Source organism: Lygodium microphyllum, chromosome 15, assembly GCF_053477565.2.
Source record: "Lygodium microphyllum isolate KBCC chromosome 15, Lygodium_microphyllum_v1.1.10, whole genome shotgun sequence".
Classification (NCBI taxonomy): Eukaryota; Viridiplantae; Streptophyta; class Polypodiopsida; order Schizaeales; family Lygodiaceae; genus Lygodium; species Lygodium microphyllum.
Window position 1 is genome coordinate 123,809,433 of NC_141149.1, and position 72,089 is coordinate 123,881,521.

At 39.8% G+C, this 72,089-nt stretch overlaps 1 protein-coding gene across 2 annotated transcripts; it reads right to left on the minus strand.

Annotated features, from left to right (window-relative positions):
- Positions 1 to 13,286: 13,286 nt before the first annotated feature.
- On the minus strand, positions 13,287 to 43,448 carry LOC148025014 (CDPK-related protein kinase-like). Of its 2 annotated transcripts, none has more exons than XM_087694709.1 (11): positions 42,278 to 43,444; positions 32,684 to 32,814; positions 26,574 to 26,615; positions 26,370 to 26,478; positions 26,166 to 26,244; positions 25,562 to 25,858; positions 25,257 to 25,363; positions 24,567 to 24,674; positions 24,393 to 24,455; positions 13,711 to 13,878; positions 13,287 to 13,535 (listed from the first exon to the last, which is right to left on the minus strand). In XM_087694709.1, the coding sequence occupies exons 1-11, from the start codon at positions 42,743 to 42,745 to the stop codon at positions 13,425 to 13,427; spliced, it is 1,683 nt and encodes a 560-aa protein (XP_087550835.1). In that variant the 5' UTR covers positions 42,746 to 43,444; the 3' UTR covers positions 13,287 to 13,424. The 2 variants fall into 2 exon arrangements, with proteins under 2 accessions (XP_087550835.1, XP_087550839.1); XM_087694713.1 differs by lacking the exon at positions 13,287 to 13,535 and adding an exon at positions 23,739 to 23,839 and having other exon boundaries at positions 13,744 to 13,878; positions 42,278 to 43,448.
- Between the last annotated feature and the right edge of the window lie 28,641 nt (positions 43,449 to 72,089).

The window sequence follows — 72,089 nt, forward strand, 5'->3', positions numbered from 1 at the left end:
TTGATGATGATCCTCTTCATTCTTGCTAAAGACAAGAATATCATCAAAGAAAGTACCGACATATTGTCGATGCTCTCTAAAGATGCGCTCCATCATTCGATTAAAGGTGGCTGGTGCATTGGTTAATCCGAAAGGAACCACCAAGAATTCATAAAGACCGTATGAAGTGCGGAAAGCAGTTTTGTGTACATCTTGATAACCACTCTTTAGATCAATGCGGCTGAAAACCTTTGAGCCTCCTAGACGATCCAAAATGTCGTCAATTCTGGGAATAGGAAACCGATTCTTCACAGTGATTTTGTTGAGGGCTCGATAATCAATGCACATCCTGAATGTGCCATCTTTCTTTTGAACGAGAAGAACCGGTGAACAAAATGGTGAGCTACTTGGCCTAATTAGCCCACGGTTGAGTAGGTCTTCGACTTGCTTTCTGATTTCTTCTTGTTGAGGATGGCTCACACGGTATGGCGCTATATTAGGAGGAGAACTACCCGGAATAATATCAATATGATGGTCTTCTGGCCTTTCTGGGGGAAGCTGATAAGGAAGATCTTCCAAAAAAACAATCTTTATACTTTTCCAAGAGCTGAAGTTGCTCTTGGTTTTCAGCATTCATATTATCTTTTACATCAGTGACATAAAGCAGACAACATTGAACACAATCCTTAATTGCTCTAGAGACTTGCATATGGCTTACCATAGGTATGGTGTCTCCAGAAACTCCAGCTTGGATCTCGTACTTCTTGCCTTTGTTGGTGAGTTCTACCTTCTTTTTCTTAGAGAAGATGGTTGAATCTACTCTATGATTCCAGGGCATGCCAAGAATCACATCGCAACCATCAAGGTCTCCGATACAGAAGGTATCTTCGTCACTGTAGCCTTGAATTTGAAACTTGAGCTTGCCAATGTAGGGTATCACAGTCTTCACTGTGTCACCTTCATCAGCATTTAAAGCTTGGCGAACTTCTGCCGGAGTGTCCATCTCTTCATTCTTTAATCCAAGCTCTTTAGCTAATTGCAAGGAAATAATATTTTCATTCGCCCCAAGATCTATCAAGAATAGTGCTTGCTTACCTTGCAACTGTCCCCAAGCTTTTAATAATTTGCGCGTCTCTGGAGTGTGAGTTGTGTTTGCAACTACATCACTGATAGCATTGATTTTCACTGGCGACTTAGGCTTGTTGTCAGAAACCTTGCTTTGTCCCTTGTTTGGACATTGCTTCGCTATGTGGCATGTTTGTCCACATTTAAAGCACTTCCCTTTTTTCATGAAGCGTTGCTTTTCTTCTTCGGAAATTTGCTTTGCTTGTGGGTATAGATTGGAGCGAAATTGATGAGCATTAGGAGGTGTATAGGGCTTCATCTTCTTTTGATTTGATGGTGGCTGCTTTTGCCACTGTTTTTGTCCTTCATTTGGGGCTGAATACTCCTCATCATCAGCTACTCTCTTCTTATCATTCTTTTGGAATGATTTGTTGCCATTGTGCTCCATTTCCCATGTCTCAGCATGGTCAATGAGTTCCCTGAGACTAGAACAATGATAATGATTAAGAGCAGTACGAAGTTTAAAATGCAAACCTCCTTGAAACTTCCTAAGCTTTTCCGAACTGCTGATCTTCTTGAAATGTTGGACCTTCAAAAGTAGCTCCCAAAATCTCTTGGTATAGTCACCAAGTGACTCATTTTTCCTTTGCCAAAGCCGATCCCATTCCATTTTTAAATCTTTTTTGAAATGAACAGGAAGAAATTGGCTTTGTATCAGGCGAACAAAGGACCGCCATGATTTTGGGGCAGCATGATCATATTCCAACCCCGTCCACCAAGTATGGGCTAAGTCGGTTAAATGTAAAGCTGCAAACTTAATCTTTTCTTTTTCTTTATACTTGTCACGACCATACAAAATTTGAAATTGACGAATAAACTTCAGAAGAAGATCAGGATTTCGGAAACCATCATACATACTGAACTTGATCTTCTTTTCAAGTTGAGATAGTGACTTAGTCTTCTTCTTCTTCTTATGCCTTCGTCCATGCTCGGATATTGAGGTTGAAGATGATGAAGTGCTTGATGGGGATGAAGATGAGACGAGGGTGAAGAATGTCGACACCTTTGACGATGATGAGGTCTTCCACGAGAAGGGTGTGACTCTTCATTACTAGAAGAGGATCCATCAGAATAGGCGCCAGATGACTTTGAAGAAGAGGATGAGCTTCGACGCGATCTCTTTCTTGAAGTAGAATGGGACTGCCTCTTAGAAGTAGTTGGACTTCTTGATCGGCTCCTTTCATTGGTATGGCTTTGTTTCCTTGAAGTAGATGGGCTTCTTTCCTTGAATTCTTTGGGATTCTCAACTTTTTCTAGTTTGAGAAGTTGCTCACGAATTTGCTGATTCTCCTCTCTAAGACTTTGAATGGCTTGAAGGATAGCACTCGATTGATCCATTGAGACTAAAGAAAAAAAATATGCTCAAGCACTCAATGCAAGGGCTGAAAACAAACAAACTTATATTTGTAAGCACTATCAGTGTTGGGGGTGAGGACCGAGCCAAAGCTCTGATACCACTGTAAACGCCCCGAACAACGTAGTATGCTTAACAATTATGATATTTGCTTGTTTTCGAGATTTAATATAAAAGAGAATGAACACTTAAAGTTGAAAATGAAAATTACTCACAAAATTACAGCCATGAAAATGTAAAAGTAATGGAGACAAGATTGAGGGTTGAAGATGGGCAACCCCCCCCCCGAAGGAATGTATTTCTGCTCAACCCAAGTCCCTTAGGGAAGAGCTCAGTTACAATCAACCTGAGAGTGAGAAGAAGTAATTCTCACTCTCACAAGATCATGCAAAGATGTACAAACACACATGCATTATCTATTATGCAATGATAAGAACTGATTTCTTTACAGTATGAGAGAAGAAAAAGGGGAATTCAGCCTTTCTCCATCGTTGATCAGCAGTACATGGATAGAGCTTGCTTCTTGTAGCTAAGATGGAAGAAAGAGCTCAAGAAGGAGGTGCTGTAATGAATTTACAGGCTTGCTGTCTTGTAAAACAATAGTGATAGAAGAGGGAATATGGAGGAATTTGATAATGGAGAAGTGGGGGATGATGATGGGGATGGATGGGGCCAGTTTCTGGCTATCTGTGGGTGTTGTACATGAGTTTACAACAAAGAAAAATGATCCTGAATGAAGAAAAACGAGCTCTTATTTATAAGAGAGGGGAGAGCTAGTACAAAAGGGGAAAGTGGAGTAGCACAAGACAAGTGTCCAGCCACATGTCATGAGATGTGACAAGTGGTGGGACACTTGGAAACTTGTGTGACAAGTGTCTTGACACTTGTCTCTTCTCTATGGCCTTCCTTTTTGGGTTGAATACTGTCAAGAATAGAAACAACCAAATTTAGTAAGCACAGTCAGAGTACAGAACATCCCTATTTTTTAGGACTAGCATTTTTAGGCTAATTCGAGGCTCCTAAAATTTAGGGACCTCCTAAAATTTAGGGATCTCCTAGAATTTAGGGACCCCCCCAATATGGGTATCATATGAAGGCTTTTCCCGTGTACATCGCAAAAATGGTATCCGAATCTTCATGTGACTTTCCTATGCAAAGAAATGTGCATTTCAAGCTTTCAGCCCACACATGCACATTATACAAGCATTTCATGATCATGCCATCTTGTTGATTGTAACTGTCTGTTCTGGTGGATCTAGCCCACACTTCAAGGCATCAATCCTTTCTGTGTGCGAGTCTAACCCTGATATGCGTGAGTTCTAGTCACAGGCGCCCAATCGGGTCATATAGGTGGAAGTGTGAACTATCTTTTCTCTAACCCACCGTGTGGGTCCACCATAACCTGTGACCACTCATCAGTGGCTAGCTCCAATGCACTTTTCTTTATATCTAATTAGTGCAAAGGAAATAAATTTAATAAATCATTATATAGACAAATTAATGAAAAAGGATACAAATTCTGTTTCTATAGAGTTGTGACAGTGCATTATAAAATTTTTCTTTTAAAAAATCCCATCCTCAGTCTATGACCTGTTTTAGGTCACTTTGTACAATTGCCTACCAATAGAGCCATGAAATGCATCAATATTTCCAACTATGCTTTCAATAGGCTACAAATCTTCAAGGTTTGATGGATATATATCTACAAACATAGACAATCTTTGACAACTTCCTGAAACATAAAATCTAGTTTGAAGCCCATTAAAATATTCTAAACTTATAGTTGGGTCTATGGCATGGTATGTCAATGGGCAAGCTCTGTAAATACAACTCTAAGTGCATACATGTGTGCTTTATAAGCACCTCCTTGATTTTTTCCATGGTCCTTCGAGCTTGAAATCCTCGACTCATCCCCCTTGTAAGTGGCAATGAATTCATTTCCATGTCTTCATCTCTTCTTTGTCTATAATATGACCCAAGAAGCAAAATAGATGGTAATAGGAATTCACCTATTGTTGTCAATATCAAATTTTTTGTATACTATTATTGCTCTAATAGAATAGAAAGAACACTAAGGACATAAATCTTCCATTGAAATAGAAGATGAAGTAGAAGAAGACATTGAGTGAAAAGAGAGAATAGCAAATCTTATTCGTAATAATGAAGGGAAAACATGCACTTTGTTGACCTGTTTGAGATTTTTGAGAAAAAGAGAGGGATGCTACAATGGAGGAAAATATTTGGAGATATTATTCAAGAATCCTAACAAAACAATTGGAAAAGTCCAAGATTATGTGGGATGGCAAGAAATGTCCCTATATCTAGTGTCTTTAATTATATTGGTACCTATTGTTTTTCGTGCCTTCATAAATTTGTGCTTCAAAAATATCTAAAAAAAATTATTTAAGTAATATCTAAATTGAGATAAATGACTTCAAATTTGGAAAATCTCATTTTTATTATAATGGTAGCTCTCCCCCAATTGATTGTGAGCATTTCTCTCTCTGAAACTAAAAAGCATAAACTTGAGTCCAAATCTCCCCTTATGGCCAAGCTCAACACATGTGTATACTTAGCACATCCATGGTCATCATGAATATCATATGTCCATTAAATTATCATTTATTATATTTAGTTAGCTATATCTACTCACGGCATAGTTATAGTGCTTGCCATTTATTATAGTCAGTTATGTATTGGTTGACTTAGTAGGCTAGTTTCCTTTATGGTGTACCTGATCTAGAGTTATTACGCATTATAGTGTATGAAGGAGGAGAATCATGACAAGAAAAATTTTTTGTCTCTATCTCTATTCTTGTGTGTTTAATTGGGCTTTCCTTCCATCTATTATGTATGTGCTTGGTATAACAGTCCAACCAAGTACGCCACCACATGAATTTTGTCATGGCATCAGAACCTCACCATGTTTAAGATTGTTTTTGGAGATCATAGTAAAGGAGAAGGAGAAAGGATTCAAGAAGCAAGCAACAAGTAAGAAGCTTTGTTGATTTCTCATTCTAAGCTTTGGTTATTGTCATGGAGATGCCCAAAGCAGGGCATTGCGATAGTTTTAGATTGTCATGGAGATATCCAAAGCAAGGTATAATGATAGTCTCAGATTACTGTGAAATTTGGTATGCAAAAATATGGTGTATATACTATGGATAAGACTAAGGATCGTCCCCTAGTTTTTTGGCCATTTGAGGAAATTTCAAGCTTCATTTTGTGCTCGCATAGTTGTGGACTCAATAGTATTGAATGTTCTTCAGTGTATAAGTCACAAAATTCCAAATTTGTAAGTTTTGAGTTATACACTTCATGTGCAAGGGTACAAAAGGCTTGCTTATTATTTAGTACTCAAACTTGTCATGATGTTTGAAACCCATGGAGATCCCATCATTGAGAAGTTGTGGGGTATGAATAGTCACCATTCATGGAAGCTTTGTATTTTGAGCTTCCTCGCTCATCAGAAAAGGCTAATACGAGTCTCTTATATGTGAAGAAAATAATCAAAACTAAATAAGCACCCAGTAGCACATGAATTAAATGCATGAAAATAATTGAATAAAAATGATAAAAATGTGATGTATTGGCTATTTCAACATTAGCAATAATATATTGAGGCATATTACAAATGTAGAGAATTCACATGTAGCTTACACTATAAAAAGATTCAACTTAAATTGAGTACTTTGAGAAAGAAAAGATGTCATAAATATGTATGTATTGAACTTAAGGAGCATGATATATGGTTTGGCAACTATTGATGCAATGCTTGATAATGATAATGACTTGGTTTCATCTACTTTGAGTGGCCTTAATACTGAAAATGCTTGGAAATCCTTTGTTATATCTGTATATGGATGGAAGCCATTTCTTGAGTTTTGTGAGTTTGACTATCTCATGATCATTGAAGAGATCAAAAGGCAGGGTGAATCTTCAAAAGGAAGCAATGAACAATTCCAAGTCTTCTACTCTAGTTCAAGAAGAGGCTATGGTAGGCCCTCTTCAAGAGGTCATGGCATTGGCCATGCTAGTGGTACACACAACAAAATAGGTTGAGTCAATAGTTTGGTGATATGCAAATTTAAAGAGGCCGTGGTAATTGTAGAGGTGAGGGGAGGTCTAAAGGAAGAGGTGGATGGTAGAATAGAAGTTTTGGTAACTTTTGGCCATGTTTGTTATTATTGCAAAAGAAAATATCATATTTGGCTCACTATTATCATAATATAGATGGCAGCCACAAAAGGAAACAAAGTTGGTCCTTTGGATGTTGGTATTCTTGCCATTATGCTACAAGGTGTGATTATTGGTTTGCTTGCATTTAAAGTTGCAAAATTAAAGGAATTTGTGAAGCATTTAGCTTGGTAAGCACATAGTATGTTTTTTTCCACATGAAAAGAATGTAAGTAGTAACATATTAGATGTCATATATTGGGGCATATGTACAATGTCTCAATAGGTGGCAGGAAGTACTATGTGGCCTTTATTAATGGCCACTCTAGAAAGTTATGGATATACTCTATGAAAGATAAGAGTGAAGTGTTTGAGCACTTCAAAACTTTTAAGGCTACTGTTAAAACATAAACGTCTTAAAATTCAATATTTTAGGTCAATGAGGTGGAAAGTAATGATCCAATGAATTTAGTGATATCCTGGGGATACATATGGCATAAAATGATAGTTCACTTCTAGATATATCCCATGGTAAGTGGCATGGACCTTGATGGCTAAGAAAAATGTCAAATCATTATTGGGTGGAAGTTGTTGAAAGTATTGTTTATAATATGAACAAAACTATCATAGATGTAGTTGATGATATGACTCCTAAAGAATGCTTTATAGATAAGAAGCCCGAACTACTGCATTTGAAAGTCTTTGGTTGCATTACATATGTTATGTGCCTAATGAGTTGAGGAAGAAACTTGACCCAAAGACTGAAAAATACATGTTTATCGGATACTTTGTTTTGACCAAAAAGGGCATTGTTCTGTTGACCCTATCACTAGTGAGTTTAGAGTGACCACGTGTCATTTTTTATGATATGAGTAGTTGGCATGCATCTATTAATGATGCATTGGATTATGATGATGATGATGATATTGTTTATGTAAAAATAAAAAAGTAAGAACCACACTCTTAGTGGACGAAAGGTATCATCTCGTGATGAATTTATAAAGCAATCCTTCATTTGGGAGACTAAGGATTAGTTCTATATCTTCACAAGCATCTTCTATTATAGTGGGAACTGTGAGAAGGTCAATCATTACACATAAAGAAAAGAAAAAAGTTCCTAACAGTAATGATGCATCTACTAAAGGCCATCCAAAAGAGGTGGAGCTAGCTAGTGAACTTTAGGGCCTATAAGGCCAACTAGTTTATGCTAGCAAAGCATGCGTGTATCTAGGATGAGTTTGATTCCTAGGGATGGCTTAGTCTTAATTTTCCTCACCCATACTGGGGGTCTTGGAACCTTAATATACCAATCACATTACCAAAAAAACAAAGTAGTGCAACTAGATGAGGGCATATCCAAATACATGTTGAATTAGTCTAGTCAAATATTTGTGGGAAAAATGATTTGGTTATTCCCAGAGAAGACCTAGACCAGAGGCAAGGACCAAGGACCAAGTGAGAGAAGTTTTACCAGAGTGTGAGAAATTTGTTGATGCAAATAGGGGAGGGGAGAGAAAAATAGTTCTCTTTTTCCTTGTTTCCTTTTCCCTTATTTTTGAGTTTTGGGTGGAGCCAAGGATGAGGTTATTGCCAAGAGAGAGGGGGGAAATGGGAGGGGAAGGGGCATGGGGCAAGGAGTGGGATTATGAGGGTTGGGACTTGGAAGGGGAGTGAGGGGATAGGTCAAGAGTGCAGTCGTTGGGAGTGGGAACAAGGCATGGGTGGGGAAGGGGGGGAGCTGAGGAAAAGATAGGGTGGGGAGTGAAGTCAATGGCAATTGTGGGTGAGGGGTGAGGGGCAAGATTTGAGAGTGAGGGATGGCACGATGGGGGAAAAGTGAGTCTAGTTCTTTTTTTTTCACATAAAAATAATAGTGCAATAGGGTAAAGGGGTTTGAGAGGCTACAGTGGGGCACAACTAGGGGGGAGAGGTGAGTTGAGGGTGGGAGTAGGACCTAGTAGAGAGAAAGGAGTGCATTAACAAAACTCACATGGTGGGAGGACTTGCATAAACTATTATACCAAAGACACACAAAAAAGATGCAATTAGAAGTCACTCAAATACTCCTCAATAAGAGAGATGGACATTAAAGCATTTGCTTGATGTTCGTCTTATTCACACATCATAGTGTACAATGTGTAGATAAGGTACATTGTAAAGAAAGTTGGCCTACTGAGTCAAAAGTACGTAATTGACTATAATAATCAGTTGGCACTATAATAATTGCAAGTAGATGTAACTAACTAAATACAATAAACGATGAATCAATGTAGCCATGTGAGAGTCACAATGACCACCAATATGCTAAGTGTAGATATGTCGACCCATCTAGCCAAGTGATCCATCATCAATGTCTGCAATTGTTGAACTTGCTATCTCAACACTCCTCATCAAACTCAACAACATCTCTACAACTACAAGTTGTAAAATATTTGAAGCTTATTTGCATCCAAGGCCTTTGTAAAAAATATCAACTACCTAGTCCTATGTGTTGAAATACACTAAGTTAATCTCACTTGCAAGTACCTTCTCTCCCAAAAATGATATTACCTCAATATGTTTTGTCTTGGCATGGAAGATAAGCTTCATTGCTAACTCTATGCTGCTCAATGAATGACAATTCCACCATTTACATGAACATCCAAATTAGTCAATATCTTTGATAGCCATATTGTCTCACATGCTATCATACTAGTACCCTCAAGGAAGTTACTATATGTATATCCTCGGACCTCTACATCACGTGCATTCAAGTCTTATTTATAAATATCCTTATCTGTGAATTTTTCTTGAATAAAATATAACCCTTTTCTATTCAATCTGTAAATAATCCCTTTATATTACTCTTTTGTATATAAAAAGTATATAAAAATGATATTTTAAAAATACCTTATTTTGAATCCACATGATACGCACATATATTCATGAGTAACTTACCCGTGGTAGTACCTCTATACTCATCCTCCATAGTATTGGATAAAGCTACCACTTCTAAGTGAAATGTAAAGCCATTGGTAGACTTATTATCTAATATGCTACTAGCCTAGTGTGCGTCTATGTACTCAATTCCTTGTACATCCTTATCTATCTTATTAAAAATTCTAGTGTAAAGTGGACTTTAAACACCTTAATAAGGATTTGTTGGTACTTCATAAACTTAATTGCAAGCCCAATAATATAACTCAAGTTTTTTATTATGATAGTCATGTGGATGAGACTCTCTAGTACATATGTACATGTACTAAGCTCTTATATCTTGCCTCCAACCAATATCAACACTTAGATTTACACTTTGATCCAATGATGCTAAAATGGGCTTATTCATTATCATACTAATAACCATACTTAGTTAACATACCAAATGATGTTGCTTTGGGACAACTAAATACATCGGCATGTACTGATCAACTTAACATCACTGAGAAAGTACTAGAGCTTACCCAAGTATTTCAACTCAATTTTCAACATTGCAAAACCCTTGGTATTAGCAAACCCACGCTCACTATTACTTGTTATAATTAGATCATCCACATAGATGACTATGATGACAAAAGCTATAATATCCTCCATCATGTAGAGTAAGTAATATCAAACTAAAAAGGCCAATGTTGACAATATAGTCTATGATCTTGTCTAACCATGCTCTAGGTACTTTTTTTAGCCCATACAACATCTTCATTCTACACATAAACATGGAATGCTCAATATCCTCATAATCATTGGTTGCTACATGTACCTCTCTTCTTGTAGGTCACCATGCAGGAAGGCATTTGCTACATCCAAATGATGCAATGTCCAACCTTTTTCTACTATCAAAGTAATCACATATCTAATAGTTTCCATTTTAGTAATTGGACTAAATATCTCAACATAACCTATGCTATATGTTTGAGCATAGCCTTTACAAACTAGCCTTGCCTTATACATGGTAATAGAACCATATGCATTATGCTTAATCATATAGACACAAATTTAGCCAATAGCTTTCTTGCCCTTAGGTTTTATTGCCCTCTAATGGATCCATCACCTCATCCATAGCTAAATCATCAATAACTTTCATGAGGTAAGCACAATGGTGAGCTACATAGCCCTCAAAACCAAATCTCTTTATAGGGCATCTCACCCTACTAGACCTACATACAATTAGGTCACTTATTGGAGCCTTTTCATTCCCATGTGGTGTGTTGACATAGAGATACCAAGCTCATCATCCAAACATTTTGAAACACTAGAACCTCTATGAAAAAACACACAACTTCCATCACCTCCACTTTTGCAAGCCCTTTTGTATAGTTTGATTTAAATACTATACCCAACTTTTCTTGACACTTGTTCCTATTCATGTCATTCAAGGATTGTCCTACCAATACTTTCCGTTCTAATCCCCCCTACTGACGTGAGTCATTTAGTGGTAGGTGACTTGTACACCATTTATGTATATATCATAGGACGTGCTTTTGATTTGTTTGTACAATACGTATGTATATAGCATAACAATAGGCCTTTATTGAGTTATATTTACTTTTACAAGCTAAGATCCATATTTTTGGACTAAACTCCACATCTATTTTTCAATCCTTTTTTGGATTTTACTCCCAATCAAGTTTTTGGACCAGACTTGAACCAAGGTTTTTTGGACTGTTGGACTCTAGATCCACGTTTCTCTACATAGATTTTTTTCTTCAAGAGTAATCTCCAAAAAGTATTGGAGTCAATCTCACAAAGGATTCCAAAGAAAAAAAGACATAAGAAGAATTTTTGCATTACCATTATTCTCAATAATAAGGGAGACTTTTTCATGATAAGTATCATTTGGGAACAATAAAACTTTGTTACTCTATCTCTACTATATGTACTTCTCATTCCATCACTACATTTTACACTCCACTCCACTTCACCTCTCATAACACCATCACACCACTTCTTCACTTCACCTTACCTATGGTCTCTCTACCTCCTCTATCTTCTCTTCATATGTCTCCATCTGCTCTCTCTAGCATTCTCTACCGTCTATTCTCTTTTCACTTGGCTCCTCTATACACCTTTACCACCTTTCTCTAAAATTATCTCCTTTATATTCCCTCTTCATTTGGCTCCTTTGTCAAATCTCTCTAGCATTCTCTCTCCTCTTTGTTCTCTCTTCACTTGGCTCCTCTCTTTGACTCTCTCCCCTAAATTCTTGACTTTTCTTCGACCTCTCCAACCTCACTTCTAGATTTCTCTTGATCTTTTCCCCAAAATTTCTCTAGGCATTTCTTAAATCTCTCGAACTAGGTTTCTCGAACCTCTAAGACTTTTCTCTAGACTTCTCTTGAGACCTTCCATTAGACTTTTCATCCAAAGTTCTCCTTGAATCTTCTCTCAAACTCCAAACTTTTCAAGACCTCTCTCCAAACTTTTTCTAATAGACTTTTGTATTTCTTCCAAACTTCTTAGTGAGTGGACTTTCCTGAGGTACTCTCACCATTTTTTGTGGCACACTTTTTACTTCTCCATGCATTTTTAGATGTGATTCTAAGGTATACCAAAGGTGTTATGGCCGAGTGTAGAGCGAGCATAGGTGTAATTATGGTCTAATTTGTTAAACGGTGCAAGTGGCATAATTAGACCATAATTATAGGATCTTAACATTTCCATCTACATGTGTTTCTAGTAGCAAATGTATCTCCTTCCCATTTTATTTATACTCAATTTCCATCGGACGTACTCACATCCAAAATGCCTCTATCTTACACAAGCCATGGTAGAAGGTATACATGGGCAAGTTTCACCACCCATTTAATATTTGCTGGAATTAGACAAGTCTCATGTTTTAAGTCCACAAAAAAGTCATCAAACACACGCAGGCAATGAGAACCTCACTCAATTAAACATTTGTCATAAGCTTCCAACATGCTTGTAAGCAGTAAAATGTACTTGTTAGGATTGAATGAAGCTAGAGGATACAGAGAGACATCCTATCAAGGCTATTGCATTGCTCTTCTACTTACAAGTGCTAGCACAAATGACATGATATGTTGTAGCTGTGCAAACTACTTGTTAGAGAAGGAATCTCTATTTTTAAAGAATGGTACTCATTGGAAACAAAAAAAACACACTATTTGGAGCATTAAATGTACATATGACATTATAAAATTTAAAGACAAGTTCCAAAGCTTGATTACATGGTAGAACTTGCAAGTACATCAGAACCTCCACCCCTACGAAGTCCTTGTGTGTAGCTGCGATCAGAACTTGTGCACAAGCCTGCTTTACTATTGCCTCATTGGATTTTTTAACATTTAGTTAGAGACCTACAAGGAATCATGCATCTATAACTAGAGCTTTCGAATTTGATTTCCAGGGCCAAAGTACGTGGCTATATTAGGTTGGAAGTTGGAACAATAATCACTTGCACGACCACAAAAACCTCCAATCATGCTGTTGAACCCTTGTATTTACAGTTCTATTTTGAGTGGCCTCACTGGCCACTCTTTTTCTGGCCAAAAAGAGTTTGTCACCTATCCACCACCGACCAGCAGTATGCCATGTTCATTTATGGTCAAAATGTTAGATTCATAATCAGATTTGAAACACTACACAAGTTATCTTGTGGTTGCATTCAGACATTTAGTTCTGGTAGAGGTGACACTTCACAAGAGTCTAGACATCATCAAAGCAAATTAGTTTCCAATTTGGTTGCAAAGTATTCACCCCATGAATTGGTATTGCTATCATCAGGATGATACAATGGATAATGTACAACATGATCTATGTTATTTGATCCCCAAATGAGCCTGCCACTAAAATGTCACGCAAATAACAACTTCGTAAATCCTGTGAAACTTAGCTTTCCATCTTCAAGCCTTATCCAGTCATGTAGAAAAGTACTGGCAGGGATTGTCTCAGGAATTTGCATTTCCTGCAAACACATTGAAAAGTATCATAATCAGTGCACATGCATCAGGTTTCTGCACACAAACTTATGTGTCAGCAGTTCGAAAAGGTGACAAGAAGCAAGGCACAAAATGCACTGCCATGTTAGCTTGAACCTTGCCAATAGTTCAGAGATACCCATTCTTATCTAATCAAATCACCTCAGCTAATTCCTGGACTGAAACCACCCGGTTCCCTTTTCTCTCAAAATATTCATACGCCCTTCGAAGATTATATTGCCAGTTCTCTGACATCGTAAGTTGATGAACATTCATGGCTGCAGCACAAAACTCATGAAAATACATTTTGTGCAAGCTGAGGGCATTCATCTGCAGAAGCCAGTAAACAACAATTCTTATTGTAAGCTTTGAAGGCTGTGACTTGAGAGCATATTATTTACAGGACACATGACACAACAGCAGAAAAGTTTTTTTTCGGTCAACAGGTGTTTTTATTTATTCATCCTTGACACACCACATCCTTGATGAGAGGCACTAAGAAATCTGAAACCTCGCCAAGCAGCAGAGTGACTGCAAGAGTCATTTGCATTCCTACGACAAGAGCCACATATGCACCTACACACTGCAGGCAACATATATGTCCATTTACAAAGTCAGGGGTCACTGCAACTAAGAGGGTTGTGGTTACACTCCCACATCCTAAGCGTTGGGCTTCCACTTAGTGAATTTGAAGGTGAGGGCATTGAAAACACTAAAATCATCCCTAGCACTGAATACTTCCTCCACTCTGCTAACAAACAACCTTCTACATAGATTCAGAAGTCTTGGAAAGGTTCATAAGACAGTCTCTCTTCCCCAACCATGATTCTCACCAGTCCTTAGGTAACCTCAATACAGCATTCCTTCAGAAAACTCTAAATCTCACTGAGCATCATGTGTCGGAATGTAAAGGTACAGTGTTACATGTAAAAGTTTTCAGACTTGTATTTTTGGACATCCGGGTCTATCTATTAGAGGTTACCTTAGCACCTCATATGTGCTCATGCTAGTTGGCCTTTGTTTCTTCTTCTCATGGCATGCTCACTTACCTGACTCTTGCCTATTTATGCCAACTTTAGGATCCCCAACTTGCAGACTTTGGCATCTCAATGTGGAGACTACCTATCTGAGAGCTGCTGCCCTTGGTGTGGAAGGGAGACTACCATTGCTACTCTTTCTTCATGGTTATGGCTTTTGCATCTCATCATGTTGCACACTAGTGGATTACCTTCCATCTTGATGCTTTGTCTCTTATCTTTATCAACCTTGTTCCTTCAATTCCACATTGTGTCATTCTAACATGGTACGAGGTTGTGTTCTCCCATGATCTTGGCCCTCTCGATGGTCTCTCAAGAATTTTGAGATATCCCACGATTGCAGTTTAATTGTGTGGCGGTGCATTTTGGTCATTAAGCTCCCTTTGTCTTTGCATTTCAACTTCCTTCATGTGTTCTTCCACTCTTTTTCATCCCTTGGCTGTTCACCTTTAGCATTGTGTCTATTTGTAATGTGCTCTAGCCCTCATTTACTTCCTCATGATGATCTCATATGAGCTCGAAGAGAGTGCTAGACATCATTTTGGCACCTCATGTGTTCACACTAGTTGGACTTTGTTCTCTCTTGTGGTGCATTCACTTAAGTTTTGCCTTTGTATACAAATTGTAGACTCAACGCTTCTACAAGTATTACACTTCTACTTTGCAAAATCTAGTGTGACATGTCTAAAAGATCCACCTAGATCCAACCTACACACAAGGCACACCACAAGCCATACTCACATCGAAAAAGCCATAAGGTGGACATCAAACTCACCTCCCAGCCATGCAACCAAGTGGGTTCACTGCAAGCCTAAGACCAAGCCTAGGACAAGTACCAAAACGAGCCACACTCATGTCACGAGGGTTGTTCATCCATATAACCAATCCACACCATCCTAGTATATGGGCCTAGAGTCCAATTCTCTCCTTGTCCTTCTTCATGCAGGGTTTTTTGGGACAAGAGGCAACTTGTATGATGAGACTTCAAAGTTACAATATGGGTGGATCCTTGAATAATTGGTGATGTGTAAACCTTCGTAGACTTCGATACATCAATAACACATTATCTCTCATACTGAGGTAGGCCTTCACAGCCATAGAAGCATCTGTCTCAAGAGCCTTCTTTGTCAAAAAACCTTCAAAGACCTTCGCTTCAGCCTTTGTTTTTGCTATTCTCTCCATCAAGGCTTGGATTTTTGGATCGGCTTCCAGCTCCATGTATCTTTGTATATTTTCATAATCAGAGAAGCGTACAGATGCGTGTCGGGAGCCTTCTAGTTGTTGGTCATAATTCTCCTCTTCACCTCTTGACGTAGTAGACCAGCATGAGAATGTTCAGCCCAAAGATGTTATGACCCCACAAAATTTCTTACAAGGAAAAAGTCATTGCTCTATTACCAATGTAAACAATAGGAAGAACGTGAGAGTGACAATATTTTGATCTATTCAACTTGATCAATTATCACTGTAAAATTAATAAAGAGAGAGAGAGAGGTGTTGGGGAGCAATCCAAGGCAGTAAAGAGAGAGAGAGAGAGAGAGAGAGAGAGAGATTTGCAAGTTTTGGACTGGCAAGGAGCGCTTGTTTCTAAAGGTGAAATTACCCAGCACTTGGGTTATCCCATCGGCATGGATGTGACTCCTCGGGCCTTGCTTGATTGGATGTCTTCCAAAGTTCATGATAGGTTTATGTATTGGAAATCTTAGGGCTAGCATCTTCATGTGCGGCTGAAGGTTGCACAATCCATCATAATTAATATGCTCTCATATTTTTTGCCCTTACTTCCCCACACCAAGAAGCTTCTCCTAGAATTGATGCAGCCCATTCACTTTATGTCGTGGAAAAAGAAAGGGAATAGTCTAGGTTAGATGTAGATACCTTGGCAAGACGTTAGTACTCCAAAATGGTTGGGTGGGGTTGCTTTGTTGGACGTCAATCTCCATATGACAGCTTTGAGATTGGCTCTTTTGCAGGCTCTATGTGTGCAAAGTCATCCTTGGACTAATATTGCAAAAAATTTTATTAAGGAGACTAGTATCTCTCATGATCATACTGTTATCCCATTCTACACTTTACAATTTGACATCCCCTTGATCTTCGAGGAGGCTAGTTCATTACAAGTGAAAGTGTTGGCCAATTCTAGGCCGCTAGATTGGCTTGACAAAGATTTGCAACAAAATAAATTAAATCGGATGGCTAGATTGGGGTTGCAAACTATACATGATGTTGTTTCCTAGTCAGGCCCATCTTTATTCTTTTGGTCACATTCGCTAGTACTTCTAAGTGTCTAAATGCTATCGCCAAATTTGATCAACCTGTCATGAGCATCTTCAGCGGCATACTCAATTGTCTAATTTTCAGCCTTCTTTCCCTTGGTAGGATTGGCCATTTGTGAAACTAGAAGATTTCCTAAAAAGTCGGCTAATCAAATTTACCATAAGATGGTTGATGGTAAGAGATGGGTCACTGGGAAGGACAACAAAGTATGGCATGTTCCGAATAGCAAAGGAAAGTGGCGGAATAGATTTCTTTAATTCTATAAGAAGCCCAAGGTTCCTAATCAGGGAAAAGTTTTCATATGGAGGTTGCTTATTGGGGGTCTTCCCATCAAGGATGTGTTGTGTACTTGCAAGATCTCCCATGGCCATTGTATCTTTTGCACTACATGTGTAATAGATTTCTTCAATTCTACAAGAAGCCCAAGATTCCTAATCAGGGAAAAGTTTTCATATGGAGGTTGCTTATTGGGGGTCTTCCCATTAGGGATGTGTTGTGTACTTGCAAGATCTCCAATGGCCATTGTATCTTTTGCACTACATGTATAAGACCCCAATTCATATTTTCATCCCCTACCCTATTACAAGACAAATTTGGAGCTTTATTTCCTATGTGTGGACCTCAATGACATAGCAATAAACAGCCATCTATTCTTGGGTCATGGGCAAGATGCCTTCTTTGACCACTTTGCAACCAAATCATCCTTGCCTTTTCCATTTTCCGAAATGGGCTGTTCTCTTGCACATTTGGCACACCCATAATGCCTTTATTTTTTTATTTAACCTAGGTTATGCTTGATCACATGACCCATGTTCGAGGATTACTATTATAGCAAATTTCTTCCATGGTTTTGATTGGCCTAGTCCTCACTCAAGTGGCCGAATATTGTCCACTCCACTCCTTTTTGTGCTTCCCACATGATACTTGTATTGTGTTTAGGTAGCCTTTTGGCTTCATTTATGATGTTATGATTTAAAAGGCTTGATGTAAATATTCTCATTCAATTTAAGCTTCTTCATGGAAAGAAAACACAAAGAGCCAATGAAAGAAAGAAAGAGAGAAATGACACCACACTGAGAGGGAAACTAGCCCCTCCCCCTTTACAGAATTTTGTTGAGGCAAATCACTAGTATAAAATGCCTAAACCAAATATAATAGGGCTAATTTGCAGAAAATCTGAAAATTAGGGTTTTAAAACCCTAAATTCTGCTTACTCCAATAGCAAGCTGATTTTCTTCTTTCATACTTTGATTCGATTAAACCAAGTAGAAAGTGCTCCTTAGATGAGTATTAGATAGGTAAATACATAGCATGTGGCTGAAGTTTCAACGATAGAGATTGTGGAACTGAAGAGAGAAGCCTTTAATGTATAGGTGTGAGGCTTGGGTGCTCAAAAGTGGAGTGTAGAGGCTACAAAATACAAGTGTCTTCTAAAAGTGAAAAGCGCTAAGCAAAATGACACGTAGGGACACTTGTCACTTTCAAGTGACACATGTCCAATTCTAGATATCACATGTTAGGTTTCTAGAGAACGAAGCTTCTAAGCCATCTATTCTAAAAATATATAAAAGAAAAAATTATTCCTTGCAAAAATCCAGAGCCTTTGATATAAACAGAATTTCCATTCAAGTAACTTTCAAAGAAAGTAACCTCCTAAAATTTAGGAGTTGCCAAATTTGGATTCAAGTTAGCTTCATTGTATAGGATCAATTCATGGTTTGTTTCTTTGATTGTGAGTATCTAGTTTCACCTTGTGAAACAACTCATTATGTGGGCTTCTAGTCAATTAGTAACCCTAGTGGAAAAGTCTTAGTCATCTGGGCTTTCTAGTAAATATAACCATCCAACTATACTTTTAGTTTCTCTTGGGCATCTCATCCATGAAGACCCATTTGTAATTTCAAAGCACTATGGCCATTCACCAACCTTGAATGGAAATGAGAAGCACTTAACTGCATTTTGTTAAATACTCAAAAAATATATAAATTATATTTCGACCTCTATGATCATCAAAGTAATGTGAATCATTGGGCCAATACACCTTAAGAATAGTTGATATATAAAGGTTGGTTACAAAAATCCACACATTCAAGATCACAATAGGATGCACCTTGAGGAGCACACTCACATCTAGTGGTCTGGCTGGGAGGTTGGCCCTACCTACTCCATCAAGGTATGGAGAAACATTTACAGGGTGCGAATCTGAAGGTGCTACAAGAGGCAATAGGATGTCCGAGACTAGTAGAGACCAAGAGGCAAGAGATTGATGCAACAATCTCTTGGGATTAGCTAGCTCCCCCCTACAGAAAGCCTATGCAACTAGGACATGGGTGGGCAATACAATTTTCGCCTATGGACATTCTAGTGCAGGTGGCACGCAAAGTTTGTGGTGCCCACCCAAACACTTTCTTTTTCATACAAAAGGCGACCTATTAGCTCTAGACAAGGGACAGCTAGATCTTGACTTCCTCGACATCCCTTGGAGAAGGATAAGTTATAGGCCTCCAAGGGGAGACATGGCAATTGGATCCACACACAATTTGTCAAACATCCAAGAGTGGTGCCTTTGGATCTGGGCACGTGGGCTTTTGGATGAGCTGGACTAGGAGAGGGGCTCTAGCAGCCTCAGCAGTCACCTAGAAGCCAGTAAATTTCCTTGCTGACACAGCCCTGATGGGTCTAGCAGCCAGGAGTTCATTGGCCTAGACATAACAGGATGGAATCAACAAGCTAGGGCAGCGCTTGGAGACTCCAAAGCATTGCCTATGGTCATGTGAGGTAGCGTAGCCAATCTAGAGTGGAGCCTGCCCCCTACTCCTTCGAGTTGTGCCTAGCCTGATTGCCTCTCTTAGGTAAGCTTCTGCTAGCAATCAGTCAGCCAAGGCCACCATTTACTATATGAGTAAAGATGCATTATATGATCATCATGGAGGCTGGCTCATGGGCCATGGTAGGCCTGCAGGATTTCCCCAACCACCTCATGTTGGAGCCTATGGCATCACAATTAGAGGTTTGGGAGATTAATAGGGATCACAAGGCTGCACAGCTAGGAGGCACGCTGTCAGATGATTTTCAGCCGTTAAATCATTTTGATGTACGCTACTCTATTAGAGCTTTGACCGTCCATCATACATTCCCCTTCATGGCTGCTAGAAGCAGCTAGAGGGTGACTCTTGGCACCAACCACAGTTCAATCACACTTGGTGTGGCCAGCCACCATGGCCTGTTTTTCACAATACAGAACAGCCACCTTCGATGGTGCTACATCCTCCATGGCTTCTATCCCCCATCCCCCCATGACTGCCCTGGGAGCCTTGTATTCATATATGAGTGGTTCCTGATCTACAGACAGCTCCAGCTAGATTGCTGAGCACTCGTACTTCATTGTACTTTCTGAGTGGTATAATTAGCAACACCTTTTTTCAGGAAAAAAGAATGCTGCTCCCTCCCATTTAAATTTAGGAGCTCTGACTACCCAGCCAGTCAGATAGTGGTGAAACTATCTGCTTAATGAAACATTGGAGCAGAGAGAGGCTGCCAAATTCTCCATCTCTGCTGCCATAGTGCGTTGTGCCAACCGGGTAAGGAGCACACAAAAGTTGGCATTCAGAAAGAAGCCAATACATTCTAATATCAAACTTCTCCAAGCAAGGCATTCTTTCAGTCGGAGATTTGAGTAGACTGCGTTGCAGAAAGACTCAGTCATTATCCAATACTTGGCTGACTTGAAATTCAGGCATATGAACCCAAATATTTATCTAGGCCCACAGATAATCTAGGCAGTGGACATTTCAGTCCAGAGTACTTAATTGTGGCATCAGCCAATGAGCAAAGAGCACTTTCAGCAGAAAGCCAGGGAAGGATTCAAGCCGCTCCCTCCTGCCTAGATTTAAGAACTTTGGCTAGGAGGCCAGCCAGAAAGTTGTCAAACTATTTTAAGCAAACAATGAATCACAGAGTATGTCTCGTGCCAAACAAGGAGGAGGCTGGACCTCTCCTCAACACACACCATCTGCTGAAGTCTTTGGAACATCCACCAGCAGTGGCTCAGCCAAGGAAGCCGGTGGGGAAGGAATATCCTCTTCCGAAGATGAAGCATCTCCATGAGGCACGGGCTCCAAAGGTATTGTCGTTGGCGCCCAACTATCTCCTAGATCTCCAAGCACAAGGTGCTCCCACCTCTGCAGCTGAAACTTCAACAAATTGAACATCTTAGCTCGTGTAGACATCCGGCTTAACGGGATCATACATACAGTAACCCTGGGACTGCGAGCAGTAGCCCACAAACACTTAACTTCGAGAAGCCACTTCAAATTTATCACATTGTGTCTTCAGGATATGAACATAGGCGTCACATCCAAAGAACCTGAAATAAGAAACATCAAGCTTAGACCCAAAATAGGCTTCATAGGGTGTCATATCAACAACGTCCAAAGTGGGGGAAGCGATTAAGGATGAGGACTACAATAGCCACAACCTTGGCCCAAAGACACTAAGATGTTTGTCAATGCTCCATCATCGTGCAAGTCATCTCAATCGCACTTCGGTTCTTCCACTCGAATATGCCATTCTCTTGAGGTGTGTTTGTGTTTGCAAACTCCTGGTGGATATTTGCAAAAAACCTAGCAAGCTCGTTAGAAACAAATTCTCCTCCCTTATCTGATCGTTATGTCTTGGGGTTCCGGCCTAATCGGCTCTCCTCAAAGAGAGACCAATTCTTGAAGTGGGAGAAAGTCTCCGACTTCAGCTGCAAAAAATAAGCCCATGTCATCCTACTAAAATCGTCCACAATCAGCATGAAATACAAGCTCCCCTTAAGGAACTCCATCCTCATAGGTCCACACAAATCTATAGAAACAAGCTCCAAGGGTGTTGAAGACCATCTCAAAGCCTTGTTGGAAATAGCATCATGATGTTGTTTTCCACGAATGCAAGAGACACAGGGCTGATGGCTCACCACAATGTCTGGCATACCTCGGCAAGCTCTCCCCTAGAAGCCTTCCAAAGGTAATCATAATGTAGATGACTAGACTGAGCATGCCAAAGCTCGGACTGTGTCTGAGAGATAAGAAGAAGAGAGGTCAAGGCAGAAGGGAACCTTAGCTTGTAGACTCCATGCTCCTCATAAAAACAAGAAAGCACATGTCCTGATCCATAATCAAGAATCCGAAAGTAATCCTCGTCAAACTCAGCCAAGAGGCTAAGGGTACAAATTGTGTATACCGAAAGAAAATGGTAACCCAAGCCTGGCACATAAAGCACCTCTTAAGTATAAGCACCACCCTACCCATTTGGAATAAGTTGCATATGACCCTACCCCTAAATAGGGACAAAAGGCTATCGCCGATGAGAATCTATCCATGCAAAGGCTACAAATGTGCAACACTTGTGGAAGGAGTCATACGCTGAGAGACTCCACTATGAACAATTCACTCACAAGGGTGTGGAGTCATCAACGCAGTATCAAAAGCCCCAGGGTCGATCCCCCAATCACCTCCAAGTGGAGAAAGGAAGCTGACGCGGAAGCAACCACCGCTCCTAAATCCTTTGAAGACTTCCCCTTGTCCTTCTTCTCCTTGTCGGGGCAATCCTTCTTCCAGTGACCTATCTTGCCACATATGTGACAAGTGAAATCCTTCACTTTGTCCTTCTTCGATTTGTTCTCCCTCTTTTTCTTTTGGATCTTCCCCTTCTTCTCAGAGGACCGACCTGTCAATGCCTCCTATTTGGAAGCATTATGTCCTTTCAATTGCTCCTCCTAGTCCAAAAGCATAGGAACCAAGTCTTCCCAACAAAGAGTCTCAATCCATCCTCAAGCAATCAAGATGGAGTAAAATACACTAAATCGGGACGGTAACTGAGAAAGATGAGTTATCGCTCTCCGATGTAATCGCCTTCCCTGCGCGTTGGACCCTGCATCTGTAATTGCCGAAGCTTATTAACATGCTCCCATATAGAAAAAGACTTGCCAGGACTCAAAGGCCTCATCTGAGCCTCCAAGGACACCCACTTCATTATGGTCATCCAATTGTACATCTGATCAAAGCTCCAGCTATATATCCTAAGCCACAGTCAAGTGCTTAATATGAGCAATGACGGCTGGAGTGCAAGAGAGAAAGAGGAAAGAATGGATACAGGCATTCAATTTGTCCCAATATGCCTGGACCTTCATCAACTCAGCTTTCTCATTTGAAAAAATCTTGGAGGCATCAAGAGCTATAAGACGGTCTACAACCTTGGTCACAAGCTCTGCCAAATCATAAGACTCCAAGATGGCGATTATCATTACACGCTAGATGTGGTAATTCTCCCCATCAAGCTTTTGATCTGAAGGCAAAGCCGGCACAAAAGGACCTTACGGTCCAGAATAGCCTAAAACTCTACGTCAATTTCGGTCAACATTGTAAACAGAATGACCTGCACAGAAACAAGGGCAGCCCCTTTGGCCCCGTGCACAGTACCTGTGCCTGTTAGGCCTTCTCCACTCGTCCTCAAAGAGTTTCACATGCCAAAGGTGATGAAAACTCAAAATCTACAGCACAAGGCTGAAAACGCAGCCTTTCCTCCTTCGTGAACAGCAAGGACCTGCAAAAAACAGCAACTTCGCTCCTCCTCCACACACAACCTGCTCACCACAGCCTCCAAAGGCTGAAAACTCAAACTTTTGTCGCGAAGAATCCTCCCAATCAGGTCTGTCAATGATTAATCAGCCCTTCTACACTGCTCCAATATCATGTCAGAGTGCAATGAATGCGGAAGCGTATGGACAAAACTGAGAGAAAATGAACATGAGAGAAAGGGGGAGAGAAGAGAGACAAAAGAAGAACGCAGAAATCTGCAGTCAATGAATGTTGAATAAAGAATGCAGATATGTACATGAGCGCAGTGCATATGTCTGCGTATCTCCACCTCGATGATGCCACCCTGCTGTACACCTCAAAGTCTGCTGAAATCTGCACGACCTCAATCCCTGAAATCTGCAAACAGAACTGTATCAAAGTGTGTGTGAAGGGCTGGAATATATATAGCCCACAGATCAGCATCAGGTCAGCCCACAAATGATGGCCAAACTGGGCAGAAATCAGCCTGACTGCCTGAAAATAACATGTGGCATGTGCAATAAATGCACCGACTGCTCCAGCACACACGAATCTGCCCAGCACTGCCTCGTGGCACTCCCGCCATAAATGCAATGGCTGTAAACACTGCCACATGGCACAACCATCCTGATCACAAGACACAACTCTGACGAAAACTGCTCTCAAATGCCTGTCTAACAGGAAATGCATGTACACAACCCATCTCTGATGAATGCCTATCCAGGGGATGACAATCTCTAACAAAGCAGACAGAAGCTTGCAAGCTCTCCATCCCCACTCCCATAGTGTCTTTCCAGCCTAGTCTAACATCACTCAAAGTAGAAGAGCAAAGATACAGTAAGATGCAAAATTGACATTCGAAAAGGAGGAGAGCAAAGATACAGTAGGATGCAAAATTAACATTCAAAAGAAACCAAGAGGAAACACAAACTGATTTAAGGATTCTCCAAGCATGAGACTCTTTCATTGCTTCAGTTGCAGACTTGAGGAGAGCCTGTTGCAGAAAAACACCTGAAAGGCATTAGTTACTATCCATAGCTTTCATATTTGACTGACAGACAGATATGTGCTAAGAAAAATTCAAAAGTTAGGCATACAAACCCACCATTTTGAAGTTCTCTAATGTTATACCTCCGTCTTTCTCTGGTCTCAGGAGCATAAATTGAGCCCCAAGAAAATAGAAGTCCTCCTCTGTCAATGTCTTAGCCAAGGCCTACAAAGAACAAATAAGATTACACCTAAACTAGGCAGATTCTTGGTAGGGAACACTATCTTTTCTTGAGTTCAAATGACAAAGTGACAGGCTTGCTTTTTGAGGGGGATGGGGATAAGCAGGAAGACCAGGTAGGCTTGTGCATTAACAGGTTGAGAATCATCAAAGCATTACAATTGGACAGCCTTCAACTTACAGTCTGTACACTACAAAGATAAGCATACAACCAAGGTCTGCTGTCCTAAAGTGATCTAGTGGATGCTCAGATGCTCAAGATGGAGTTTTCTACCATTCATCAGATCATGCAGCAAAGAATTTAATCAGAACCATCTGCTGACTAGGCTGTGAACTGCAACTAGCACAATACTCAATATCTTTGTTCCCTGTGTAAAAATCTACTCCATATATAAACAATCCAAACATTTAAGTACTCAATTTATGTATGTGGAGTCTTGTTAAACTTAAACAAATATAATTGTATGAACAAAACTCAACCCCATAATCTGCAGTAACAGTAGTGGGAAGGGAGCTTTTTAACAGGCAACTTCATTTGTGCAACATAAATGTTTAGAATGTCCCTACCTTCAAAGCTGACCGCCTCAGTGATGATGATTCGAGATATGACTTCACTAATTTCAGAGTCATCATGTCTAAAGGGACTTTTTGATTTTCACGAAGCCATGGATGAGCTGCAAAAAAATCCCTGTTAGTTTTGGACGTTATACAATCTAATCTTACAGTAGTGGTGTAAATTAGTCTAAAGGTATTTTTATGGACCAAGGGACCCCCATGCGGGCAGGTTTTTGGGAGCATGGGGTGTGGGGGGGTTTTGGGTGGGGATCTATAGGTGCTGTCAGCTGGTCATGAGGTGATAACAGATGCCTTACTCAATGCTTGAGCAGCTGTTAATCGTTTCCTTGGGTCTTTCATCAGTAGTCCCTTGACAAAATCTTTTGCCTGATCAGACACCGTTGGCCATGGAATTTCATCATAGTTTGGTATAGCTTGTCTAACTGCATGAAATATTCCAGACTCTGTTTGTGCCCAGAATGGCCGGTTGCCACTAAGGAGGATATAAACAATCACACCAATACTCCAGACATCAGCCTCTGTACCATAGGACTGTTCAAGTACTTCTGGTGCAACATAGTACGCACTCCCAACAATATCCGTTAACATTACATCTGCCAGAGACCACAATAATGTCTACGTTGAGTTTTAATTTTTTGAATGCCAAAAAAGCTCAAACTTCTTTAAACAAGGCGCCTAACCTAGCACTTTCAAGCCTGTATACGAAATATGAAGCCAATGTAGGGGGACACAAAAAAAGAAGTATTTGACATCAGATTTGATCATGCTTGAATGCTATGCACGTAAGATTCCACATTGTGTATAGATTGACACTCATTAATTTGACTGTACCGGGATTAAGAAAATATGACAACCCAAAATATATTGTCTACAGATTGATACAGATTAGCTTGAATGTACCAGGATTAAGAAAATCTGACAACCCAAAATCTATAGCCTTCATAAGAGAGCTGTCATCCTGCTTACTAAATAGAAAATTCTGCATAGAGCCAACAAGTATTTGAACTTAGAGAGAGGGTAGGTAAAGTTGAGAAAAATTATGACTTTCCACTTTGAAGTTCTAAATAAGTGTGAAGCTAATGAAAAATAAGGCATTAAGTTAACCTCTGGCTTCAAATCCCGATGGACAACTCCCTGAAGATGGATAAAAGATACGGCATTCAACATCTGGGCTACTATTGCTTTTGCTTCATCCTCCTCATACCTGCCTCCTCTGCCAACAGTAAATTACAACCCATTCTCATTGTTCAGTAGAAGAAATTAGCTTTAACAAGCATATTCTATGTAGGATTCAGAACCTCCACTCACCTTGTGAGAATATGATCTAAAAGTTCACCTCCTGAGCATAACCTGCATGTGCGCCATAAGCATTAAGACCTCCAAAGAAACTATTTGAATCTAGAAACTATGAAACCATAGATGAGAAAAAACATAAGCAGAGGTATGCATCCATCATGCTTATCTCAGCATACATTGGTGGTGGAAAATGAACTGTCTCTACCACACTAATTAATATGTCAAATCCAAAGATAGTAGACATCAAAGCATCACTCCTTGAAGAAGAGAAAAAACTCAAAGGTAAAGAGGAAGCAAGTGCTTCAAAAAAAGAACATGTGCTCTATGTTAACAACAAGTACAAAGGGAAGAAAGACATTGTTTGTGACTTTTGTAAAAGAACTGGGCACATTGAAAAATTTTGTTATACCAAGAAAATATCATAAAAGGCCTACCTTGCACTGAATCTTCTTCTACCAATGATAACATATTAACATTAGTTTGTCCAGCTTGCACCTTAGGGCCAAATCTAAACCACTCAAAAATGTATTCATGATCTGCTAGCCCAGCTGATTATCTTCCAAATCCCAAACAATTAAATATCTGCATTCAAACTTTGTATCCACTATATACGAAAGATGCATCATAGACAGTTGCAGGAGTTGCATCTTTAAAGCAAGTACTTAACTCATTACTACCTTGTTCATTTGACAAATACAACTTTCTTTCTCCAAAAACTAAAACCATTTTTCAGGAGTATCTATGTTCATGAGAGATCGTTTTCAACCTGTATGGGCTTATAAATAATGGATGCCTTTTGGTTTGAGTTATTTTACATTTTTGAAATTGGCAATGTTGACAGTTAGTTAGGCTCAGCTCAAAGGATGGATCTTTTGGGTAAGAAGATAAATTTTAACTCTTTCCAAAGGTCCATTACCCTTTAATTAGAACTTGTAGGTATCAAAGTCCAATGATGAAGGTGAGGAAGTCATTGAGCACCAATGGACTATTTGTGTCGTGGGAAACTATTGGATATTCAGCGTTATGTAATCAATTCAGAGCTTTCTATTGTAATAATGAAGAAGTGCTGCAAGGGATGCCAATCTTTGGGGCCAACAAGTGTCTCATGTGCCACAAGAGCATTCCAGCTCCAAGTGAGTGTGTTTAAAAGATGCTGGATTAAAGCATTTGCATTCATGTGGTTTAATGCCCTTTGGGTGCCTAAAGGCTGGTTTTAGTCATTTAAGAGTAGTCCCCCACCCAAGATTCCTACTATTTTCTCCACACCCCCCTCTAAGCCAAGTAATGCAAAAAAATCAGAGGATACGCATAGACAACTGCTAGAAGCCATCAAGGACGGCTTGGAGGATAGGAACACAGCAGTTTGGGACTTTTTCTGCTGATGACAACGAATTAAAAGGAAGCCAAGCAACAACACAAGTGCTGCAGCAAAGCAATGCCAAAACCAAGGTTCAGCAAGTTGGGCAAGATGAGATGAAAACGAAGCAACACTAGCCACCTTAAGTCCATTTGGCTCATGTTGTGTCTAGCTTCCCATCATGGGTGGCCTATTCTAAAATGAAAGAGTGGGAGAGAACGAAATGTAGTCCTCCTAAATGTCACAGCAGAATGGAATGAAGGAATCTGATTGATAGCGGACTTGTAGATCCTTGCTACCTGTGTTCCTCACAGGGATTGAGGATCTTCAGCTCTGAGAGTGTCTTTGCTTTGATACCACATGAAGAAATCACAGCATAACACCTATCTGCCCATGCTGCGCAGTCTTGCAACAACTCTCTCTCTCTCTCTCTCTCTCTCTCTCTCTTTCTCTCTCTCTCTCGTGTTGCATTACCTGCCACGCAAGCAACAATGTCTCTCTTCTCTTTGTCATGGAAACAGGTCACCTTAAGCCATGCAGGCAGATTGACCTTTCAGCCACACAGATCAACACTTATTCTTCTCTCTCTCCATGCAGATAGGCTGCCTCACGCCACACAGCCAGATCACCTGTTTCTCTCTCTTTGTCCTTATTTTCTCTCCCCCCAACATTAAACAATTCAACTAAGTAACATTAATATTGACAGATATTGACATTAACATAAAGATTACCATTAATATTAAACTTACAAACAATATCAATGTTGACCTTTAATGTTTTGTAACCATAACATTGAATGTGACATTGACATTAAATTTTAATGCTAATGTTAACCTTAAATGCTAATGTTAAAACTAATTGCTGATGACATTCTAAGCACAAGGCTTCAGCTACCAATGACGGTCTGCCATGGCCCTAGAGTGGCAACTCCCTAGGCCACAATTGTTAACACCACCAAAAACACTAGCACAAAGCATCTCCTCAACACACACCTGAACATGAGTATCACAAGAAGCGTACATTGTCATACCCACCACCTACAACACATGTCCCCCCATGCACACCCCTCTAGCTAGTAGTGTCCCATACCACCCTAAATGAGATAAAAGCATACCTATCAAGTGTAAACCATCACGGTTCCACAAGCAAAAGTGGTTTTGTGCACATCACATCTTGCACCAAATAGCAAGTTGACCCTTTGATACCAATGAAACATCCGCCTTGGATCCAACCTGCACATGAGACATGACACAAGCTTTATCAAGGAACATGAAGAGACTGGACATCAAACTCATCTCCCAGCCATTGAGCCAAACAAGCTCACCCATGAGCCTAGGAGCCTAGGTAGTTAGGTACGATCTGTCTGATCTATCTAGTTTGTGGACTTAGTATGGTACCAAATGTACACAAAAAATGATGAATAAAATCCAGTGTTTCATATGTCATAAAAAAATAAGTAGAAAATTAAGAAATAGGCTAGTAAATATTACTTGTTTTAACATGAGAGTGGCTACTTGTGAGAAATAAGACTGTCACAAGGCATCATCCATTCAATACTATTATACTTTACAAACCACGAGTCATGAATATGATGAGAGATTGAGATAATGTAAATCCACGATTCTAGTTATAAGGGATTTCCAAGATCCAATTTCATTTATAAGATTGAAGACACATACAATGGATCAAAAAAAGAAGCTAGTTGCGATGATGAATCGTAATTCATGGATCCTGGTATGGCAAGTCACAAGTGCCAAGTGGCAAGTACAAAAAGTAGTGGATATAAAAAGAGCCTAGAGGCTAAGACTCAAGGTAAGCTGTGTAATGCAAAGGCTTCATGAAGAGGCGTAGGCATTGTGATAGGGATTAAGAATATAGAGATATAGATAGAGGTAGGGGAAGGAAAAGAGGAGGTAAAGAAAGAGGAAATAGAAATAGAGCTACACGTAGGTGATGAGACATGAGGAAGAGGAGGATGTAGAGGTAGAGAGAGGTGAATGTAGGAGAGAGAAGAGTAGAGAAGCTTGTAAGCGGGAGAGAAGAAGAGGAGGTAGTAAATGAGGTACAAGTAGAGGTCAATGAGAATAAAAAGGAAAAGGCTAAAGCGCAAAACCACTTTTCTTTTAACACCAACTCATTAAAAAAAAGGACGAAAACCAAACCGATCATACACGTCCGATCGGACTAGACGGATCGTACTATATGGATCCGTCCACATAGAATGCAACCATGCTGGGAGCTAGCAGCACTCTGTGTCACAACCACATCTCAAGAGCTACCATCCCATACCACTAGTCCACACCATCCCGGTGTACAAACGACGGCTAAGTGTTCAAGAATGGTGATCACACAATGATTAGCTAAATAAGGCCTTGCATCCTTAAATAGGACTTGGCTGCCCTAACCCTAGAGTGCCCTTAATACATTCACACCAAGTCACTTCATGAACACTGAATGCTAATGAATGAACAAATGAAGAGAGGGTGATATTAATCAATCCAACAGTCAATGTCTCTCGTGGGAGCCAACTAAGCAAGCATTAGAGACCATCATCCTCCAAGAAGGGATCACTCAAAAGTGCAGCAAAATCACCAAGAATAATGTCCATGCAGTAGATGAGAGCCGTGATGAAAATGCAGCAATTGAGAGCCAGTCAAAGTAGTAGAAGATGTCATGGAGCACCTAGTAGGCAAAACACAGCCACCTCAAGATGAACTGCAAGAATGTACCTGCTGCAATACATGATATCAATGCTAGTCAACAGCTGGAACAAAGAAGCAGCCTCCAAGCTGGGATGATGGCAAACTGAGCAGCTAGAGATGAAATGTAAATGCTGATGAAGAAAATGCAGCGGCTGGCAGCCCTCCAAGAGCAAATGCAGCAGCTGTGAATCACCCAATGGCAGGTGACAGCAGGAAGAAGCTGAAAACGCAGCACACTAAAGAGTTTCCTGAATGCTTCTGAGAGCCCAAGCAGCAGGGAGAGAGTGGGCTGCAGCAGTAAAAGCAGGGCGGCAACCTGCTGTGGGTGGACAGCCGGTTGGACAGGTTGATGATGAAGGTAATGATGTTGGCAAGGCACTGAATGAACTTGGATGAGGGATTAGGGATAAAAAGTGATGGGCACATTTTCAAGTCTTCATCCATTTTATAGAACATGCAAAGTCTGGAGTGCCATACAAAAAAACAAAAAATGCATTTTTGGGTTGCTTATGAATCCAAAAAATGCCTGAAAAATATGATAATTTAGGAGTTAAGTTTTGATAGCTCAACAGAGCTGCCATGATATAGTGTGCCTTGGGCAGTCCCAAGAATGGTCAAGTGAGCAAAGTTTGATGGACCCCCAAAATGGGCCATACCCTAACATTTAGCAAGTGAGGCAGTGAAGAAAATCAGAAACAGTGAGGAGGCAAGAGTCTTTTCTTGTGATCCCCTTCTATTTTCTCATGCTCTCTAACTTGCAATTACTTTGCCATTCTCTTGCCACAACTAATAAATTTATGAGCATCTTCCCCTGCTCTAGCCATTATGGCTCCATATGCCACATCTCCACATGAGATTGGTGTTGCCAATGAACATCAACCAATTGACGATGTTTACCAAACACTCCTAACTCCATGAATAGGGAGATGTAGCAGCAACTCTCAAAGTTGCTGACTTTTCATTTTCCACTTGAGCAAGCAGCCATGGGCAATTCGTCTCTTTAATTCTATCCAACCTCTTTGAGAGGGGAATATGATGAGATAAGCATCAATTCAAGCTGGCTCAGTGGGCACTGTTTCTTATTTGTATGACTTCAATGACGTGCAATAGATTGGAAAAATATAATTCATGTTACAGGGAGGCCCAGCATACTCAGTTCCACTGTGTTAGAAGCTGGAAATCCTGGGCCAAATTCTAATCCATCTTCTGGAAGCATTTCATGACCAAGGATCCGATTGAATGTTTTAGAAAGCTATATATCAAGTTCACTAGGTAATCATATACAAACATGTGCACAGATGCCATGCACTTGCTTGCTGCATTCCGATAGTTCACAATCTGTCTTCTCACAGCATTTTACTACACAGCTGCTTTGGTGTTTCTATAGTGCACGTGCAGGGGGTCTTGATTTTCATAGACTTCGATTATTGTACAGCATCTTCTCTAGTACCAACAAAGAAAATATTTATACATCATCCATACAGGTGGGACTATTCCAGGGGCACCAAAAGAGGGAAAAGGCCAGGATAGTAAAACCTCATGCAGTGTTCACTCTCTATCTACTCTTACATAGTTGACTTGTCGATAGGTGTAGTGATGCTCAAGTTTAAGTTACTCTGTGGCTTCAAAGCCATGCCATTTATAACTATCTGCCAACTTCCAAAGGCAAAGTCATTGAATCATGTCCAGATACATAAGCTCCCTTGTCCACATCACAAAGCTCTCTCACACGAAAGCTCATCCCACAGCCCTTAGTTGGTATTATTACTGATTTAAAGCAGCATTTTGTTTTCCATTCTCCACACTTTCCAATTTGAGCATTTCCATACAGTTTTTTAGAGTCAGCAGGAAAATTCCACAAGTTCCAAAAAGGAAAAAAATATCATTCACAAAGATTAGGGACTTGATTAACTTTCCTGTTAAGGGTTATTAATTGTGATCTGTGAGGTTTCCTATAAATACCACGAGTTGGCACATGTGAAGACATGCAACAAAGATAAGTATAAAAACATTAATCATTTTCTGTGCTAGTATCAAATACAGAAAGGTTTAAAGATGCATACTCCATTACTATATAGACTCTATCATGATCTTCATATGCATCATAAAATTGCACCAAATTAGTATGCCCTGACAATGCTTTCAGTATTTTTACTTCTCGTTGTACATCCTCAATTTCCCTTTCTGAAGACATCTGCACAAATTAAAGAAACGCAACTTAAGCTAACCATCTCAGTGATGATAATCCTCAACAATGATATTTCTCCCAAAAAAAAAGCACTCTATAGACTTGCAAAACACAATATCCCAAATAGCATTAAAGTATAGGTGCATGTTTGAGTTTAATAACCAATAGTGGTGAAAATAAAATTAAGGACAAGCCAAGGATGACAATATGCTTCATCTCAAACACAGCAAAGCATCAACAGAAAAGCATCCTGCACCCACAAATTCAGGGGTGCACAAATCGTGAGGGAAAAAGAACAAAACGCTCTGCTATCAAATGGCATACACCCAACAGCCTCTCAAACATTCTGAGCAAAAGAGAGAGAGTAGCACATGGAGACACGGACAGAGATCATGGCCTGTGGGACCAGAGCGACATGCAGAGTGGACAAGGGCTGTCAACTGCCATCCTGTGCAACCTGCAGACTCAAGACGTTACCCTGCAGACCTGTGCCATCTTCATACCTGAGTCAAGGCACCACACACAGGCTTTCTGTCCAACCTTCTCAGCCCCACGAACAGTGGAGTTAGGGCACACAATTGCAGACTTTGCAGGTGCAGTTCACAGGCTCTCTCTGAAGCCTTTTCAGCCCCATGAACAGTGCAGCTGTGACAAGTACAGTCAGGGCAGAATATAGCAGACTCTGCAGGCCACGATTTGGAAGAGGCTGATGACTGTGCCAAGACCTTGCAAGCTGTCCAGGATATTCTAGACCAGAGAGACAGAGACAGGTTTTAGCCACATTGGGCAGCCTGTGGTAGACGTGCAGTAGTGTGTACTGAGTAGGCCGTGACTGCAGGTTCATTTTCCCTTAGGGTTCAGACTGTTCAGAGTTGACAGGCACAACATCAGAGTAGCAGGCCATCTCGGGCAGGCAGACATGACCTCACAGCGGGCGCGCATCAGACCTGCAATGCGCATTCTCTGCAGAATGTGTGTGTGTGTGTGTGTGTGTGTGTGTGTGTGTGTGTGTGTGTGTGAAGAGAGGGGGGGGATCTCTAATAACAGTCAAGGTGGCTGACCCTGTCACCATGCCTGAGCTCAATACAGCTTTCATTGATCAGGTCGTGGGCTGTGAAACGCAGTAAATACAATGCAGATGATTCCATGATGATCTCCGAGGGTTCTATCCCTTCCGAGTCGATGGCGCACTCATATGCACAAGTTGCCAATCACTCTAATGAATCCCAAGACTTGGATTGGAACCATCTTCTAGAATTTGCTAACTCTTTGCTGGGTGAATATGTTGGACATAACCATAGAAACATTCAGATTTGTGAAGAAGAGGACATCATGGATACTCATGTTGACACACACAAAGCACTCAATGCAGACTTTGCAGGCGCTGTTCACAGGATCTCTCTCAAGCCTTTTCAGCCCCATGAACAGTGCAGCTGTGATAAGTACAGTCAGGGCAGAATACAGCAGACTCTGCAGGCCACGATTTAGAAGAGACTGACGACTGTCAAAGACCTTGCTGGCTGTCCAGGATATTCTAGACCAGAGAAACAGACAGAGAAGAGTTTTAGCCACATTGGGCAGCCTGTGGTGGACCTGCAGCAGTATGTACTGTGTAGGCCATGACTGCAGGTCCTTTTTCCCTTAGGGTTCAGACTTGCAGGTTCAGAGTTGACAGGTGCAGCATCAGAGTAGCAGGCCATCTCTGGCAGGCAGACATGATCTCATAACAAATGTCCATCAGACATCTCGAGCAGGCAGACATGATCTCATAGCGGACACATCAGACCTGCAGTGTGTGTTGTCTCTGCAGAAGAGAGAGACAGAGAGAGAGGAAATATGGACATGCTGTTCAGACGGATCTGGGGCTGAGCGATAGGCTGTGACGAGTGACAGGCCTGCTGCTGTTTGCACAGGCTGTGCTAAACAGGGTAAGGTGATCACACCATGGGATCGCAGACATCCCCGTTCGGGTGCAAAGGAGAGAGATAATCCTCTTCATCCAGGTTTGACTGTCAGGGGCAGAATGCTTTTGCAATACTGGTCAATATTCTGGAGGAGGGTGTACTTGAAAAGTTGGCTTAAAAAGTCAAGTTGAGGCAGGATCAACCTTGCATATAATTTTCATCTTGCTTTCTTAGTGCATGAAGTTTACCACTTCAAATGTTCGTGGGCTTTGCTCTCATAGCAAACAGCATGACATGTGGAGTGGTTTGCATGAGGATAAATGGGATGCCTTATGTGCTATTGAACAGGAGTCATGCTGATGCTGAAAAGACTGTCAAATGCCATGGATTACAACTATTTTATGTTGAAAGTGCTACAGTCCACTATTCTCGTGTCCTCATGAATGTTCATGAGAGATTTAAACCACTATTCTGGCATCCTCATGATTGTTCATGAGATATTTGAACCTGTTCTCGTGAAAGATGATGTGTTTGGACATTCTTTGGTGGTTGAAATTATGGTTGGTGGCAAGGTTTTGTGGCTGGTGGGTCTCTATGCATGCAAAGATTCCTCCCATCGTCATGATTTATGGGCTCAATTGTCCCTTGGTAGACCAGACCTGATGATGGGTGACTTTAATGTGTGTTGCTTGCTCATAGTCTACCTCTACGCACTCAATGATGGATGCACTAGAAAGCAATGGTTGGGATGATTTTGTGTCTCTATGCATACAATGATTCCTCACATTGTCATGGTATATGGGCTCACTTATCCCTTGGTAGACCGGGCCTGATGATGGGTTTCTTTAATGTGTGTTGCTTCCTCGCAGTCTACCTTTGAGTACCCAATGATGGATGCACTAGAATGGAATGGTTGGGATGATTTTGTGTCAACTGTTCTTAAGTAAGATCTTTGGTCTTGGCACACATGGAATGAGTAAACATGGTCAAACTAAGTTGTACTAATAAAAAAGGGTATGATATTTGGCAACAATAGCATGAAAAAGTAATGAAATGTACACACCACACAAAAGGCTGTTTTGGCAAATAAAGTCAAGACAAGTTCTAATGTTGGCCTAATATACATAGAAAATTGGCAAACCTACAACTAATCCTAAGTAGAACATCTTCAAATGCATATGGCCCCATGCAAGAGCCATGTGGAGTCACTCCAACTACTCACAGTTTACTGTTCCCCTCAGTTGATGCTCCTACTGGTATCTCCAAACTCTATTGTACATGCATCCCTTTATTTCATGATCTGCATTCATATGTTTAAGTGTAGACTAGATCCACCAAAACAAGCAATCACAATCAGCAAGATAGCATGATCATGAAATGTTTGTACTTTGTGCATGTGTAGACTGAAAGCTTAAAATGCACATATCTTTGATGGAAAACTTGTATGAAGCAACATGATTTTTATAATACACTCGTAAAGAGCTTTCACATGGCACCCATATTGGAGTGGGACCCTAAACTTTAAGAGATCCTATATTTTAGGAGCCTCGGATTGGTCTAAAAATACTAATCCTAAAAAATAAATATGGCATTCTAAAAATAGTAAGTTTTGTGTTTTGGCAATGTTTCCTAAATTTAGTTGTTTCTATTCTTGATAGTACTTAGCCCAAAAAGAAAGGCCATAAAACAGAGATAAGTGTCAAAACACTCGTCACACAAGCTTCCAAGTGTCCTACTACTTGTCACAACTCATAACATATAGTTGGGCACTTGTCTTGTGCTACTATACTTTTCTTGATCTAGGATCAAACCCTGGCTCTAATACCACTATAAACACCCCAAACAATAATGTATAATTCAAGAATTATAATGTTCATTTGTTTTTAATATTTAGTGTTTCAAGAAATGGAGGGAACAAATACTTAAAGTTGAAATTGAGGATTGAAGATGGGTAAAACCCCCCTCCCCGAAGAAATTTATTTCCGCTGAACCCAAGTCCATTAAGAAAGAGCTCAATTACAATCAACTAGAGAGTTAAGAGTAGTTCTCACTCTCACAAGAGCATGAAAAGATGTACATATACACATGCACCGCTTACTATGCAATAAAAACAAGAGATTTCTTTGCAAGATGTGAGTAAAAAGAGGAAAAATCAACCTTTCTCCATCATTGATTAGCAATACAATGATATCACTTGATTCTTGTTTTTGAAATGAAAGAAGCGTTTGAGAAGGAAGGGCTGTAATGAATTTACAGATTTGTTGTCTTGTAAAATAGCAATGAAAAAAGAGAAAATATGGGGGTATTTGATGGTGGTGCAATGGAGGATAATGATGTATATGGATAGACCCAACTATAAGCTATCTTCGACTATTGTATAAAGGTTACAACAAAGATAATTGATATACAATGATGAAAAACTAGTTCTCTTTATAGGGAAATAGGAGAGCTAGTGCAAAAAGGAAAAGTGAAGTAGCACAATATAAGTGTCCAACCACATATTATGAGATGTGACAAGTGGTAGGACACTTGAAAGCTTATGTGGCAAGTGTCCTAACACTTGTCTCTTCTCTATGGCCTTCCTTTTTGGGCTGAGTACTGTGAAGAATAAAAACAACAAAATTTAATAAGCACTATCAAAACACAAAACTTACTATTTTTAGAATATCATCCCTATTTTTTTGAACTAGTATTTTTAGACCAATCAAAGGCTCCAAACATTTAAGGACTCGTGTGGATATGATAAGGGCCACGACAGGATCCAAGCCCTTAGATGGCACAAGGCAAAGGCCCTTAGATGGCACAAGGCAAAGGCATCAGTATGTTTATGTCCAAATGGCACACATGGTATTCTTGAACACGTTAGGAGAGGCGCCAACAAACTTCTCAATGGCCACATCATATATCTTAGATCCACAATTTTAAAAGTTTTCAAAATTCCTTGTTAAACTAATGTAAAGCTAGCATCCCCTTCAGCATGTTCCCTAAGTTGCCCCTCTACTTGTTCAAAAAGAAAAACTAAAAAAGAGATTTAATAAATTTGCATTTAATACACTATGTTTATATTTCTATCCTCATCAATGTCGTGCCTCTCTCTCAACTCTAATCTACACATGCTTACCGTATATTTTTTCCTCTCAATCTTCTTGTTTTCTCTCAATCTATTCCTTCTCTCATAACCATGACTTCTCACAAAGCGTCTCCTTTTGATACACCCACTTCTTCTAAACCTCAACACATGGAGGATATCCATCTAGCTTCACCCAAACCCGAACACACACATGGGCAGCATCTTGAAGGATCTTCTATGAATCTAATGGAGATTTATTGTTGGTGGCTATTCTCCAATCTCAAATTAAAGACGTGTAATAACCATTGGCCAAGATGTGCACTCGTCATTTTTCATTTGTGCCCACAGTCATGAGGATGTTACCTCTTCAATTTCAACCTAATCCCTTTAAAGGGGAGAAAAAGAAATGTGACGAGATTAACATCAACTCATGGCTAGCCAAATGGATAGTTTATTTTGATTTATATCAGTTTGATGATACTCAATATATCAGATAAATACAAATTATGTTACAAGGAAAGGCATATGCTTGGTGGACCGGGCTACGCCCCAAGTCAAAAATGCAAGCAGATTTTCAATCTATTTTCTGAAAGCGTTTCGTAATTGATGATCGAATTGAAAATTTCTATAAACTATTTAAACTCAACATGGAAAAAAAGTCCTTGGATGTATATTCACAGGAATTTAAAGATTTTCTTTACAAAACAAAGGCTTTGGATATCCTCAAGCACTGCTCTACATACATTATCTTTTCAAGTTATTGCCGATCTACCAAAATGAAGTGCTCCGCAATCCATTACATCCAATAAAGGATGTCTACAGGTATGCCAAAAACTTTGATATTACTTTAAATAGAGTCGTCGCCTTTGGAGTTGTGTAAGAAGAACGACGCTAAGCTCAAAGTAACTCATAATGAGGATCGCTCTAAGGGTCGTTGCTTTGCTTGCCATCAAGCACGGCACTTTCATGGCAGTAGAGGATATCACCAAAATAAGATAGAGAAGTCTACTTCAAAGGCTTCTATAAATATTGTAGAAACTCTAGCTATTTCTTCTAAATTTTTATGGAAAGATTGTTTTGTTAATGTGAGTAGTTGTAATGATTGCTTCATAAATAAAACTATGTTTGGCCCACATAACCTTTTAAAGGTCACTAGTTGTATTAATGGCAAAAAAGTTACAAATTTGTTCGATAATGTCTCTACTCACAATTTCCTTTCTTATCAATTGATGCAAAAACTTACAACTCCACATGGCACCCACTAACCAAGCTTATTATATCTCTCATATGAAGGACCCCACTATGGATTGTTGGGATCAGATAGTGCCGAGCTTGGATCTTTCAATCTAACAATACTATGAGCTCCGAGACTTCCAACTAATGAGCTTTCACCATATTGATGTCATTCTTGGTATACCATGGTTTTTTTATAAATTGAATATAAAACTTATGTATTGTCTTTTGAAATTAATGAATTGATGATTGCTATTAGGTAATCAAGAACTATTCACCCTCCGAAATCACTAAAATAAATGTACATATGATATTAGCTTTGGAATTTAGTAAATATTTTTGTAATGCAAATGTTGTTACTTGCATTTATTTTAATGAAAAAGTTCAGTCGTTTGACTAACAATGCAATTCAATTTCTTTCAATAATAATGCTGACATAAATTCAAATGTAAGTAAATATTTAGATAGGATTCTACATGAGTACACTGATGTCTTTCTATCCAAATTACCCGATAGACTTCCACCATCTCACGATACATTAGACCATAGAATTGAGACATTGCCTCACTAGCCATCCCATCTTTCGATAGCCTTATAGGTTTAGCCCGAAAGAGGAGAATCAAATAGCTAGACAACTTCATGATTACGAGCTAAGGGTTTTATTGAAGCCAATACATCTCCAAAGAATGCATCTATCCTTCTCACTAAAAGGAAAGATGGCACAATGCACTTCTATGATGATTGTAAAGGTCTCAACAAGTTGACTATCAAGAATAAATATCCATTACCTCAAATGGACGACCTTATAGATCGGCTTTGTGATGCACCATATTTAACTAAGATCAATCTTAGATCCGATTACCATCAGATACAGATAGCTTCAGAGAATGTTCCGAAAACTACATTTTTAACATAATATAGATACTACCAATTCCTGGTCCTATCTTTAGGATTAACTAATGCTTCCACAACTTTCTAGCAGATGATGAATGATTTGTTTCATCCATATCTCGAAAAGTGAATAGTCATTTTTATCGACGATATACTTATTTATAGCAGAGAAGCATGCAAACAATTTGTGTATCATCTTATGTCTCTTAAGATAAGAACCATTGTTTACAATACTATCCAATTGCAATTTTTTTAGTATGGAACTATTATGTCTTGGACATATCATCTCGATTGATGGAATTCAGATTGATCCCAAAAAGATTTGAGTAGTGTTCCACTGGCCTATTCCAAGGACCATAAGGCATAATACAAAGATATAAACCCTAAGGTATAAAATCCATGCTATCCGAAGTGGATGTTCACATGAGGAAAAAACCCATCCTATATAAGAAGATAAAAAGTGGCCAATAACAACATGTATTTACACTAGAACAACTCAGAGAAATAAAAAGTATTAACAAACCCCCCTAGAACAAATGATATGAATGAAAACAATGATGTCGCAAATCGATTCTCGAATAAAAATAAGTATTAACAAACCTCCCTAGAATATATAATGTAAATAGAAACAAGTATGTAGCAAATCAATTCCCACAACATCGAGAAGACTTCACACTTTTCTCTAGATAGAGCTTTTGCGAATATGTATACTATGTTCTATATAGGTTCATACACCAAGTTTATCTCCCCTGCATGGAGTCTTCCTCTAACATAAGGATGGTGCTCCTCAATGCGCTTTGTATAAGCATGAAGTATGGGATTTCTTACAACTCTCAATGCGTTTTGGCTAACAATGAAAATGCACATAGCAAGATATTATCCAACATGCAAATTAGCTAAAAGTCATCTAAGCCAAACACACTCAGTTGTGGCTATAAATGCTACCCTCTATACTCAGTTTCATGGATCAAGGTAACCACTATTGGTTGTTTTTTGCTAAGCTATAATACACATGCATCACTAATTAAGAGACAATTGCCGCTAGTGCACACTCATGTATCAAAACATCATTGCCTAATCACAACCAATAAATGTATGCAAGCTAGATGAGCCACCTAGATAAAATAGCTTAATGTTAAAAGAATGCATGTTTGCTCCTTATCAATGTCGTGAACTTGGGCTTTAAGTAAATTTGCACAACTATTACACTACATACTTAATATTTGACCTTGTGTTGCATAACTAAATCAAACATTCAATTATCTATATATACAATGCAACATCAAATGGATCCCTCGCATTCTAAATTAAAAAGCTAAAACCTGCTTTCACTAGTGTAGAAACAAGTTTGATATCCTCTAAAGTAACTATCCAATGTACTTGAACTCTCTCATGATAATACCCTCCTAGAGAGCAACAAACTGAATGTCAAGATAGCAATGCAAGTGACCAAGATCTGTCATAGCAAAAGCTTGCTGTAAATCAGCTTCAAATACTGCAATTTTATGCTCATTGACTCTAGTTAGCAGCATATCATCAGTCTACAAGACAAGAGTGACAAGATCATGTCCATCATGTCTGATGTAGAGGGTGCTCTCTATCAGACTATACCAGAAACCAAGGCCAATCAAGTAAAAATGTATCCTTTCCTGCCAAGTCCGAGGGTTAAGACCAAAAATATATTTATTCAACTTAGCAAAATCTAAAATGCCTTCAACGTACATGGAGAGATTTAAGTAGGTGTTAAAGTAGTCTCTAACGGACATCCCTCTTTGAGCACATGCATACCATCTTCTTTGAAGCCTTTCTTTTTCCAAAGGGAAAACAAAAACATCAATCATTGCTTGCTTGAACTCCTCTAAAGTGAGAAAGTCTTACCCAATCTTGTGCATGTATTGCTACTACCAAGTATGGGTGTAACCTACAAGATGAAGAGCTACAAAATAAATCTTGGTTTCTTCACTTCGAGGATAAAGAGTGAAGTACAATTCAAGCATGTTAATCCATTCCTCCTATTCCTAAGGTGAAGTGTTATCCCCTTTGAAATTAGTGATGTTGTTGCGGCACATTACACAAATTCCAAGTAGCATTATCATGGATGTTGCCTAGCTTTGACTGCATGGAAATTTGGATCTCCTAGTCATTATGACATCTAGCAAACATCATCATAAATTTCTTTCTTTTTTATTCCCCTGTTTGTGTGTGTCCACATGTGCATGTAATGCTTTAGGTTACTAATGGGAAGAGTGCGCACAGATATCTGAAGAACAAGAAGATACTTCAACATGAATGTAAGAAGTTCCTCAATGTGAAACACACATACACTTGTATGCACACACACACACATATAGATCACTGCAAGGATTCTGACCTCAGATTTTGAGATGATCTTCACTGCAACTGTCTGTCCTTGAAACTCTCCACTCTTGAGAGTAGCATAGCATGTGTAGCCAAAGTGTCCACGGCCAACTTCGGGCCCCAGTTCATATTTGACAGAAAAGTTTCTAGCATAACCAAAATTCTTATCTAGAGACTTAGGTTGTTCATCTTCCAAATTTTCTTCTCTTGCATGGTCATTATGACTCCCTTTGGCTGGAATGTGCTTGGAAGGAGATGGCTTCCTACAACTCAAGTCGGGGCTGGAATCAAAAGATTGTGTTCCTGTGCTGGCCAGAATGCTGGGCTCATTGAAGGAGGAACCGGATATAAACCCATTGGTTCCATTCTCAGCAAAACTGCCATTTCCCTGTTCATTATTCTTAGCCTCGGAGGGTGGGATTGCCACTGGCTTCAAGCCATTAGGAGCAGTGCTAACCTGCTGAGAACAACATTGACCCATTTCATCATAAGTCTTCTACAAAGCACAGGTCATGACTGCTTACTGACCTTATGCAAGGCCCATCTTAACATCGAAGATGACGGCAAACATGTGCGGATGTCATGAGGTCTATCTTCTCAACAGCCTCGATGAATTGATGCAGAAGTTGACTTAGGTTCCCCAACTAAGAAGACTAACTGCAAAGAGAGGGGATCAAGCTGTTGATAAGCTGCCTACCGAGAAGAAGCTGATCAGCTTCCCGAGACCAGGCAGCTCTGCCTCTCAAAAGTCTTGTGATGGTTAATTCTCAACGGCAGTTCAATCAACAGCAAAGTGATTTGCGCCGGTGATGATGATGACGGAGTGTCCAGATCCTGGTTTTGCAATTTGTTTGAGAAGTTTCCTGTTGGAAGGAACAGGGGAAGCACAGCCGGCCGTGTCAATTCCCGATAGTGTGAGTGAAAATAAGCTGCTAAGATAAGAACAAACTCCCAATCGGGCATCGTCATGATCGCCGAGAGGCAGCGTAACGACAGACGGGGAGGTTATACAGAGACGGCTGCTCGCCTCGGCAACAACTTCGCTATTGCTAGCCTTAGCCTTCTCGAATTTTATGGTGAAGAGGCTTGAATTAATGAATTGAAATATCTATAGCAGGCCTTCTAGCCAGCCTGGCACAACAGGCAACAACCCCTCATGGAGCTAACACACCAGGCAAAAAGCCACACTTGCCATTAGGAGAGTCCATTCCTTCCACACTAAGCACAGCTAAAATCATCTATCAAACGTGGTTGGCTTAGGGAATCTCCAGATGGCGAGCGGAAAGTGGTAGGCGAACGAGCGAATGACTAGCTCGGATTGTCATAGTAGACATCTTCCACACTTATAGTTTTATTGAGAAACCACAAAGTATACCTAAAACTATGAATGTATCTACGCAGAGAAATAGAGGGAATGTGCAAAAAGAGATCTACAAACAGAGTCCAACAAATGACATCTAGAAAAAGAGACCAAACGCTTTTTCAAACAAAAAAGAAAGCATTCACATTGAGTCCATACAAATGTGCCTTCGATAAATCAAGGGGCCTGGATTTTTGTTTAAGCAAAAAATAGAGTAACTATGTGATGAATGACAGTAAGAGGTTTCACGATGTCTAGAGACAAAAAGGATGTGGATGACCTTTTTCAAGTTTCTTTGAAAAAAAAAAAGAGTAGCTAAGATGTTCATGATCCAGTGGGTTGCAAGTTGAGAGGCGCACCAAAGTCATGGAGATAGCTACTTAAGAGCTTGATGTAGTTTTCGTGTGGTGAATGCAGCTAGATGTACGAACTTATGTACTCCTGTATCAAGTTCCAATACCTTTGTGAATATATAGTGTAGGTGTTTGCATGGAATGGACTTTCTTGCTTGCTCCAATCGGATTTTGAAGTCCATGCAATTACATGATGGGAACCTTGATATAACAACGTTGTATGTCTCCCCCCTTCTTTGGCTACCATCAGTAGATATAATGTACTCCACATGCTCATGTTTGGTAATCACTTTTTTGCTATGCACAACTGATTCCATTTGAACACCAGAATTCATTCTTGTAGTCATTTTGTTTGTCATAGTCTCTGTCAAAACAACACATTTATTTCCACGATGCAAGGGTCTCACGTCTAAACCTGTAGTGGTGAGATCCAAACTCTCCACTCTAGTAAGACGTGCTCTTCTGGTAGCTCCTTGTTTAAACTTAAACCCCCCTTGCTTAAGCTCTTGTATTTCTTGTGTTGTCAAATTAGTGCCCCTTGCAACCAACCACTCTTGAGGAGACCTCCCAGGATACTTTTCAACAAAGTCCATGTATGATCTACATTATCACCACAAAACCATACCATCTACCTCCCAGAACCATGCCCATTGACTTTTCCTCAGAAGCTAGGAGCTGGGACACCAATAAAACCAACCCTGCCCTTTTTATCAATTAGCTTAATTACACTTTTTTCCTTTGTCATCAAGGTAGCCTTGACATCTCACCTCACTGCCAGCATTGGTTCTACGAATCGCCCACATTGTTTTGTGAAAATCTTCCTCAATGATAAGGGAGGGACCCACCCTGTGGATGCTTCTTTTACAAGCTTTGATTGGCCGAACTACATACTCATACTTTGGTCGATGGGAGTCATTATCTCCTATTGCACATTCCATATTTTTTCTGTGCTTCCATCACACAGTTCTCGCATCCCATCAATTGAAACCTCCTTTTGGGCATACGCAACTCTTGCACAACATCATGGGTAAGATCAATCATGGTAGTTGGACCAGGAACATTGTTAATCAATGCTCTTCTTTTTTTGAGGCGCTCAATACTAGGGCCAATGCCAATATGTTTACCCTTCAAGAAGGCAACATGTCTTGCACTTTGAAGCAACGCCATTGTCAAATCAGAGGTGTATGCATTGTAAAGAGTAACATATTTAACACCATCACGGGAGGCCGGCCAACTTCCATGCATTGACTCTAAAAGATTTATAGGTGGAATAATGTATTCATCATCACTGTCGAGTGCCTATGTTAGGATAATCAAAAGGTTAAAAGGATATAAAAAACTAAGAACAATACCACTGAAGTTCTTGGATCTTAGTTCTGCATTACCTCGATCATATATTCACCCCAATACCCAACTCTTACATGCCACCACACGAACCAAGTTTCTAGCATTGGCAATTGCGAATTATCTGCATGGCCATCTTTCAACCAACGCCTCAAAGCTTGCAACTCAAACTCAACAGCTTGCTCTGAGGGAGCATGTTTCCAAAGTCTACACTTTAATTTGAAATCTTCTTGATTGTGGGTATAGGAATGCACTTTTTGGCATGATGTTGGAGACTTTGCTCCCAATGGGAAGGAACATGACCTTTCTCTCTTAGAAATAATCTTGTTGGGATCCCCATTGAAAACAGCCCTCGCTGCATTCCAATTGGCTTGAGCCTCATCAACCATAAATCCTCTAAAGTTTGCTTTCCCATAGCCCTCCTTCTCCATGACCCTATTGAGCAATTCCCAAAACAAAGTTTAGGCCTCTATGTCCTCCATCTTAAAATCCCCAATGGCTATTGTTTGCAGCTCCTGTATGTGTGGATTGGAAGTAGTTGTACGAGCTTTTTTTTTTGCTAAAGTAAAGCATCATAACCATCGATGGTCATCCCAACATCTCCATGGACTTCCTTTCTCCATCATGATATTTTTCTTGTATGAAGAGTAGGTTCCAATGGATGAAACAACTCACCTAGGTCTTCCTCAAATAGTTTTGTGGCTCCAATAGATGTACTTGATAGAATTGACTCCATGACTATTTGTTTTGTCAATGTCTTTTGCAAGGACTTTGGACGTCCTTGCCCGTCTTGTTACACATATTGTTGGAACTTATCCTTAATATCCTTCATAGCTAGGCGGGAAATGCCTTCTCCAACAAGGTGTAAATGATAGCCCAAATGAATGACCCCTCTTGTATCCTCTTGTTTTCTTCCCTAGAAGGAAAACATAACAATAGTTTACATGGACATGTGAAACACATATTGGAGGCGCATTGCAAAAGAAACAATTCAAGCTCCCACAAGCCTAAATGGTTGAGTTTGGTTCAAACTTTGGTCAAATGACCTTAGCAACGCAATTCTTTTCTCCAGCCTGTTTTGAAGAATCCCAAATAGAGAGGATTTGCATATTGTAAATGACCCCCCTCGCACATTTTCTTTGCCTAACAACTCCAGCAAAAGTAGAAATATTGCTAGTCATAGCATTTGTCCATACATGCACATCGAAATTATTTTCCAAGCCCACCCATCCTAATGTAGGTTCCACATAGGGAAGTTGGAATAAGATATTACCATCATATCTCATTGGCAACTCCTTCACATGTATGATCTCTTTTACCATTGCAAACTTTGGTTTCAAGGAGCACTTGTCTGGAATGTGCCTTAACAATGTCAAAATATTACCAGTGGATTGGCTAAAATCAATGAGAGTGAAGCAATACTTGCATCACTACCACGCACAACAACAAAGGTTCTACCAAAGTGAGTATCCAAATGGTAGATGCGATCACTACCCACCACTATGCAAGGTAGCTCAAAGGATAAGTCACTACATAGTGGATCAAACAATTGGTGCACAACACTGATAGTGTTTTCGATAAGTCCAAACACTATAGCAACGTTCTCTCTAAAGACAATGGTGGAACCGTTATTTATTGTGTACTCCACTCTCTTGAGTTTTTATTCATCTATTGCAGTGCAATCTCCATCTCCCAGCAATGAAACCGAGGTAGCTCAAGCTAGTTTTGTTCTTTTCCTTTAGCATAATCCACATTGTTTTTGCATATGACCAATATTTGCATTAATGGTCCAATTATTAGCATCAAATGAATGTGATAATTAAATGTAGGCTCAGCCACCCGTGCCATGGGAAACTAAAGAGCCACTTGAAAAACGGGCATCAAAGAATCAACTTTGGTATCTAAATTGTGGACATTGCTAGAAATGATTAAGTAATTCAATTTAAGAGAGGTACCTTCTCATTGTAGATTGTATCACAATCAAGAACATGCAGTGGCTTTGTGGTAGCTAGAATAGGGGTGGCAACATGAGAACCATCATCATGATTAGAATCCAATACTTCATATCTCATCTTGCAAGGATATCTTGATCACATTTCCTAGTTTTGTCAATGAAACTAGAATAATTAGTTGGGGTACGATTTAGCTAATAGTTCAGGGTTTCATTAATTTGGCATTGAGGAGGGATCCACCACACACAAAGAGAGAGAGAGAGAGAGAGAGAGAGAGAGAGAGAGAGAGAGAGAGAGAGAACCAAGAGTGCTTTTGATGAAAGTGGTTTCGAGAGTGAAACAATGATAGAGAAACTAGTATTATAGAGATGTACCACTTTATCTCTGTTGGAGAGAGAAAGAGAGGAGATAAAAAAGTTTACAAATAAATAGTGCCAACATGCCAAAATCTTCTAGGATTCTTTTGAGTGGGAGCTATTTAATTCTGTTGTTCTCAGAGCTATTTAAATATGTAATTTCACCAATGAAAGTTGTGTCATTCTTCATCTATAGATATTAATACTTAGAAGTTTTATGGAGTAATGACACAAAACATTCTTATTATCAACACTATATTAAAAAATATTGTAAAAAATGGCCATCTAATGCATGGCATTGAGGCACATTAAACAAGTCAATTGTGGACCATACACTAACAAGTTTTGATCTTGATTGACCTATCAAATTGCATCTCTCTCCTAGCTAATTGCTTGAATGGCCATGGTCACCTTATTTTCACTTTGGGTTGAACTTGGATATTGGCAAATGGTGGTGTGCCAATAAAGCATGGCCATGGCCTTGTGCATTTATTGCCCTCTTAGTATCTTGCTTTGCATACTATTCCTCTTTGCATAGGCATAGAGGGGTAGCATACTCCCATTTGCACCTCATTCTTGCTTTAATTTCTAGCTCGTTGTTTAGCTAGTGGAAGCATTGCACCACCCAAGTGTCTTTAAATCATATGCATTGCAAGGCATTATCTTCCAAAGTTTCCCTCCATGTAATCATCTCGATAGTAGATCAACTCTATATTTGCAAGGTTTTAGGTTGCGTAGAAGGTCAAACACCTTGCTATGATGTTGGTCATGTGGGTGCCCAAGTCCAAGTGAGCCATGGTAAACTTAAAGCCTATAATGATGATCTTTTTCGATCAAGAAGAAGAAGGCATGGAAGGTCATCTCTATGATAAGCTACTTGAGGAACTTTTCTTCCACAAGTGGAGGGTACCTAAGAGTTGTCCAATTTTGGTTAGTGTGCCCAACCAAAGTAGAGCAAGTTGTCTTAGCATGACAATAATCATTCTTCCAATTATTGCCAAATTATTTCCCTTTCAATTATCTTGCCCTCCTTTAGTGAGAATGAATGAATGTTCCAATTGATCACTATAGTCACCTATTTCACCGGTGAAACCCTCCATTTGTGCCTATCACAAAATTGATCTCCAATGCTACCAAGAAGCTCTTCCTCCATTTGTTCCCATTGCAACCATTTGTGCCATAGAAAGTAGCATTTGATATCCAATGAACCAATCCCAGCAAATGAAAGCAGCCTCTTTCGCCGGCAAAACCATCTTGAGTGCAGCCAAGGCATAAATTTGATAGGCTATGTAGTATTTTGTGTGACAACTAAGTTCAAGGTATATTTGTGAATGATAGACATAATTTCTAAAAAGACATGCCATTTGATGATTAAAGATATTTCATTTCACAAATGCAAAATTTTGTTACTCTTTCTAATAGGAAAATAGCCCAAAACACGCATGCTAGCTATCAAATTTAGGCCTTGAGTGTAGCCTTTTACCTATCCAGTGCACATCGTTTCGCTAGCGAAACGATCTTTGCTAAGCTCAAGCATGTTCCACAGCCTTTATGCCTTTACTTCTACCATGAAGTCACCTACTTGTAGAAGGAGAATCATGTATTTTCCCTTTGGTTATGAGTTGATTTAATTATTGCACAGATCCCTGTTTCACCAACAAAACCATCAGAGGATAGATCATGGGAATAAACCATTAGAGGATAGATTGCAGGGAGTTTCCTTCATTGATGTAGGATGGCCTACCTTTGTGCTTTTTGGGCACAATCTAAAGGCCCTTCTTGAGTGACCCAACGGTACGAGGGGATCACATACTTGCATTTTTTTGTGACTAAAATGTAGTTGTTTTCGTTGTTTGGATGGAGGTGTTTGTATATTGTATACACTTGAGCAATGCAAATGGATTTTTTGTCCCATATAATGACATCCCCTAGCTCTCTTTCATAACAATCTAAGGACCATTCAAAAGTTCTCCAACAATGTGAGGGCACCTTGCTTAGTGACTAGAGTGTGGTCTCTATTGGGGAACCCCTAATTAAATGGTCCTTAGATTATGCCTAAACAAAATGAACAGACCTCATTTGTGACTAGAATATGGTCCCTTTGTGTTATACAAGACCACTTTTGATCTTTCTATTTTGTTTGTTCAATATTTTGGAGTCCTTTACTTTGTTAATGCTTGTGTATTTCTCTTTATTAAATGGCATCCACAAAGTAAGCCATGAGAATGTGCTAGATTGGCCTCTATTGGGGGAACACCTAAATGGTCCTTAGATTATGCCCAAACAAAATGAAGGGATCTTATTTGTGACTAGAATGTGGTCCCTTCATGTTATCCAAGCACACTTTTGATTTTTCTATTTCATTTGTTCAATCTTTTGAAGTCTTTTAGTTTGTTAATGCTTGTGTATTTCTCTTTATTAAATGGCATCAGCAAGCTATGAGAATGTGTTACACTAATGATACATGCATTGCCTCAGGTATAGTGATGCAAGAGGAAGTGCCTACCTATATCTCCCACCACAAACTGCATGGAAAATTGCAATGCCCTATCTCCTTGAGAGGGAAAAACATGACCGGTTTGAAGTCAACCATGAAGCACCGATATCAGTAGGATAGGCCAACTTTGAACAAACTTAGGAGTATAACAAAACACTAAGTGTTACCATTCCAAAGCTTACTTTTCAACAATGGGTTGTTGTTTGTAATGTCTAGATACAAAGAGAGCAATACAAAGTTTTAATGTGCTTGTATGGCTCAAAAGGATGTATATCACATGTATTGAAGAATCTGTGTCTTTAATGTGCTTGTATGGCTCAACATGCTTTATTGTAGGCATGGTATAATGAAGGGGTTCCTCAACCTCAAGCGAGGGGAGGGAAAAAAAATCCTATAGAGAGAAATGTTGAGCAAGACGAGAAGATGGATATTACTCCAATTGAAGTAGGTGATGATACTCCAATCCGGAAGAAAATGAAATAGGTGACGATCAAGGCACTAGTGCATCCAATGCTAGGGAAAATAAAGAGTAGGAGGATTTGGATAATGATTGCATTATTCCTCAAGCTGTTGCAAAACCTTATGGTTCTGAAATCCTTAAAGCATTGGCAGTCAATCCATGTAGGGTCCCCCCTTGATTCCTTTGTATTGGTGCATATGTAATCAAAGGGTGAGGGAGCTTAGACATGATTTATCTGTGTTGAAGGTTGCATTTGAGAATGAGGGTTACATACCCACCAAAGGCTCTTTCATCCTCCCACTAGCCTTGCCATATGGAATACAACACAAGAGGTGGATGACAACATTGTCTCTAAGTGGGGCAAAAATTGGCAATTAATAAATGAGGAGTTCAAAAAGGAGTTGGAAGGAAATGAGGATTGGCACATCCTCAACAACAAAATGTTTTATGATTGGAAGGAAAACCACAGGACTACAACATGGATGTAGAGTATTAATGAGCTGTATAAAAATAATAAGGCAAGACATGTGAGAGTGCATTCACAATTTATTTCACCAAAGCACAAAGATGAGCTACTCTTGATTGCAGATTCAACTTGTAAGTTGTTAATGGTATTTGTTTCTTATTTTTGCTTCAATACATGTGGTACTTTTGCAACTATTTTCACATCCGTGGGTTTCAAAGATGTGCCATTCATATCGTGGATCTGATCAGTTTTAAGTTCTCATTGGGGTACATACATGTGGTTGTAAATTTCTAGGCTGAATGAGGATGTGATCGTGGTCACAAACCTCAAGTTCCATACAAGAACCTTGTGTTCATGTGATGAGAAATAATTCATTGATAGATTCATTGACAAGGATAAAAGGTCTATTCAAAAAACACATGCCTTGGAAGCAAGTATATGAAGAAGAGTGTGGTATCCTCTTACCTAATCCCCATCCTTGGCCATATGGTTTATGGGGTGAGTTGTACATTTTCATTTTGTGACTTATGTCTCTAGTAAATTTTGGTTTGACATTGGTCCTCCTTTCTTATTTTTAGTAGGTTTCTCATGATGATGTTGTATTTTTTATCTAGATGTGAATGTTGCACTTCTTGTTGAGCCTTGATTAGAGAGTAGTCCAAAAGTTTCTTCAACCAATGCAACTTAAACGTAAGACTCTGTCGGTCATAAAGATCAATGATCTTCTTCCATAAATCATATGCACCACCCTTATAAGTAGATATAACATTAAAATACACATGCTTAGACAAAGACGATATGATATTGGACTTGCATAACTCATCAAGCTCATCCCAATCATCTCTATCCCAACCTTATAGCTTTATGCTCTTGGTCTTTAATGGCATAACGTGCTTCTTTTGCACCAAGACGTGCCATATTTGCATCTTCCAATATTGAAAGTTGTTACCATCAAGCTTTTTAATGTTAAAAATGGTACTAGTATCGATTAATGCATGAGAAGTACTTGCCATAATGATTGCAAATTACTACAAAATACAAGAGCATGGGCTTCTATAATTACAACAAAACAAAGCCAAAATTGAGCTAAAAGGACGGGCAAGAGAGTGGAAACAAAAGGATATATGGCTCTCCATAGCCAGTATATAGTAGAGTGCTCAAAGAATGCATATGTACTAAAAGAAATTACTCATAAATAATATTCAGTATTGCTATCTATAAAATGTAGTAAATAACCATAAAATCGTTGGTAAATGACCAATGGATTAAGCTTCTACTATGAGGAATATTTGCGTAGGTTGTCCATAACTAGTATGCAATAAAGTGCTCAAAGAATGCATCCGTACACTCAAAGATATTGCTCATAAATAATATTCAACAGTGCTGTCTATAAACTATAGTAAATGACCATAAAACAATGGACAAATGACCAATGGATTAAGCTTCCACTACTACTAGGAATATTTGGATAGCAATCTAGGATACATAGAATGTAACTAGGAGTATAGCAACCAAGTGCCATCAATTTTCAAAGCATACGAAGTGTTAGATACATAGATACGCACATCCAATGTGTGTCAAGCATTCACCATTGACAACCACTAACAATGATAGGTATTGGGTATCCAAATGCTCAAAAAGTAGATCAGCCCACAAGATTCAGTGTCTATAAAAACAGTGTATGCATATAGCAACTGAGCATATACATGAGCAATAAACTCTCACTATCTTTAAAGAATAAAGCTTCGTCAGATAAATACCAGTGTCTCTCGTTAGAAGTGAATCCAAAATGCAAAGTGAGCAAAAAAAGCTCATGATATAAGTGGTATAGCATCTAGGAAGCCCAAGTACATCATAAATGCATTTAAGAGTATATACATCCAATATGTCTTTAACCCACAAGTGAATAACCATTGAAGCAAATGTCTAAAGCTCAAATACATTCAACAAAGCTCAAATGTGAAGCTCAAAATGCTTCATAAGTATATCTAGGCACATACATTAATGATGAGCATCCATATAAGTATGGAAGCACTTGTAGACATTCATGCTTGCTATCCAAACTATCATTATAGTAATAACCCCTTCAAGAATTGAGCTATTCAAGCACTAAACAATCCAAATAGCATTCCAAAGTGTTGCTATAACATCCTAGTATCAAATTAGTATCACGGAAGCATTAAACATGCATTATGGAATTCACTGTTTGTTGTCCACAAGATATACAACAAATGTAACAAGCGGGATACACACCGACTAGGGTTTAGACACCCCATCACATTGACCGGGGTATTTAAGGTGTAAGAGCCCCAGATTAGGGCAACCGGTTATTATCAAGATCACACTCTTCACCTTCATCTCCAGCTTCCATCGCTTCCTTCTCCTTTCTCTCCCCTTTTCTCTCTTTCTCTCTCCTCTTCTAGTCTTCTTCCTTCTTCTTCTTGTTCTCTTTCTCTCTCCTCAGCTCTCCTTCTCTCTCCCCTCAGCTTCTTTCATTACAAGTGGTATCAGAGCTTCAGGCTTTGGTCCTTTTCCTCTTTCCCCTTTCTCCCTTTTCAAATCCCAAAAACCCTAGTTACTCAGCTTATAGGTACAGGTACAAGAAGAAGAACTGTAGTTAACTCCAGCTTTTTGGAGCAAGCAGGAGCTATGGCTAGAGACTCAGACATATCTGGAGGTAAAACAGTTAAAGTAGCAGGTCCTCACTTCTTTCCATGCAAATTTTAGGAGTCCTAGGGCAAGTTGGGGGTTCAACAGTTTAGAGGAGGGAAAAACCAGAGTTACTTTTTATTCCAGACTTCTCTCTCTTCCCCATCAAGCTGTTCCCTCAAGCTCCCATGGTAAACTTCCCCCAAATCCCTTCTTCTTGTTGCACCCAGCCCTCAACCTCAACATTCAGCCCTCCCACAAGCTCCCAGGGCCATTTCCTACCTGGCAAGCACCCTGGTGACTACATTCAGCCCATCAGGGAGACAGCAGGCAGCAGCCCGTAAAATGCGGTGCATTTTGCACTGAGTTGCCTACCTCTTCCAGCACACCTGCCCACCTTCTCCTCCTGCTTTGCCACCTCCCCAACACTCCTGGGCACTGATTCATCATACCCCTTCCTCTCTCCCTTGGCATTTTGACCCGGGAATCATCTTCCATGGTGGATAGCAGCTGGGACTGTTTGAAACAGTTTGGGGCAGCCATTGATTCTTCCAACTGAAGCTTTCCCTGACCCAAAGAGCTCAACCCCACAAGCCCTTTAGCGCGTGAAGGATTTCTCTTGCCCGGATGAAGACATTGAGCTCGGCATCTATGGGAGCTTTGCGGGCAACCATGAAAGCTTCACTTGAAGCTTCCCATTCTTGAAGCTCAAGCTCGGGGATAAGCTTGGGAGCCTTCTTCATCAACAAGAGCACTCAAATGTTGAAGCATTCTTCCATGGATGCCCAACCAACAATCGTACTGATCAATGGAGCAAGCGGCTTCATGATGATTCGGGCTTCAATGGTCGTCACAAGCATTAAAGAGGTATACCACTCTGATCTTAATCTCTCAATTTAGCCACTTGTTGAGCTTAATCCATTGTTGGAGAGATTCAAAATTGCATACAAGCATCATACCTCTTCCCGAATTTCATTGTAATGGCTGACATTAACCCCCACTTTGTCTTATGATCTTGGATAAATATTAGCCATTGTAAATTGGGTAAGTAGTAGCCAGTGAGTCATTAGACTGCCAAGGTAACCCCTACCCCAACCTTCATCATTCCTTGCATCTCATGAAAAGGCCCAATGTCTTCTTTCCAATGCATCTCATGTTGATTGCTAATTAAAAATGTCTGCCATGTATACTCTGGCTGAGGAAAAAGGCCGATGCCAAGCAAGGTGGTAAGACAAAAGAGAGGTGACCCTCCCTTACCACTTAAGACCCTGAAGGGGTGCACAACCCGGCCCGGGGGAAACTTTGCCCACCTCCCGGTGATCCGGAGCCCAATACTTGTTTGCAAGTGCAGGTACTTCCATAAGCCCCACTTCCTTGCCCCAATGATCCCTCTTGGATAACCCGCAATGATAATGGCACCCATGTATGCCAATTGATGTACATGCAGTCAATGGAGATGTATGGCAGTGAATGCCCTTATACATGCATGGCAGAGTTGATGGGTATGCAATGATGCTCAGGACTATGTTTAGTATGCTCAATATGTTATTGATGTGGCAAATCAGGCCCCTTGATCTATGCTCTACCCATGAAAGACATTGGCACTAAGGGACAGGCAGTGTTTTGGTCATAGTCCTGCAAGATTGTCACAAAGATCCTATTGTAAAAAATTTTGTCCTAAATTTGGGGGTGAACCCTATAGCTCATCTCGAAGAGGGCTTTGCTTCGTCTGGTTTGAATAAAAAATCTCCCCAATCAGAGTTATGATGTGTAAGTTATGCCAATTTTTGTGCACTAGGGTCACTGTGGACAGGCCGCTCCAGGACAGACACCGTAAAACCCCTATAGAAAATTCTGATCATTTTCTGTCAGAAAGGTTAATAGCTCATCTCGAAGAGGCCATCGTCCCCTTTGACTTGAGCCTAAAACCTTAGCAATCAAAGTTTCCTACTAAGAGTTATGCCCTTTTTACTAACAGCAGGTCTTGTGGACTGCATCCAGATGGCTGGCCAGAAAGGCAAAAGCAAGGCCCAAGAGGAACTCCAGAGAGAGATTAGAGACTTCCGGACCTCCATGAATGAGGAACCAAGCTCAGCGCAAGATTACCATGGTGACATACAGGAGGACATGCCTGCAACGAACCCGTATGCTCTTTTTTATCACACCCTCTGTCAACATGAGCTCCGTCATATGGAACGCCACAATGATATGGTCACCAACCAGTGCCAAATGATGTTTAAGTTTGATGAAGCAATCGAGCACATGGCTATCTCAAACTCAAAGACCCAATAGACCTTGGAACAGCTCACTGCTCTTGTTGCTTAGTTAGTGACCGCTTCATCCCAAGAGAAGACCAATGACTCTAGACATGAGTCTAGACGCCCTCCACATTAGGAACCGTCGCATGGACCACAAGGTATACTTGGCGCTAAGGAAAATTTCCCTTCTACTTATGAGATCGGGGAACCCTCTCATATGCATGATGAGCCCTTATTGAATTCCCCTGTCCACCATGCCGAAAACATTCACTTGAGGCCTTCTCCCACCTTGGGTCAAATTTCACCCGCTCTACCTAGGAGCCCGCATGGACAGTAAGGATTTCATGGGTAGCATGGCCCCTATGATTTGCGTGACAAGGTCATCCTCACAAAGTACAATGGGCAATCCCCCTCACCTTCTAACCAGGAAGAATGGACGTCCAAGTTGGAGTCCTACTTCAACATCTACCCCCGCACTAATGATTAGAAAATACTTTTTTCTTCTCTCCACTTGGAAGGTTTTTCCGACACTTGGTAGCGCTATATCAATCAGAAGAACCAATAGTTCATTGATTGGGAAGATTTCAAAATGTATATGGTCCAATTTTTTGTGTCCCTTATGGAAAAAGAACGGTTGGCAAGAAGATGGTACACTCTTGACCAACGTAACCTCATTGTATGTGACTACACCAATCAATTCATGAACTTGACCATGTATGTGGAAAGCATCAGTGACGATGCTAAACTACACAAGTACATCTATGGGTTGGAACCGAGTCTATTGGTTGACGTCATGGCCTAAAAACCCACTACACTGTTTGATGCAATCGAATTGGCTGAGAGATATGCAAGAAAGTACCGTAAGAATGAGCATTTTCAGTAAGGTGTTGGACCTCCCCGCATCCCTTCATGATTAGCCCCATACAGAGGTGGTTTTCGAGGCTCTTCTATGCCTAATAACAGCCCCAAAGTACCCACTTACCTCGCCTTCCATGATGCTGAAAGAAAAATGGGCACTTTTGGGATAGCATCGGACTCTATTGCTGAAAATCGGTATGCTGAAAATAAATAGTCCACTGCATCACCTTCCCATGGATCTAGTAGTCAACGGGTCATCTCCCCAGATGTTGTGAAGGAACGGAAAGAAAAGGGCCTATGCTTTAAATATGGAGATAAGTACACTGTTGATCATGCCTCCAAATGCCCGCAGTACAAGACAGCTAAGGTCAAAGTTCATAGCATGTATGTCATGGAAGATTGGCACAATGAGGAGGATGACCTGGACATTGACCAGACTGAGCCCACTGAGGATGTTGATCATGAGCAGTTCTCTGTTCTGGAGGATGGGTTTCCCTTTGACTCGGGTGGTGCTTCCTCATAGATACTTGATTTAACATCCCACTCACCTCCCACTTCCCTTTGCTCGATCTCCTTAGATGCTTGGACGGGTTCTTGCAACCCCAGTACCCTTCATATTCAAGGCAATATCAATGGGAAGCATGTTTTTATCCTTGTGGATAGTGGAAGCACTCACAGTTTTGTCAATAAATCAGCCATTGATCAGTTGAAATGTACCCCTATGGCGTTACACCACCCCTTGAAGGTCCAAGTAGCAAACGGAGAAGAAGAAATTAGCACACATGTATGTCCTGCAGTTCCCTTATGCTTGGCTGAAAATTATGTGGCACTGGTTGATCTGATTGCCCTAGATATGGGTCCCATTGATGTTGTCTTGGGCTGTGATTGGCTGAAACAATTGGGGAAAATTGCTATGGACTTCTCTCAGCTTTACATGGAGCTTATGATGCATAAACAACCTATCCACCTAGAGGGAGTTCGAGATCATGCTGATTTTCAGCTCATTACAGCAAAGCAACTCAAACGGGAGTTTAAGAAATGCTCACAGATCTTTGTTTTGCAATTAAATAAGGACACTTCTGATCAGCCCTCTATAGTATCACATGACTCTGCTTTGCAAGCCTTGCTTGAGGAGTACAAGGACTTATTTCAGATGCCTACATCCCTCCCTCCCAAGAGACAAGTGGGCCACCCACTTGACCTAGAGCCCCATTCCAAGTCAGTGAACAAACCCCCCTATAGACTCTCCAAGTGTGAGCGTGAAGAGGTTGCAAAGAAAATCAAGGAGTTGCTGGAGATGGGTTTCATTGAATCGAGTTCTTCCCCCTATGCATCCCCTGTCCTCTTAGTCAAAAAGAAAGATGGCTCCTTTCGCATGTGTATTGACTTCCCACGGATTGATGATTTGCTGGATGAGTTAAAAGGGGCATGCTTTTTCACTAAGATTGACTTGCGCTTTGGCTACCATCAAAATTGTATGCGGGCATGAGATGAGGTCAAAACGGCCTTCAGGACTGATCATGGACTTTACCATTTTCTTGTGATGCCTTTTGGGTTGACTAACGCCCCTGCCACCTTTCAAAACCTCATGAACAAAATCCTACAGCCCTTTTTGTTCAAGTTTGTGCTTGTTTTCTTTGATGACATCCTCATTTACAGCAAGTCATCTATGGAGCACTTGACACAGTTCAAAGGGTGTTTGACATATTGAGAGAGCATCGACTCTTTGCTAAGGAGAGCAAATGTATATTCATGTAGACATCTGTGGAGTACTTGGGACACATTGTGAGCAAAAATGGTATACAGGCTGACCCCAAAAAGGTGCAATCTGTTAAGGATTGGCCCACTCCTTCCACCACCACCTCCTTGCGTGGCTTCCTTGGTCTCTCTTCATTCTACAGACACTTCACTAAGAACTATGCCACCATTGCAGCACCTTTGACTGATCATTTGAAAAAAGAGTCATTGTTTTGGGATGCCACTGTAGATCATAGCTTCAAATAGTTAAAGGACGCGCTTACTTCAGCCCCTATCCTTGTTTGCCCTGACTTCTCTAAGCTCTTTACCATTCATTGTGATGCCAGTGGCCGGGGTATTGGTGCATTATTGTTGCAAGAGCATGGTGTGATTGCATTTGAAAGCCGCAAGCTTGATGAGAAGGAGATGCAAATGGATGTATACGACCAAGAGATATTGTCCATCCTCCATGCCATCAAGAAATGGCACCACTATTTGTATGGCAGCTGCTTCCAAGTGAAAAGCGATCAGCGAGTCCTCCAATACTTCTTGACTCAGTCTACTTTGACTCCAAAGCAAAGGCAATGGGTGGCAACCTTACAGAACTATGACTTTGATATTTCACACACGTGGGGCAAGGATAATATTTTGGTTGATTCTCTCTCTCAAATGTGGGCATGCAGAGTGTCATCTATCTCAGAATTGCACAGTGATTGGGTCGAAGAGCTCCAGGAGGCTTACTTGTTAGATGATCATTTCAACCACATATTTCAGAAATTACAGCATGGGGTTATGGCTGAAAACTCCCAATATTAGCTCAAGCATGGCCTTATTTGGTCCCATGGCAAGATTGTCATCCCACACACTTCCCCCTTCATGCAGAAGATCATGGAAGAAATGCATTCTTGCCCACTGCCGGTCACTTGGGTGTTTTCAAAACATATGATAGGATTGCCAAGAGCTTTCATTGGAAAGGCTTATGGAGGGACGTCAAGGACTTTGTGACCAAATGTCTTCCATGCCAATAGAACAAGGATAGTACACTCAGGTCCGCTGGCCTCTTGCAGCCTCTCCCTATCCCTGAAGGGAAATGGACTCACATCACAATGGACTTTATCACTGGCCTTCCCATGACTAAGAAAGGGTGGAACAGTATCTATGTGGTAGTTGATCGCCTTACCAAAGCTGCCCACTTTATCCCCACTAAGGTCCAATATACTGCCTCTCAGGTGGCCACTCAGTTTATGGAAAATGTCTTCAAGTTGCATGGCTTACCACAAGTCATAGTACATGATCGGGATGCAAAGTTTATGAGCAACTTCTGGCAGATAGTTTTCACCTCCATGGGGACCAAGCTTGCTCCATCCACTACATACCACCCTCAGACTGATGACCAAACTGAGAGAGTGAACAAATGGCTTGAGACATACTTGAGGCACTTTTGCCATGATGTACATCACAGTTGGGATACGTGGCTTCACTTGGCTGAGTTTGCATATAATAACTCCACACACTCTAGCATTGGAGTTTCCCCTTTTGAGGCTTTATATGGGTATAAGGTTCCCCTTCCTACAATCTTGTTTACTGATACGAACAATCCTCAGAGTCAAGTTGAATTGGATCACATGCAAGCTTTACTTCAGCAATGCAAAATGAATCTTCAGAAGGTGCAAACACACATGAAAATCTATGCTGATGAAAGATGCAGGCATTCGGAATTCCAAGAGGGGGAATCGGTCCTTTTGAAAGTGCCTAAGTCCCGCTACTCCACTCTCAAAGAGGGCAGCAGTAACAAGCTAGCCCACCGCTTCTATGGCCCATACCGCATCCTGAAGAGAGTTGGCGACCTGGCCTACTGCTTAGAACTCCTCCCTACCACCAAAATCCACAATGTGTTTCATGTCAGTCAGCTGAAACCCTTTGTAGGCTCCTCAGTGGACTATGTGGAAGAACTTCCCCCCATCGATGAAGAGGGCATTACTCAATATATTCCTAAAGCAATCATTGGGCAGCGAGATAAGCACTTACGATCTCGATCCATCAAATAATACCTCATCAAATGGCAAGGCCTACCCTTGGAAGAAGCCTCTTGGCGCCCATCAACCATCCTCAATGAATTTCCCTACCTTTGTGAACCCCAATGGCTGGAAGACTAGCCGGTCATGCCCCAAATTGCCCACTTCCTACCCGCAGACTGCACACTATTTTAGAATAGTTTTGTACTTACTCAAATCACATGCATGTGCATTCTACATAGGCTAAAAGTATTCATCATAAGCTCCGTTTTGATATCTAGTATGCCCCATTTGGAGCCGCCTATCAAAAGTTATGACGAGTTTACTTCAGCCGACCGGTTCAGGACTGCATGTTGTCCCTAGTCTCTCCACACCTATTCTTCATTGTCAAAGGGCTCTGAGTAGTACTCTGCAACCCTCCCTTAACCCACCCATCACTCCCCTCTATTTCTCCTTATTTTTTAGGGCAAAAAACCTTTCGAGTGGGGATGGATTGTAACAAGCGGGATACACACCGACTAGGGTTTAGACACCTCGTCACACTGATTGGGGTATTTAAGGTGTAAGAGCCCCAGATTAGGGCAATCGGATATTATCAAGATCACACTCTTCACCTTCATCTCCAGCTTCCATGGCTTCCTTTTCCTTTCTCTCCTCTTTTCTCTCTTCTCTCTCCTCAACTCTCCTTCTCTCTCCCCTCAACTTCTTTCATTACAGCTTCATAAGTATATCGAGGCACATACATTAATGACGAGCATCCATACAAGTATGTAGAGTATATGAAGCACTTGTAGACATTCATGCTTGCTATCCAAACTATCATTATAGTAATAACCCCTTCAATAATGGAGCTATTCAAGATCTAAACAATCCAAATAGCATTCCAAAGTGTTATTATAACATCCTAGTATCAAATTAGTATCATGGAAGCATTAAACATGCATTATGGAATTCACTGTTTGTTGTCCACAAGATATACAACAAATGTATATCAAATTGTAAAGCAATGGAGGATCCAAAACTCTTTGATACCAAGAAAAAAGCCGATGAATGTTGGAAGTACCCCCAAATAATAGGCAAAGTACCATGCAAGAGGGTAGGGCCAAATGGTAGGAGGGGGAGTAGTAGCAAAGCCTCCTAAAAATACACAAAAAATTATGGGGTTTACTCTTGGGACTCTATTTGCTTTAATTGAGCTTAAAGCTCACTTGCTAGAGCTCAAATGATGAGGGGAAGGCCCTGATCAATCCTAGAAGGGCTAGGGATGATCGATGAAGGGATGGGACTGATGCGTACCTCATTGAGTGGTTGCTATGAAAGTTGAGCTGAAGCTTTTCTTCTTGAGCTAAAGCAAGGAGTAATGAAGCTGTAATATTCCTGCCATAGTGCTTCATATCAAGAAACAAATTCATGCTTGAGGCATTTTAAAAATTACTTGTTGAGCTGTCACATAAATGACCACATGTAATTTTCTTGATATCGAGTCTCACATTAAATTCATCCCGCAATTCGACATGAGAAGACGCCTCAATGTTCCCAACCAACAAAAAGTAAAGATGCCTCGTAATAATATTACGATGGCATAAATGACCACATGTAATTTTCTTGATATCGAGTCTCGCATTAAATTAATCCCGCAATCCGACATGAGAAGACGCCTCAATGTTCCCAACCAACAAAAAGTAAAGATGCCTTGTAAATAATATTACGATGGCTTGATCATATAAATTTTTTCGCATTATATTTGATTTGGCATTTTTGATTCCATTTAATGTGTCAAGGATCGCATTGATTTCGTAATCGCAAGACAATTCACAAAAGCCTCAACCAGTAGACGAAGAACATGAAAGAATGAGCATGATATTGAGTAATTTAAGTATCAAAGAGTATGACATGACTTTATATACTAGATAAGTCATGAAGTAACTAGGCCAAAAACAACTAGAAGAAGTCGTTTTGAAAAGAAAAATATGTTTTTGAAAAAATAGGCCAAAATACATGATATTTTTTACGCTTGGAGAGAGAGAAAGCATTAAATAATCATCCCCATGAAACCATCCAACATGTAAGCAATCAAAATGAATATTTAATAAAGCTCAATTGGCTCTTGACAAGTTGCCAAATGAATCAGTCAACTACATACTCCCCCTCATGCCTATAAATGCACCCCCCTCCTTCACAAAAAAGAAAGAATGAAGACCTCCTTGTGCTAGAAAAATTTATCTACTTCCCTTATCTATTGAAGCTTTGAGGCTTGAAAGAGAGAAATACCTCTCCTTCATATTGAGAGAGAGAGAGAGAGAGAGAGAGAGATTCATAGGCCATCAAATTGTGAAAATTGGAGAGTGAGAGAGAGTGGGAGATAGAAACAAGAATGACTATCATCTTGATGAGGGTTTTACAAATAATAACACAAAGAAAATTTAAGTAACTTACTTCTGGTAGTTTATGAAATCAAGTATCTTGACATATTTGATAAAAAGCTTACCACAACTTGTCTATACTCCATTTGTGTATGTAGATTAGAAGGTATAGTAAGCATTTTTGTAAAACTTCAATTACTATTCTTGTAGCTCTACATAAAAAATAAATAATATTTAGAGTAATTATAATAAATAAACATTCAAAATGATCATGGAGCATTGAAAAAATTCAACTTACATCTTAACATTTCTATTTATTCTTTTCAAGGAATTAATAAAAAATAGTTGCTTATCTACATAGTCTATGGCAATCAAGCTCTAATGAGACCTAAAAATGATTATAGATAAATAACTCAGTATAATAAAATCTTTTTAAAATAGAAGAAATATCAAACAACTTACTTTTCTTGGTATGGAATCATAACAAGCTCCAAGGTATCAAAATCAATTCTACTAAACCAATGCTCAAATGCATTTGCTTCAAGCTCACTTAGCCTCATGTAGTGGGAGATTGAAGGATCAAGAATCTTAACCTTTTATTGTATATAAAAAAGGAGTTTATGTATCATACACCTAGTAAAAGCAGTACAATAGTGAGCACATTAAAAAAAATATTGATAGAAAAATATCATTCTTAAGAACAAACAAATATACATATGTTAAACCTCAATTTAGCAAGAAGAATAGAGTCGTTTACTTCTCTCCTCTTATCCTTAAGGATCTGCACATATTCTGTGTCAAAAAAAGTATATAAATTCTCTTACCTCTATCACTAGGCAATAAGCAATATACATTAAAACCTACTAGGTTGACTCTCTCAAGCATGTCAAAAAGCTCATCCTCTAGAGGTCCTAGTTGCTTTCCTTCTTTTTCTTCTACTTTCTTCCTCTTATGCTCCTTCCATGAGTTCAATGATACTTTGCATTCTTTAAGTCGCGAAATACTTTCCATATGGCTCTCTATGTTAAGGATGGGCTGAAATTATAGGATGTTGATAGTATCCTCTTGAAAGAAGAGATGAACCAAAAAAATGTGGATATGTTGCATGCATTGATTTTGAGAGGCCGACAAGATGGAAATGGCCGTGGTAGAGACTCTAACATGTTTCAATCTAGGATATGTGGACTTTCTTGCAGTAAGTTATGTGGTGGTTGTAACTCCGGTCTTACTTATCATTATTGTGGAAAAGTAGGTTATATTCGACCATAATGCCATCCTCCACTTTAGGACCTCCGTCTTCCTTTTTCTTCCTATATGGTGGCACATTAAGAATATTATATGTCTTCTCATTTGTAAGAGGAATTGACTCCAAAACCTTGGAGAATCTATATCTCAATCTTTGAAGGATAATCATATCCTTATCTATAAATATAACTTTATATGCATGGGTAGCACAAATGTATGCATCTTCAAAAGATTTAATAAAAAAATCCTCTATAGCTTCTTGGATGCAAATAAGGGCACTTCTTATCTAAAGCTATCCAGACTATGTCTATCATAAATCTCCTTGATCACTCTTTGGAATGGCAACTTAGGAACTGCATTATCAAGAGCTTTCATGGCCTTCTTGATTTTCCTAAAACATATTACACCTTGTGAAAATCTCATTTAATGCTTCTTTGGTGACTTGGATTGCTTGAAGGACTAATGGATATTTTTAGCAATGTTCCTAGGATCAACCTTGTGCTTCCTTGCAGTAGCCTTAGTTCTAACCATACCTCAACAAAACAAACTATAATAACATGAAAAGAAAACTAGTTATCAATCAATCACTGAACAGAAAACGTATGAAACACGAAAATAGCTAAGTTAAATAATGAATCCTATCAGTAAATTCACATTTCACATGATAGAGTCCAAACTAAGCACCAATATGATTTGTTTTCTATCAGAGATAATGACTTGGAAAAAAAATGTATAATACGCAAAAAACGACAAATGCAACAACTAACCCTAATACTTGATTCACGTTGTTGTGCTGCTATGCAGACATAGTGTGAAAAACTCTAGAGTGCATCATCATTCAACTTTCTTATTGATCTAGAGAGTCAATGCCATATTAGTCATTAGTGTCAGCGTTCGTAGTGTGGACGGTTCAAAAATACTAGATTATTGGACAAGTTTAGTCTATTTTTGATATTTTGGATATTATTTCTTGTAAATATCCAAAAGATGTAGACAACTTCTAGAATATGGTGACATGTTTAAAAAAAAACAAGTGGCTTTCAGTCATTTTTGGGGGATTTTATGCAAAAAGAAGAATGGGTGAAATTGCGCGATGCGCAATCATAGTTTATAGGCAGCAAATAGTACTCCGAATTGGAAGAAGGAGTGATCTAGGAGAATTCTAATTAGTTGTCTTGAAATTCTACCCCCTTTCGGAGCCAACGGAAGCAAGAGATTGGCGGTCTGAGCAGCATAGAAGAAGCTACTGTTTTATGCATGTTTTTGGTCTACAAGGGATTTATTTTTTTAGGATGCAAAAATAAATTGACAGCCTTCACCACTATGAGTATTCTTCTATATCTTCTATTTCATCGAACCCCTTCTCTTTCATCAATTGCTCTTCCTAAATCTCCCTTCACCCTACTATCTCTTACCCTCGTGCTAGTAGACTTTCGACCCCAAATGCTCCAATGGTGGTGAGCCCAATGTGAGAGTCGACAACCTCAAGTGTATAAAGATGGGGAGATTCTACAGGTTCAAGTGGTGGTGATGCTTTACAAAATAGATGATTGCTTTGTTACAGAAACAACAATAGCAGCAGTTGTTGTTACAATAGCAAAAGCAAACTCGGTAGGAAGCAGAAAGAATTGATTCCTTAGCTGTGAATGTATTGCAGGCAGTGGGACAGGAATTGAAGCAGTCTAAGGATCAAAATATTTCGGCCTTCATCCGATTGTATAAAAAAAAGATGTTGTTTCATGGGGTACCACAATATGCATGGAGTTGGTATTTCTCTCGTTTGGCCATACATGCATTGCATGATCAGATTGATGAGTTATATAGAAGAGATGTTGATTGGGCAGCTTTTAAGAAAGCTTTGAGAGAAGAGTTTTTCTTGGAAGATGTAGGATTGGTAACTAAAAAGACATTTATAGATTGGATAAAAAAGTCCAATAAAGGGTCGACTGCTACAACTTTGCTCTGTGAATTTGAAAGTCGGTATGCGCAGTTGGAGCATCAATCGTTGGAGAGTCAGAAAATTGATTTATTTCTAAAGGATATAGATCTTGTCTTATGCAGGAGAAGCTAACTGATCTCTTCTGAAATAGGACTGAAATCAGATTGGGCTAATGTAACTGAGGGAGTGCATATGCTGGTAAAGAGAGAGCAGATGACATTGAGATGGGGTACATACACCACACCTGCCAATGCTCAGAAGGGGATTGAAATTGCAGCCAAGGCGCCTGTGGCTATGGTAGAACAACTGGCTATACCTATTGGTCCGGCTCTTAAAGGTGATACTATGGATGACTTAATCAAAGGTATGCGTGATTTGAGGCTAAATTTGATAGAAATATATGCAAAGGTAAAAAATTTGGATGTTAAGATAGAAGAGAAGGGCAACAACCCAAAGACCATATAATGAATGATACAAGAGGAGAGGCATTTGGTGTGACAGATTACAACATGAAAAGCGAGACTATACAACCTGCTGTGAAGTGGAAGCAAAAAGGTTAGTCTTTTGAAAAGATGGCAAAATACATGCAAGAGAAATTGGTCTTCCAATAGAGCCAAATTTTGGAAATGGTGGCATGCAGAAGAGGTTGGAAGAGATGGCAGCAAGGACAACATTTGTTGCCATAGATGCAGCCACATATGGGTTGAGAATTGAAAGGACCAAAGAAGCTCGTAAAGGAGGCGTGGTTGAAGCAAAATCTTTAATTTGGATACATGCATTAGATTGCATGGAAAAAGGAAAAACAACAAAGTCTGAATTGGCTAATGCAAGTCAGAGTATATGAGAGAGAACATGATGGAGTGTACAAGTGGATTCATTTTCAGTCTATGCTTATTTGGTTAAGGTTCATAATCAAGAAGCTCTTGTAGAAGAAAAGACGAGGACACTACTGGTCCTTCCTCTTTAGACCCATCTAAATGCATAACGCGAAGTAAAATGGAGCAACAGAAAGAGGTTGAAAAAGCCATGCTTGAGCATGTTATGGAGGATGCATCTCAACATAAGAAATAACAAGGGAAGAAAAGGGGCAAGCAACCCGATTACAAGTTACAATTGGATCTTGAGACTGCCACAAACCTTAAAAAGGTCTTGGAAGATCGCATACTTGGCAGTAGTGTGGAATTCACACTTGACGAAGTTCTTGGAATCACAAAGCGTGAATTTCATGATGCAATCATTGATATGATGAAACAAAAAAGACATAGAGAAACAACTTCAGAGGAAATATGATGATGCATGTAATGCTAATTTGGAGCAGGTTGGTATTAAAAATGGGTTAAATGGGAGTGTAGACATCAAGCTTGTGGTGGCTGAAATTGGTCTTATGGGCAGCAGTAAGCATAGAGAGAAGGCTATGTATAATGGGGATGTCCATCAATAAGTACATGAAGAAGAAGATGCTCATTTTATTCCAAGTAGTCATTATTCATGAATGCATTGGGCTCGTGCTACAATAGAGACAATTGTTAAAGTGGGAGAAAGAGAGATGCCTTGCAGAGCTCCCTTGGATCATGGTTTCGAAATCAATGCTATGGTACATAGCTTGTATGAGAATGGAGGTTGGTCGATTGATGTAGATCTGGGATGGCGCATGTGGACAACAAACAATTCATCAAGGGATCTTTATGTAGCTTGTCCGAATGTACCTGTGACTATTAGAGATGTTAGGGATGAATATCATTTTTTTGTGTAGGAATCATATAGTTATCCGATGATTTTGGGGCAGCCCTATATTTCAGAATCAAGACTGGAAACAAAAGCCTTGGATGATGGTTGTAATCGGTATAGGCTACAGGATAATCCCATGCCACCTAATGCATGAGAGTTTAAGGGTTTTTAGATAGTGATGTTGTAAGTGGAGGCTATGGCAGTGCCTATATGAGGATAATTATACCTCCAAGAAAGGGGAAATTTGTGTTTGTGTCTGGATTGCAGGAATGGACAACATGTAGTCTTGGTAGTTTTAAGAATATTTCAGCCATGTGTAGGGCTGAAAATAAATATATAGGATGGGCTAAAAAAATCTGAAATTTTTGCAACAATTAATAGTGGAAACATGGCAGAAAAAGAGGTTATTTATACTGACATAGAGATGTATGAAGTCATTCAAGAGTTTTCTAAGCATGAATGTTATGGGCTACAATATGGGTTGTAAAACAGGGTTGAAGCAAGGGTAGATACAAAGTACAAAATAGTTGCAAAAGAAGGTTAAGCCTATGGCTTTGCCTTTACCACTTGAAGGTGATGGGTTGGCTGAAAAAGTGTCTCAACAGCCTAGTTTGTGAAATCCACATAGAGTAGGACATAAATTTGTAGTTAGAACTTTACAAAAGGTGAAAATTGGTGATACAAGCTTTCTTTTACTTGTAGAAAGAGCTTGTTTTTTGCATATGTTGGCAAGGCATGGGAAAACCTTTGCGTTTGAGCCAAATGAAATTGGATGTATTGATCACTTATGGCGATCTTTATAGTATCTCATGTGCCATGGAATTTAAAGCCTATTCTAGTACCTTGGGCATATTTGCCTAAGCTTCTAGAGCTTTTGAATGAGAAGATTAGGATGCAGATTTTGGAGCCCTCTTTAGCTCCATATTCGAATCGGTAGTTTATTGTTCCAAAGAAGAATGGTTCTTTGAGGTTTATACATGATTTACAAACAATTAATAAGGTTACCATAGAATGTTGGATCATGCCCAATAGTGGATGAATTTGCAGAAGCATTTGCAGGCAAGGCAATTTACTCTATGGGAGATTTATATTCAGGATATGATCAATTCTAGCTTGCATTAGAAAGCTAGGATATCACTACCATAAAGATACCACTTGGATTGGTTAGGATGTGTATGCTTCCACATGGAGCAACCAATTCAATGGTGCATATGATGAATGCTATGCATAAAGTTAGGGAGTATATCCCTCAGTTGACCAAAGGGTGTGATATCCATGAGAAGAATGAAGAGCTAAATGATCAAGGATGTAGAAGGTTTGTGGCTGATCATATTATTGATTATGACAGGATTTTGAGCCATCTTGAAGAAGTGCATTTGACTTTGTCAAGAGAAAAGTGAGTTTTTGGAGTGGAGGAAGTATTAGTTGTTGGGCACATTGCAGACCATATGGAAGAAAGCCCTCACTAGTAAATATTGATGCCATAAGCAGGATGCAGGAGACATGTTTGAATGTATCCGAGGTAAGAAGATTTTTGGGTGCATGTATCTTTTGCTTGATATGGATTCCACATTTTGCTCATGTGGTTGAAAGTTTATATCAGCTCTTGAGAAAAGGGCAAAGGTTTTGGTGGGGTAAACAACATACGAAGGCAGTTCTTCAGAAGTTAAAGAGCTTATTGATTTTAGCCCCAACACTAAAGAGAGAAAATTATGAGAATGGGAAGCCTATTATTATCACATGGATACAAGCTCAATTGGCATTGGTTGGCAGTGGGCCAGGATGATGCTAATGGGAATAGGTATGCCATTTGGTTTGGAGTAAAGGTCCTCAACGAATGGCAATGGTGGTATTCTCAATTCAAAAGAGAGCTTTGGGGTGTAGTGACATCCCTTAAGTGTGATAGGGAGTATTTAATGGGAGCTCATGTAGTGGTAGAGACTGATTGTCTACCTCTATTGGGCATGATAGTAAATTTCTCAACTCCTGATATTGCCATGTTAATGTGGATTGCATATATAAAGTCACTTAACCCTGATTTTCAGCATATTGCAGGTAGAGAAGACCCCGTGATTGACATGTTTTCATGAGAAAGGTTTAAAGATGAAGAGGAGCTGATAGGAGATGAAGATGACGATGTGATAGGTGGTGAAAATGACTTTATGACAATAAGGAATGAGTATACAGTTGCTGTTACTACATGTACAAATATGAAAATAGCAAGTACAACTATCATTAATGTAGGTACAACTGTCATAACAACAAATACAGTAGGTACAAATGTTATAACAGGGATTTCAACAGTAAGAAAAGAGCTTATAGCCATGGAGAAGAGATGGGCAGTAGAGAGAAAGCATCATTAGTATTATGCTTCAGTGAGAACACAATTTTTGGAAGAGTTGTATGAGGATGATTGGCTAAACATAGGTAAATATCTTAGCCTCATGACAAAGAAGGCTGAGTGGTCTGAAGTTGAATTCAAAAGGATTAAAAGAAAAGCTTTTGGGTTTTTCTTGAAAGGCGGATACTTATGGAAGCATACAAAGAAACAGAGAGGAGCTCCAATACGTGTATTGGGAGATAAGGCTTCTCAACAATAGGCAATACAGGAGTTTCATGAAAGCTTATAGGTTAGACATAGAGGTGTTTGGGGCACATTTTCCAAGATAAAAAAGAATTATTGATGGCAAAACATGTATAAATATGTGGAGCATTATGTGGAATCATGCACTGTTTGTTAGCAGATGTATTCTACAGTAAAGCATAGGGATGGGTTGCAACTAACTTATCCATTGTCTATGCATTACAAATGGGTTTTTGATTTGGTTACTATGCCTATAGGTTTGTGGAATACGAGATATCTTGTGCTTGCACGAGAAGACTTGACAAATCATGTGGAAGGTCGATCTCTTAGTACAAAGACTACTCAAGCAGTTTGCAAGTTCTTATATTGGAAGAAGTATTTTGCAGGTATGCTTGTGTTGGTAAAGTGATTGTTGATACAGAAGAATTGGATGTAGATGAGGCTCATGACTTCTTTTCCCTATCATTAAGGCATTAGCAAAGTCATGCAAGGACATGATGAAAGAGTGGCCAAGAATGTTACCCTTTGCTTTGTGGGCTGATAGGACCACTCATAGTGCAGTTACAGGGTATATGCCTATTGAATTAATGTATGGTTGGACAACAACCAATCATACCTATTGAGACTATTGCTACTTGGAGTGTTCTACCATGGGAAGAGGGTTTGAATAGAGAAGAGCTGCTAGTCCTATGCATTAAATAGTTAGAAAGAAGGAATGAAGACATTGAGACAGCCATGAAAAAGCTAAAGACTGCAAGGATCAAGAACAAGAAGAGGTTTGACAAGCGACACAGACTTCGACCACCCACAACCTATACAAGAAGGGGACTGGGTGCTGGTTTATGACAAAAGCTTGGAAAATCAGCATAGTGCCAATCGAAAGATGGCAAAGTGGTGGTTTAGTCTCTATGTGGTAAGGTTTGTTTTTGACAATGCTACCTATGCATTAAATGAGATGCATGGGACAACTCTAAGGATTCCACTGGTTGGAAAATGTATCAAGCTCTTTAAACGTAGGGAGTCTTTAGCATATGAGATGAAGGATTGTATATTGAGCATAAACATGAGAATATAGAAGAAGAAGAGGTAGAAGATGAAGACATTAACATGATAGAGGATACTTCTTCTGACACTGTAGATCCATAAGACTTTGGCATATGCCGGAGGATGTGCAAGTTAAGAGGGGGTGGATGTCGTGCCACTACGCAGGCATAGTGTGAAAAACTCTATAGTGCATCGTCATTCGGCTTTCTTATTGATCTAGAGAGTCAATGCCATATTAGTCATTAGTGTCAGTGTTCTAATGTGGATGGTTCAGAAATACTAGATTTTTAGACAAGTTTAGCCTATTTTGGATATTATTTCTTGTAAATATTCAAAAGCTATAGACAACTTCTAGAATAGAATGACAAGTTTAAAAAAAAAACAAATGACTTTCAGTCATATTTGGGGGATTTTATGCAAAAATAAGGATTGGCAAAATTACGCGATCATAGTTTACAAGTAGCAAACAACGCTCTGAACTGGGAGAATAAGGAGTGATATGGGAGAATTCTGACGAGGTACCCTGGTATTTTATCCTCCTTTTGGAGCCAATGGAAGCATGAGATTGACGGTTTGAGCAGCATAGAAGAAGCTATTGTTTGATGCACATTTTTGGT

What these genes read in the sequence shown, in the direction of transcription:
- LOC148025014 (XM_087694709.1), bottom strand. Translation starts at nt 42,745, where the DNA reads ATGGGTCAATGTTGTTCTCAGCAGGTTAGCACTGCTCCTAATGGCTTG. An exon ending in TGAGGCGGTCAGCTTTGAAG is followed by an intron (nt 24,675 to 25,256) that starts GTAGGGACATTC and finishes TGTTCTTTGTAG; the next exon opens with GCCTTGGCTAAGACATTGAC. An exon ending in CATTAGAGAACTTCAAAATG is followed by an intron (nt 24,456 to 24,566) that starts GTGGGTTTGTAT and finishes TTTCTGCAACAG; the next exon opens with GCTCTCCTCAAGTCTGCAAC.